This window comes from Phalacrocorax carbo, chromosome 15 (assembly GCF_963921805.1).
Source record: "Phalacrocorax carbo chromosome 15, bPhaCar2.1, whole genome shotgun sequence".
In the NCBI taxonomy this organism is placed as follows: domain Eukaryota; kingdom Metazoa; phylum Chordata; class Aves; order Suliformes; family Phalacrocoracidae; genus Phalacrocorax; species Phalacrocorax carbo.
Window position 1 is genome coordinate 7,854,714 of NC_087527.1, and position 65,409 is coordinate 7,920,122.

The 65,409-nt window shown below is 52.5% G+C and overlaps 1 protein-coding gene across 7 annotated transcripts; it reads right to left on the reverse strand.

Moving 5' to 3' along the window:
* Positions 1 to 10,708: 10,708 nt before the first annotated feature.
* Positions 10,709 to 60,662, reverse strand: SGSM1 (small G protein signaling modulator 1). Of its 7 annotated transcripts, none has more exons than XM_064465914.1 (27): positions 60,558 to 60,662; positions 60,413 to 60,456; positions 47,012 to 47,087; positions 37,693 to 37,855; positions 36,708 to 36,860; positions 36,079 to 36,146; positions 34,953 to 35,098; positions 34,318 to 34,449; positions 33,619 to 33,743; positions 32,549 to 32,611; positions 31,525 to 31,592; positions 30,926 to 31,086; positions 30,267 to 30,396; positions 28,946 to 29,125; positions 27,692 to 27,830; positions 27,266 to 27,330; positions 26,729 to 26,874; positions 26,020 to 26,148; positions 25,349 to 25,531; positions 22,854 to 22,925; positions 21,472 to 22,053; positions 21,144 to 21,268; positions 19,765 to 19,847; positions 19,288 to 19,397; positions 18,898 to 18,994; positions 18,313 to 18,480; positions 10,709 to 17,792 (listed from the first exon to the last, which is right to left on the reverse strand). In XM_064465914.1, the coding sequence occupies exons 1-27, from the start codon at positions 60,574 to 60,576 to the stop codon at positions 17,704 to 17,706; spliced, it is 3,516 nt and encodes a 1,171-aa protein (XP_064321984.1). In that variant the 5' UTR covers positions 60,577 to 60,662; the 3' UTR covers positions 10,709 to 17,703. The 7 variants fall into 7 exon arrangements, with proteins under 7 accessions (XP_064321984.1, XP_064321985.1, XP_064321983.1 ...); XM_064465915.1 differs by having other exon boundaries at positions 28,952 to 29,125; positions 30,926 to 31,089; XM_064465913.1 differs by having other exon boundaries at positions 30,926 to 31,089.
* Positions 60,663 to 65,409: the final 4,747 nt, after the last annotated feature.

Sequence of the window (65,409 nt, forward strand, 5' to 3'; positions counted from 1 at the left end):
TTAAAAAGAAGCAGCACAATGACCTTAAACTGGCACTTAAAACTAACTCTAGAGAGCAAATACATTTCCTAAAGTCCGAGGCATAAGAGAGTCGCATCCCGCGCTTCCGAAACGCCCGTGTCCCCTCTGCAGCCGGCTGTTAACCCAAGCAGCAGCGGGCACGGCTGTGAACTCTCCGGGGGAAGGGGGGGGCATCCTTATTTGTACGTTTAAGAACGCCAAGCACATTATCACCGCTAATCCTGAGGGGAACAGATAACTGCAGTGCTTACAAGAGTCATCTTGGATTACAAAATAAGGCTCTAATCTGCAGTGTTCGCCAGCAAAACGTTATACCCATGAACCATCAAAATGACCACGGAACTACCTATGACCGCACACGGACGCTGAATTAAAAGCACGAAGGGCTTTTTCTATTGAACTCGGGACACGCGCACTCGGGGACCCAACTTCTCCCCTCGCCCTTGGCTCTGACGCAGTGAAAACAAGCAGCGAGGCGACCCCAACACCACGGCGACGGACCCGCCCAGACCCTGGGCGAGGTTGCCCCCAGGGTGTCCGGGTCCCCCCTCCCGGTGCTGGGGCACCGGAGCCGCGCAGGCAGCGCCGCCCTGGCCCCCCCACCCCCGGGCCGGCTCTCAGGGGGGCTTCGCCGGCCCGGTGGGAAGCGGGGTCCCCGGCCGGTGCTCCCCTCAGGGTGAGCGAGCCACACCCGCCCGGTGCCTCGCCGGGCCGGGCCGCCTTTGTCCCGCGGGTTCCGCGCCCCTCACCGGGGACCCACCGCCGGCACTTACCCTGACGGGGCACCGTCCCTCAAAGGAGCCGGCGCGGGACGGCGCTGGCTCCGCCGCCAATGGGGGAAGTTGCTAACTAAGTTTGAGCACGGCGGAGCGCAGCGGCCTGCCCGCCTGAGGTGATCGGCGGCCGGGCACGGCCGGACACCCCCACCCGGGGGCGGGGCGGGACGGGGCGGAGCGGGGCCGCCCCTCCGCGCTCCTCGGGCGAGGGGCTGCCGGGGGCAGCGGGAGGACGGCGGAGGGGAGCGGGAGGGGTGGGGTGGGGTGGGAAGGGCGGCTCCGGGGTGCCCCGCCCCGGTCCCGCCGCGTCCCGAAACGCGGGATCCGCCGGCCCCTCCGCGGCGCGCGCGCGGCCCGGCCCGGCCCGGCGGGAAGCGCCTCTGTTGCCATGGCGACCGCGCGGCTCCGCCGGGATGGGCGGGGCCTCGCGCGCGCAGCCTGCTGGCCATTCACGGGTGGCTCCGCCCTCTCCACCTGCCCACCCCCCCCCACCTTCCCTCCTGCTGGCCCCGGGCGCGGCGCTGGCGGCGGGGAGGAGCCGGGTTCGCGTCCCGGCCGTGGCCGGAGGCCAGCGGTGCTGATCCCCGCGCCCCGGCCCCCAGGGGGAGAGGGCCGGAATGAGGGCAGCCATCCCCTCGGCACGCCGCCGCTGCCCTTCCTCCTCCTCCTCCTCCTCCTCCTCCTCCTCCCCTACGCAAAGCACAACTCCCTGCCCCTACCCCCAGCCTCCCGCAGTCCCCCCCGGGCCTCTCACCCTCCCCGGGCAGGCGCTGGGCGAGGGGCGCCCCGGGCAGGGGTGGCCTTTCTGGGAGCGTTGTGCCACCGTGCTTCGGGCTGCTGGGAGGGACCCAGTGAGAGCCTCCCGCTACCCCTGCCACAGCAGCAGCCACGGCCACTGCCTGGTGCTCGAATGCCGGTCTGGAAGGCACGGGAGCCCAGCCCAGGGAGCACGTCTCCTCAGATGGGGAACATGTCTCCTGAGACCGGGGAGCATGTCTCCTCAGCCAGGTGCCCGCCCCGAGGAATGGCACCCAAGTCACTGGATCTGCCTGTCGGCATACCTCAGTCGCTGCCTCCAAGGCCGTGCCAAGGTTGTAGGTAGTTCAAATGCTCCAAATACTTCTTTTCATCATTACAAAAGGTGTGGTTTTGTGTGACAGAGGAGTCCAAAGTCAGCTTCTGAGGTAGGGCTGGCACAGAGGCTCATGACTCATGGCAGGCGGGCAGTGCCCAGGCTGCGCCTGGAGATAAAGCCCGGCTCGCAGCCGGCATCGCAGTGGGATACCCAGGGAGCCCAAGGGAGAAGGCAGCTCCACACCCTCGTCCCGGCTCTTAGCAGGACCTTGAAAGATCAGGCAGCAGGACCCATGTCCTTGCCATCAGTGGGGAACCGACTGATCTGCCATTAACCAGCCCTTGAGTGAGACAGTTGAAATCTCACCTCTTTTGCAGCCGGTGGGGGTCCTGAGCAAATGAAGCTGACTGATCTCTCTGTGACCCGTTCCCGAACTGCAAGAGGGAGGTGACGCTTCCTCGAGCATGCCTTAGCTCGATGGGTGCACAGCGGCTGCCTCTCAGCAGGTGCATGGATGGGGGCCAGCGGAAAGGTTTCAGCAGCAAAGGCATCCAGCTCTGCAACAGCTACAGGAATAAAAGAGCCTGCCTCACCTCCTCTGTCCCCACCCGTGTTGTATATGCCCACATTCCATTTAAATTAAGATCCCTTTCCCACAGACCCCCCCCGCCTTGCTCCCAAATCAGGATAATATATATGTTTTCCCCACATCAGTGATCCTTTTATCTTCACCACACACGCAAACACAAAGGGATCCCAATTCCATGACTCATTTGCCTTTCTCTCTTCCAGAAACCAAGACAAAACCCATCCCCTCATCCACCTATCCCCCCCAGCACCGCTCCATGGCAGCCTGGCAGCAGTCACCTCCATGCCCGCACCCACCCTGCAGCTCAGGCTGTTTGCTGGTGACTGGTACCAGCCCGTACAGAAGAGGGTGAACCACAGCTCGGACCAGTGCCTCTGCAAAGAGGGTGTTACTGCTTCTCACGCCTCTTTGAAGTGATTCTTTTTCCACCCCTGGCTTGGGAACCCCTGCTCTAGCACATGGGACTTTCAGCAAGTAATGCGAAACAGTGAAATCGTCTGATCAGTTATTCAGGAGCCGCTGTAATGGCAGCACCCTCCACAAAAGCACCTACATGCAGCGACACAGCCAGAGTGAGAGAACTGGCCAAGCCGGGCTCCGGAGGCTACGTACCCTCTGGGAGGCTGCATTCAAATGGACAGCTTCAAGAAGAGCAGACACATTCCCAAGAAGCTGCTGCCTCATTTCCCACTGTCTGAGGAGGAACCTCAGCATGTACCTTTGCAAATGCCCGGGGAGATGAGACCTGGGAGCTTCAAAGTAACCACAAAAACTCCCGATGCTTCAAGCCACGGCAAGCCAGAGGCAGCAGCTGCACCTGCAGGATTGCAGAGCTGCGGGGTAGATGCAGTGGTGCAGAGCAGGCCTGGTCTCGACAAGCCTCCTGTGCAAAGCTGGAAGGGCTGTATCCTCACCCTCACTGGGCCTCTGTGGCCCTGGGGACATCCTGACCGTGTGGGAAAGGGAATGGCTGTAGTGCAGGTCCAGCACAGAGCAGGGAACTGTGGGACCTGCAGTGCTGCTATGGGGGGCCGGGTACCCCACCGGCCGTCACGCTTAGCCCTTGTACCCCAGCTCTGGCATCAGGCACGAGAACCACCACCCCACCGCTGCGGCTCCCTTGGCAAGCACAGGACCTGACATGTGGCACACAGCCCTGGCTCCAGGAAGGGTTTCTTCCCCTGGGCTCTCTCCCCACCTGAGACCCTGCGTGAACCCTTCTCCCACTGCATTTATCAGCAAGTATTGGACTAGAGTTAACCGCAATCTAGGGGCAGAGTTAAATACAGAGTCCTGTTCTATCACCGCATGTATATAAATTAGAGCTGTAATTCCACCCTGTGGTGTGGATGGTAATAGTGAACAGACACTGCCAGAGCCATCTCACTCGGACATTTGAGCTTTGAACCTTTGGTTTATGATTTCACCAGAACTGTCAGTGCGATGATGTGCAAGCAATACACAGTGAACAAGTGTTTATACTCAGAAAAAATTACAGGCCCCTTATCTATGAGAAGTTTCCATTTTTTAAAGACAAACATTCTTTGCCACCAAACCAAACAAAAGGCTCTGCCAGGCTGATGCACCAGTTTACTAGCAGCTCCACTTCTTAGATGGGTAATGCCACTGTTTCTACCACACAATTACCTCTCAGGGTGGGACCTTTTCGGAATTAAACTAAGAACTGCATAAAACAGTGAATAACAGCAAATGTTCAAATGTTGCGTGTACCAGCGAGGCTGCTCGGGTGATCTGGTTCCTCTCGCATAGTCTGTCAGTGCCCTATAGTGGAGAAATGGGTTAATTGCATAGGCCACATGGAGCAACTGCCAAACTGCTGTGTTGCAGTCCTGCAAACCTGAGGTCAGGCCACAGAAGCCATGGGGAGATCCCAGGCAAACACCATTGCTGCTTTGTAACAGCAGCTGGCCTGCTGCCTCCGCGGGGACAAAAGTCTGCTCCCGCGTCACCTTTGCCGTAACGGCAGCCAGGCTCTGCCCGACTTCACGGGCTGCAATGGCAAGATTCCCTCCTTTGTTCCAGCCATTAACAATACCCGTCTCTTCCCACTCAGCAAGTTGCTCCTGTTACAAAGAGGTGGAGATGTATGCGAAAACACTTCATTGGAACTGGGGAAGAAGCGTCTGCTCTTCTCAGGCCCACGTGGGTTTGAAATGCTCTGGCCCTAAGCAGTAAAGCACTTCAATGTCCTGTCTTGCAACCCTCTACAAAGTGCTCCCATGACAGCCAAAACTATCGGTGAAGGTTCAAGATGAGGCTACAGGAGGAACAGGCCAGGAATTCCGAGCACATCTCAGGCATGAAGTACTGCAGGAAGGTGCTCTGCCACCAAATACAGATAATCTGCAAAAAGGAAAGTAGAAAATCCTCCTACTCCCCATCACCACCACAGCAGGGGTCCTTAAAAGCTTCTTTCCCAGCTCTTCATGTTCATCCACCATGAAAATCAGTGCAGAGCTACACACAGAGAGCATTAAGTGCCCAACTCAGAGCACAGCACAGGGGATGGCCCCAGCACAGTCCCCCTGATAAAAGCTTCACCAGCCACGGGACCCCTGATTGCTTCCTCTCCCACCCCCAGGTTTCACTCCTGATTTAAACGGGAGCAGGACTGGGAGAAGGAACACAGAAGAGAGAGTCTGGATTTAATGGGAAGAGTCTGTAAAACACACGGTCCAATGCCAGCCGGCTCGCTTTGACCATCATTTGTGCCCTTGCGAAGGTTGAGCTCTGCCAGGGCACTGGCAGCCCTGGCTGCAGGCCTGGAAGGGACATCACCCCTCCAGTGGGTGCATGGTGTCTGCAGCATTATACTTTCAGTATCAACAAAATACTTCTTCCCCCAGAAAGGAGAAATTCAGCAAGGCAGAGGTTGTCAAACCTCAGCTCCTGAAGGCAGCAATAGCCAGAAATCCTTGACAAAAACCAAGAATAATTGAGCATCAAATTTGTATGCATAATGCTCTCCAGTAGGAAGGAGTTGTTAGATTGCGCTGTAGTGGAGGTTTTATTGCATCAGAGTAAAAAATCTGTGGGTGTGGAATTTTTGTCAATTATATAATCTCTGGTGGTTTTGCCTCGGCCGGTTTGGGCGAGGACACAGCATCCACCCTGGTGGGAGGCCCGCCCTGTGCTATCAGCAAATGGCACATGGTCAGATGTGGGGGGACTGTGGTGAGAACAAAGGAAAGCAGATTTCCGGGGAGTCTGTTTTTGTTTTCCCAAGCAGAAAAGTGACTCAGATTTCAGCTCGCACTCCTGTAACTCAGCCAACAACAACACATTGTTAGTCAAAGTGATAAAGGCAAGTATCTTTGTTCCACTTGCTGAACTAATAAAAGCTCAAATAAACTTGTTCATCCAACAGCCAGCTCAGTCACTAAACCAGAGACCATGCACTGAACCCCAAGTCCCTCTCACAGTGACGACAGCATCTTGCTCCTGAAAAGCCTCGCTGAACTCCTGGAAGCTCCTTGGCAAATACACTTCTGTCTTAGCCAGCACAGATGACCTCAGTTTGTGCGTTATCATAGTTGAGAGCTTTCTGATAAATACCGTGAATGCTTACATGTTATTCTAACGCAGCTCCTAAAAGTGTTGCAGAAATGTTTCACTTCCTGAGAAATGCTCCAGGAAAAAGCCCTCTGCTTCCTTGTGCTTAAGAAACGGCTTAACACGCCCCTGCTCCTTTGTCTCTTGTATATGAGCTGCTTTTTCATGCCTGTGAGGTACATCCACAGACCTCTGGAAATACCATAGCACGAATTGCTCCATGACAGCCACTGCACACAAATCTAGCAAAAGGAGCCTCCAAATTCCAGCCTGGCAAAGCCCGTCCCTACTTCACAGAGCTCCGGCTCTTGGCACTGCTGGGCTGGGTAGGGACCCAAGGCTGTCAGCCCAGTTTGTGCTAGTGCATCTGACTCTGGCATCAGGGTAAGTTAGTGGCGCCTGTGTAAACCGTGCTGTGCTGGTGAAAAATGGGGCTCTTCCAAAGGTTTTGCCCAGCTCTTGCTACAGCCAGTTGTGGGTAAGCCTTTGTATGCTTGCTTTACTTTCCCTAGAAAAAGGGCATCTCTGAAATACACGTTAGAACACCATAAACAGGTCAGCTGCAGCTACGGGTGTTAACAGGACAGAGCAGACCTTAGCAGAAGTAGGTGTTTAGACTAGAAGTACTTTGTGCTGAGATTTAACATGTTCATTCGTGCATGTTAACACCATGCTATAAATACACCTCATCCCTCACGGCCGCTGCAGCCACGGCCAACGTGCTGTGCAGGTGCCATGTGCTGTGATGTTGTGGGGAGGGCGTGTTAGGACAAGCGCTGGCAGCCGCACTGCCGGGCTTACCAACCCAGCCCCTCGGCTGCCCCCTCGCCCCCATCAGACGCAGCCACCGCCTCGGGCTCCCCTGGGCATGTGCCACGTAAAACTGGTTTGTCAGACACAGTTGCTGCGTTCACACAGGCAGCCTAAGGGCTCAGACTCATGCGGCAGAGGATCAAAACGGACCATGGAAAATACTGGGGCTGCCACCACCCCTTCCGCCCTCGGAGGAGCTGCCACCCTCTGACACCAGCTGATGTGAAGCATCTCCTTACGTGCCCTCGTTTGCAGCCCAGCGCACAACGCTGGGAACAGTTCTTCCTGCAGTGGACAGAAAGTTGCTGCCGTTCAGGAGCTGCTTTGCAGGATGTTGTCTCCTCTGCTGCATGGAGGTGCCAATTCAGACAGCAATTTCAGTGGCTGTACCAACGTAAGTGCCCTTCAAAGCACAACCTCAGGACAACTGCTTTTGTGAGAAAGTATCCCAAGTTAAAAATTAATGAAATTCACTTTTAGGATCATTTACTTTCCTCCAAACAGCGGGATTTTTGCCAGTCTTTCTGCACCAGGAATGCAGAGCATTTCTGCTTTTGCACGTTGGGGACCTGGCCTCTAGTGATTAGATTGCCAATTAATATCAGGTAATTAACACATTTGCAAGGGCTGGTTGAATCCCACCCTGACATTTTGCAAACTATGCGTGTTTGGGGAGTGTCTTCATCAGCCTTTTGAAGTTCTTAACTATGAGCTCCCTGGCAATCAATTAGCCTGCACTAAAAACTGGTGCAGTGCCATTACGGCAAACATGCCCCAAGAAGCAAACATATTAAGGATTAATTAAATATCAGGTTTTATTTAATCAAACCTCTTCTCATAAGTATGTAGAGGCAGGAATCTGGAGCTAGCATCCAATCTTGCATTCTGTTCTACCCCATTTTTAGAAATGCATTTAAACTCGGTGCTGTTTAAAACATGACATTCAGGCTGATGCAAATCTGTTCCCAGTGTGAGCGCAGGAACCGACAAGCACAACATCGTTAAAAGGTGGCTGATGGCACTGAGCACTCCCAGGGTCAGGGTTCACTTCTCACCTGTGCCCACACACGACACCCTCCCCAGGGAGCGCAGGAAGCCCCCACGAGCACCCAAAGACCTTCTGGAGTTCACAGGGATGACAAGTGCCAGCCCCGAGCACAGGCAGGGTCCTGCGAGCAGCTCGTCCTCCCGCTGTCATCTCATCCTCCTTGCATTCTTTAATGACAAACTTGTCACTCCCATTACCCGCTTACCTGCAGTGAGAAAGGCACCACAGCCTGTCATATCGCTGCAAAGGCTGGCGATAGATCCAGGAAATACTAAGGCAAGCAAATGAGATCAAGTCCAAGGTCATTTTACACACTGTTACAGAGAGCGCTCCCTTGCCCTCTGCGCACCCTGTCTGGTAGCGGAGGATCACATGCAGATTTAACAAAATCACCACCGCGTCCTGGCTTTGGGCTGCCCACGGCCGGCAGCTGCCCTCGCACCAGGTCTCGCCGCCAGCTTTTCACTGGCTGTATGTTGGTGCAATTTGCCCACTGTGTGCAGCAGCCGAGGATCCGGCCCAGCCTTCCCTAGCGATTGGCAGCCTTTTTTCTCCTCATTAGGTGCTCTATTTCAGCTAAACGGTCATCAGTTTGAACTCTCCACGCTACCAGGGGGGTACCAGCAAGAGGAAGGATGGAGGTGACACGCTGAGAGCAGCAGGGAGCAGAGGCAAGGAGATGCCCCTGCCTGGCTGCACAGAGCATCTCCCCAGGGAGGGACTGGGTCAGGCAGCAAGGCCACGGGCTGGCTGGACCGAGAAGGCCAAGAGATGCAGTCAGGGAAGGCAAGGACCATGACGCAGTTCAATACAAGCACTGCAACAGGGCAAGGGGGAGAAGTACAAAACGGAAAAGAGGTGACAGCGGGGTCCCTGGGAGAGGAGGGACTTAACAAGAGCAAAGGAGGGCTCTGAAAGCAGGGAGCAGTGTTAAATTACAAATATCCTCAAAAACAGAGTTCTAACACCATCCATCTGGCTGCTAGGGATCCTGTGGTGCGCCCTCCTCGCCTGGCTGCCCCTGTGCCTCCAGGACCCTGGGACCCAGCCCTCAGCTCTGCAGGGCAAAGCTGTTCTCCACCTCCTGCAGAGTGAAGGACTGGCTCTGGGAACCGGAGCGGGTGCGTGCAGAGCTGCTATGGGGTCTGAGTTTGAGAAAAGATGATCATGGGGAAGAGCTGGCCCTGTTGAGCTCACGACGGTGGGATGCGGAGGGCTGCAGCGTCCCAGCGCTGGGTTGTGTCTCCCCAGCCTGGTTGCAACCCCCAGCTCCCCTGCCCACTGCAACCCCTGCCCACCCCGCAGCCGAGCACGCTGCCACCCGCTCCGTGCCTCAGGTCCCCACCTGAGGAGCCGGGCTGGGCTGCGGCAGAGCGTGTGCTGGCCCGGTGCCGCAGTGCGGGCCTGTCCCAGCACTTCTCCAACCCCCCCAATTCATTAGCAAGGCACTCTCGCCTCCCCCTCGGGCCCAGCTTGTTTCAGTTCCTCTGTCCTGTGTGCTGCAGTTCTCAGGGGCTTGGTAAAACTCGGTCCTGGCCCCAGACAAGTCACTCAGCTGGCAATCGAGTGGAGCCAGCTGCAGTCCCGTGTGCTGGGATGGGAGCCCGATGGCCAGGGTGCAGCTGGCCGTGCCGGCATAACCAGAGGGCTGGAAGCAGAGCCAGGAGCCTCCCACCATTCCCCTGGGGGTGCAGGAGCAGCAGCGCTGCCCCAGAGCATCTGCCCTGGCGGTGGCTGGGACAAGCAGGACGCTGAGGAGCATCTCACCCTGCTCATATACACAGGCAGCGACCCAGCGCTCTGCCGAAGAGCAGCAGGCAGCCGGGCTTCTCAAAACATCCCTAGAGCCATTCCCCATCCCGCTCCCTACGGCCACGCCAGAACCCCCCTGCACAAGCCAGGCCGCAGCCCGGGGCCCTTCTCACCTCTCTCCCCCCAAGACTCCGGTGCTGAAGGGCCTCTGCCGAAACGCAGGCAGGCCTCACGCCGAGCTGCCTGTACCCCAGACGCAGCTGCCGCCGGTCGGGCTGCGCACGCCGCAGCTCCACAGCACCCGGGGCGACGAAACCAGCACGTCTCTGCCCGCCCCGGGACGATCTGCTCCCCACTTCGCTTGTACCCAAGAGGCACCGTTAGATCTCAGGCCTTCCCCTTGCCGGCGCTGCACGGAAACCAGAGAAGCTGCTACACAGCGTGAAATAAGCCGAACAGCAGTTGCAGTGCTGTGCAGAGCTATCCGTAACTTTCAGAAAATAAGCGTGTTCCCTGCTACAGAAGTGCTGGAAGTGGGAGGAGGGCAAGCAAAAGATTCTGCTCGAGAAGATCTCAGGCCATGCACTGATTCTTTCTTTGAAAATTTCCTTGTCCACAGCTTAAAGAGCACATAAATAGCTTGGTGCAGATTAACTTAATTGGAATTACTGTTTCATTAATGGCACAAGTGAGCATTTACTGACATGCGCTCAGCAACGAGGGGAGATTTTTCCAGGCTAAAGCTGACACAGGCCTATTTATTTTGCCGTGGCTTTGAGTGCTCATTAAAAATTAGTAGCAGTTTTTCTTGCAACAAGGAGCAGGAGTTCTGAGGAGGGAGGCAGAAGTCTGCCCTCAAAACAAGGATGAAAGCACCTGAGCATCCCACTGCTCCCCCTGAGGCGAAAGCATTTTTGGGTGCAGCAGAGTTACCCCCCAGCGCTCTCAGAAGCAGCATTTCTGAAGGCGTCAGCACTGCCTTTTCAGGGTAATCCATGTTTGCCGTCTTACCAGGGACTGTGCAGCCGTAAAGAACAACCAGGATTTTATTGATTTGAAAATACATTAACCATAGAGAATAGAGCTTTAATTTTTCTTTCTGAACAACAATAAGGAACAGTTTACATAAAAAACCAAAAGCATGGATAAAATAATATAAAACAGATATTATACCACAGTGTGGAATTCAAATAATCTAAGAACATTAGCAGCACTTCTACAAATATATTCAAAGCTATAGTGCTCATTAAGCTCAGATAGAGCAACTCCCAGAGACCAAAATGGCATCCAACATATAAAAGCAGCAATTCAGTGTAGGGCAACATAAAAGTCTAATGCCAGTACATCAGACACATTCAGAACCCTGCTGTTGAGAGGTAATCCCAATGTCCCACAGAGCTTGGGATGGTACCTGTCATCTCCGTGACGGCTGCAGCAGGGTGACAGCCCAGCGTCACCCGCTCACCCTGCCAAGCTCTCCAGTACACACCTTAGCACTAGGGAAGTGACAATCATGTGTCTAAGGTTACATCGGAGTTGGATTTTCAACAAAAGTTTTCATTAATTCTGTTTGTGAAAAACAGCTTTCTCCTTCCCTGGCTCCTGGGAATTACTCTCCAAGAAGAGACTGAATTTCTGAGAATTTAAGTAGATCTTTCTATGTAGTCATGAAAATGAAATTTTTAGTATCTCAGTATCCAGTATCAGGATTTTAAATTCTTTACCTTCCTTAGCAGTGAAGCCACACTGATTCTCAAAACTTCCATGTACTTTTTGAGATCTTGTGCATAGTTCAAATTTTAGCATTGATTTATTAAAAACAAAACAAAAGTGCTTTTTACCCCTTACAAAAGAGCTGATGAAAAATGGCCTTCCTCCTAGCCATCTCCCACTTGGGTGGCACTTAATGCCCACTCCCTGCCACATGCTGAGCTCCTCAGAGGCTCTCACCACCGCCGAGGGCAGCAGCTGCCCCGACGGGCGACGGCTGCTCTTGCTGGGCAGAGGGAAGCGGGGGCCTTCTGCAGGAGACCTGAGAGGCTCAGCAGACCCATCTGGTGGGGCAGAGGCCGGACACAACCCACCTGCTCCAGGCACGGCTGTGTGTGCAGGGCTGGCCCCCGCTGCCGGAGCCTGGGGTGCAGGCAGAGCTGATGGGGACACAGACCCTTTGCGTGCCAGTGGCTCGGGAGCAATCGTACCCAGCCACGGACCAGAGGCCGTCACCTCCAGCTCCGTCTTTGGGCTCCCTGCTTAGTCTCCGTGTGCAAAATCAATTTAAAAAAGGAAGTTATTAAACTACTGAACGGGAATTTAAGGTTGAATATGCTTATCACTAATCTAAAATTAGACACATATTAAAAGACTGCTATGGCTATTCCAACAACATACATTCTCCAGGAAATTCAGGATTCGGACAAAGTTTAGAAGAAATCCAAACACTCTAAGCTGCAGAAATGCATGGCTATGGCACCAAAACAGCCTTAACTTTGGCCCACGCTGCCACCATAGAACATAAATGTGGTGAGTGTGACTGGGGACCACAAAGACTTCAGGTGCCTTCATCAGCGATATGTGTTTACTTCAGGGCAGGCAACGAGGATAATGACCTTGAGTGAAGATCATTGGAGTGCCTGAAATAGCAGGCAACAGTGAGTGGCGTATTATCTACTTCAGGGTGTCTAAAAACTTAGTAAGAATTTCTGAAAACTGGTTCTGGTGAGATTTACAACCTTTCCATATTGCTAGAAAATTGTCACTTCATCTGTGAGTTGTGCTCTTTCACTATCAATTTGTGCTCACGCGATAGTAAAATGCAGAAAATGTGCCCCGAACTGCTTCGTACTACTGGAAATTCCCAAATGAAGTGAAAACTATTTCACAGATGCTTTGATGAAATGACAAACGTTTTGACCCCACTGATGAATGGGCTACCACTAGCTGAACAGCGATACCACAGCAGAGAACAGCAATTTAAGATAGTATAAGGTATTTTTAAAAGCAAACATACATGATGAGCATCCTGAAACTGGTCCCATACCTATTTTGAGGACTGTTTGCCACAGTGGCTCCCAGTGCAGAGAATTAGACAGCTACTCAAAGTAAATGGGGAAAGAAAGGAAGACTAGCCAGCCTGGTTAAAGTAAGTAAACAAAAAAAAATAAAGAAGAAAGAATAAGAATCTCAATCCATAAATTGCTCTTCACCACCACCCTGCCACAAAGGCATGTGTCTCTAAGGTGGGATTTAGGGATAGGCGCAGCTTGCCCATGCGTGGGTTCCCAGCAGAACCACGATTCCTAGCTACCACATCTAGAACAGTCACTCCTCTTGATCTGTTTTTTACTTATCAGTGACAATGGTTGCTGATACCTGCATTTCCACTGCTGGCTCTAGTTAGGAGAAAAGGTATATTTGGATATGTTAAGGAATGTTCAAAATATAAGAGGCTGGCTGAGAGCAGAACAGGGTGGCAGCAAGAACTTCTCATGCAAAAAACCCTCTCAGTCTTCATGAAAAATGTTAATAGCAAAGCAATTCAGAGATTCAACACAGTAAGAGAAGAACTCCTATAGAAATCTCACATTTAGGAACAAAGACAACTTCTAAAGTGTTCACATGAGTAACACTAAGAGAGACGGGTACCAAGAGTTATTTGGTAGGTTGCATCAACAGAAAGCTCAAATGCAGAAAGAGAATCCATAGTAACTCCCTCGGGGAACACAGGGCCAGGACACAAACATTCACCGTATTTAATCATACAGAGGTTATTTGCGAGCTGAGCAGCTCTAACAAAAGATAAGGAGAAAACCCCACACCTCTGCAGATGCTCAGTTTGGGTGCAATGCGAGTTGAACAGCTCAGCCCATGGAGTCTGTCCTGCACTCAGGCTCAGCTCTGGAGTGACCTGGAGCAGAGAACACGGGCTGGGGGCAGGTGGGATGCTACGCCCCACGGGAAGGATGCAGCAGTCTCAAGTGAGAAGGCGCAGCAGCTCGAGTCCCTGGTCCCACAGAGTGAACAACAGCAGGCTAAAGATAGTCCTTGGCTTGTAGTGCCATTGCACAGGGTGGATTTCAGCTGCACAGAGCTGCTGGGATGAGACATTCCTCTCCCACAAGGAACCAGACAAGATTACTGTATATGGGCAAGCATTCCCCTGCAACGGGCTTCTCCCTCCGTGGTAAACAGGCGATCCTCCGGCTGCACAGCCAGGAGAGGTCTGTGCCGTCTCGCAGGGCCATGAGGATTCACGCTGTTGGAAATCCAGAATAATGCTTTTATCTCAGGGCAGTCTAGCAGAGGGGCAGAGCCAGGCAGGAGAGGCTGAGGCAGGAGAAGGCCTATGAACAGCTGTACAACAAAAACCTTTCCTTACATTTTAGTAGCTTTTAACCACACTTGAGCCCCACACTCCTGGTGTTGCTTCACTATGGGTCTCCACAAGCACATAAACCTGCCAGTCAGACAGCGGCTGTCCCCGAGGGGTCAGCAAGGAGCACAGCTGCTACCTACTGCGACTTCTGATAAGGTGCCCAAAACTGAGCTGGGACCACATGGACAGGAGCTGCGGTAGGGCAGAGCACAGGGACTGCCACAGCCTGTTTCTGGCCTCCCGCAGCTGCTGTCCTGCCTGCTCCCATGCCAGCAGCACGGCGAGGGTCTGGCAGGGCAGGAGCGGGGAACAGCACCGTCCACCAGAGCAGGGCCTGGAAACCATTCACGTCCTCTGTCTCAGATCTGCATGGGAACACAAAGCCAGACCTCCAAGTTCAGACTCAAGTTGTCACGGGAGTACTCGGAAGCAGAGAGTTTTCACTGACTTTTGTACAAATTAGAGTAGAGCTGTGCGTGGGGGACACCGCCTTCAGCAGAGCTAGTCTGGGTGGGCGCTAGTTAGGAGAGCAGATCGGCTCGGCAAGTACTCTGTACAGGTCATGTAATTCTCCCTTCCTAACAAAACAGTATGATCAGCTGCAGAAGTGAATTACTTTAGTTCCAGTTTAAATGACCGACCATGTTCTTTAGACTATCCAATTTCTCTGCAATCCAGAAGCCTCCACTCTGCGACTGTTCTTAGGTAAGCTAATCCCAGGGCAGGCACAAAACCCTGCACAGCTCCAGCAGAGATCTGCTCCTGCGGACTCTATTCAGCACCATAGCTGGAACAAAGCTTTTTTATTATTTTTTTTCTCCCTCCTTTTTGTCTTCTTTCCCGTTTTAAAGTCAGAACTAAAATCAAGCTAAGCTGAGGTCATGATGGTTCTTCTGCTCTGAGCTTCCTGTTGCTGTACCAGAACTCTCACAGTACAGGGACAGTGACAGATTGGCACATCATGGAATAGGTGCTATAGAAACCACACAGTTCTTAGAAGCAAAAGATTTCCCCCCCAGCCCCCTCAAAAAAATAACCCACTTAATTCACATATTTTCTCTCTATACTGTATATATATTATATATAGACACAATTTTCTGGTAAACATTTACAAGATATCGTAAAGAACATTGAAAAGATATATCTCCGTTTGCATAACAATGCACACTCACATACTTAAGAACACAAGGACACACAGTAATGTACAATCAATAAATAAATACTTTTTTTTCCCCCCAGAAGTTATTCAAAAAACACTGATATTGAGCGGCCCAAAGACACTCTCAGTTAATACAGACAGCAAATATTGTGCAGAGTTTCTTGGCTGTTTTTGTTCAAAAAAAAAACCAAGAAAAGAAAAACATAAGCTTGAAAATAAAGTGTCAGCAATGTTGCTTGATAAGACTGTGTTGACTTACTGGTTCTTGTCCCTCAGAAAGGGGAGGACAGAGCACTTCCCCTTCCCAGGGGATGCAGGCAGACTACTACCTGTCCTAGGACCTAGAGGGAACAGGAGCAGCCTGGTAGGAAGAGCACAGGCTCTGCTTTGTGGAAAGATGAAAGATTCACACGTGAACTGGCAGATTTGAAGCTCAGATGCCTTTGTTTCCTGTGCTACTACAGACCAAGCATTCTTTGGAGATTTAATGCAGAAAATTGCTTCAGAGAATTTCCTAGATTGTTGGTACGCTTTCGCTTGTTGGGATTATAAGAAATGGAAGGCTCCCCATTGCTCTCGCCCCTGCTGCAGTCCCCTCCCCCAAGGGTTCAGTACCTACTACTGTTCCCTGGTTTTTCTATCTGCAGCCTCTGCGTCCCAGTACTGTAGAAAGACTAGCTGGTTTGCTCAGAAATTGCAAATAGCTTCATCACACTCTGCAGAGCTTTTCTGAAGCAGCAGTTTTCTCTTCTACAGATTTACATCTGTCTTTTTCTGCAAGCAACATCTGACACATGCCACAAATAAATACAAAACACAGTCAGCACAGACAGATGTTACACAGAAGAAGGGAAGGGCCCCTTTTCCCTTCTGGTGAGCAGCGCTCCAACAGCAAGAGAAGAGCAGGGCCTTATCTTGCAGGGGGGAGGAGGAGAGCACACACACATCACACATTGCATGGAGGGGGAACACAAATTTTTGCAGCAAAACTTGAGAGAAAGTACCCTTATAGAGAGCTACAACCCAGCATCTTCCCTGCTGCTGACAGCAAACATTCATGGCAACCTTCTGTGGCCATGACAAAGCCCTCCCTGGCTGAACTAGACCTACCAACAACCTACACCTCTCCTTTTCCCTTATTGTTTTTACCTGAGTTAAAAAATGAATCCAAACCCTCGATAGCGCAGCCTTAGCGTGACACAGCAGCTCAGCTCTCATGCTGGTAGTGCTGGAGAGGCACTTCATGCAGCGTGCTCCAGGGGCTGCAACGCTGGAGAGCCACTGCAGGAGTGACCACAGAAGTGCATCTTCCAAAAGCAAAGACCACTCAGAGACCTTGGGCTATTTTCCTCTTCACAGGCATGTGAAAGAAGCCCACCAAGACCTAACTGGAGACTTTCAGTGGACTTAGGGGACTTTGCAGCCAGCCCCAGAAGCACACAGAAAACCTGCAGGCACCAAGGGGATTGTTTGCACTGTCTAGCTTTGAGCAGCTGGTCTTTTAATTAAGAGAGGAAGAGACAGGCACCTTCAGAGGGAAAGTCAGGACAGTCACTGAAGCCAGGAGCTCTGACTTGCCTTCCAAGGAGCTCTCCCCTAACAGGGGTTGCAGAGGAACGACAGGGAGACCAGACTCCTAACACAAGCAGCTAGAGTAAGGCAGGTATGAAAACCTCAAGTCTAGAGTTCCCAGAGAAGGTTAGGACTAGATTTTCCAATGTTCAGAGAGCGTTACAGAGGCTGGATTTTGAAAGAAAATCCCAATGCTGAATTTGGAGCTCTTCTGAAAACCCATCCAGAGCTGAAACTCTTGTGTACTCTGATATTGTAGTAATAAATAACATAAAAATCCCAGGGAGAGAAGAGAGCCCTAAAATAAATACTGAAAGGGATGCTATGCATCAAGGGACAACATCAAAAGAAAAGGAATTTCTGTGATCAAAGTCCCTCTCTGTTACTGGCAGAACCTCATAATGTTAGTAAGAAACTGAGTACTGGCAGCATCCCTGTCTTGCCCAGGCTTGCAGGGCTGGCTGGCTTTCCCGTGCCACAGGGTAACGGCTGTCCAAGGAAGCAGCTTTATTTCCTTGCAACAAAGGCTGTTGAGCCCAAGCCGGCCCCGAGGAGGTCTGGCAGCTCTGCTCTCCCAGACCCCGAGCTCTGACCTGGGATGCTGGCAACTCCCTTGGCAGTTGTGGTGGTAACCGCACGTGGTGGCCTTCTGCTGTAGCAAGGCAAACGACTGCCTGGGTCCTGCTTCCAAAGCAAGTCCTTAGCAATAAAATGCAGTTGTACAGATCTTTGGTTAAGTCACTGAAGAAGGCTGTGAAGATCTGAGCTGGGGCCCCTGGACCTAACACTGAACACAGCACTTGGAGAGCTAAGGGTACTTCCAGTTTAGACAGCAGCATGTGTCCAACTACCTTATTTCCACAGGTGTGGCACTTCGAGAAAAAGGAGAAGGGGAGGAAGCATTGAAGGGGATTCCCGGCTGTCTGGATGCCTCGTCTTCCCCATATCCTTCATTTGTTCTCAATCAGAGTCTGGACTTTATAGACAAGGTCCCGAGCCAGCTTCAGGATCTGCTTGGTGTTGTGCCGCTCAGCCATTTCTGGAACACAGACAGAAGGAACCCACAAAGAGGCTAGACCCGAGCAACATGGTGTCTTGAGGAGTCCCCCCAGCCTCACACCTCTCTGCTTCTCAGCCAAGCTCCAGGCAGGAGCTGAAGCTGCAGATTCCTGCCCAGGTCCCCAAGCACCATCCCTCGCAGAGACACCTGACTCCAAAGAGCCATCATTAACCAACTCACCTCAGGATGATTACAGCCAGCAGGAAGCACAACCTATGCTCACAGCTCCCTTCAAGCATGGCAAGGTGGGCTGTTGCCAAGGACGGCAGGGTGGCTTCCCCCAGGCACCACCAGACCTCTCGGAGCCTGACTGTTCAGGGCAAGGGGTCGCTTTACCATCGCATTCCAAGCATCAGCATCACACAACCATACACTGCTCTGTTTGTTTTAAGCATTTACCATTATAGCTCAGACATGACTGACTAGCAGTCAGACAGACATGTGCTGCCTACATCTGAGCAGCTGCCACAAATTCAGCCCAACAGAACACGAGCTGTACCGTTGAAAAACTTGATGATGTCTGTAAAATCCATGTTGTTCTCCAAGATTATGTCCCGGTACATTTCCACCAAAGCCAGGGCAATGAAGAGCACATAGTGTGCAGAGGAAACATGTGCAGCTGCCCAGATGGTCTCCCAGACGGCAAACACGTCATCATACACCAGCTCTGTTAACAGAGGAAAAAGCCCAGCAATTACCACACCAGCCACTGGTTTACAATCATCCAGACTCAGAGTTCACAGCAGCACTAGGAAGACACGCTGGGTGGTTTCTTCCCACAAGAACCTGTTCCAGTTGGAAGCAATAAGTCAGTCATCTGCAGAGACAAATATTCTGGCCTGCAGCAGGTGGCACAGCCTTCAGGACACAAACCTGGTGGAGGCTCACCAGCAGCTCAGGAACAACAGGTTCTGTACCTAGACAGAAAAGTCAGCCACAAATATACTAGGGGAAAGCAAAACAGGAACACATGGTAAAAAGTTACGTTCAGACAACTGAAGCTGCAGAGTATATTGAGAAGCATGGCAGACCTTGCCTTCCCTCCCCATTTGCTGGTCTCAACTGCCTCCCATCCAGAACACACCTCTCTTGAAGTCCAGGAGAAACCATCGGTAGCAGAAGTAGAAATGAGTGTAGTCACCATTCTGGTGCATCAGCTCAAAGAGCTCAGAGTCCAGAATCTGCCAAGAAAAGCAAGAGGAAACTCATCAGTGCAGACCGAAGGCACCAGCCATTTCTCTGCCTGCCTTCCTCCAATCCCACTGCTCTCCCACCCACACCGTCTTCCACCCAGCTTTTCCCTCCTTTGCAATCCTGGCACGTGTCACTCCCAGGCTCTCTTTACAGCCCCCCGCTCTCCCTCCTGCTTTCTGCCACTGAAAGCTTCTCTCAGCTCCTCCAAGACCCCTGCCCCAAGAACACCTATCCCTCTCTGGTTTGAGAGGCTGCCAACCCTCTGCCAGGACCCCCCTACCTGGATCAGAGATCTCATGTTGGCAAAGTGGGTGTCCATGGCTCCCCCGTGGGGGAAGTTCTGATTCATCCTCTTCATAAGCTCAGTGAAACAGCTGAAAGCCAGAGCCTCTGCACAGGGGAGAGAGAGGCAGTCACTGCTCAGCTGCATGGGCACTGCTGCGTCTGCACCCGCATCACCACACCCCACATCCACTCGCAGCAGGAATACCCCTCCTCGCTCCACAAATGCAGAGCCAGAGCTGCGCAGCAGGGACTGGCCTCGGAAACACACCTCACGCTGCAAAAGGTAGATGCTGTCCCCAGGTTGGGCTTCCAGAGTCAGACAGCATCAAGGACAAATGGGATGCTGCTACCAGCTGCTCCACACCTCTGAGCATGGGACTCTCCCACTGCAAAGGGCCACCACCAGTCCAGCAGATACCCCCACGCACTCCCACAAAGGTATGGGGACAGTGGAGCAGAACCACCCACTCACCGTCATCCAGGATGACCAGGAGAGGGGCCAGCAGGTCACACATCCCCTGCACGTAGCCGATCTCAATGTGCTGCCAGATGTAGCTGTGTGAGAGAGCAGGAAAGGTGGCCTGTGAGCCCTTCCCATGCCACACGAGTGCCACAGCCTGCCACCTCGCTTGCCCATGCCCTGCCTCCATTCCTGGGATGCTGGTGTTTCCTACACGCTGCCACCAATGCACGGCAGCAGGCAGGGTAAATCAGACCTGTTTATTCTGTTACGCCTGCGCTCTGTTCCTCTACAGCCGGCCTGTAAATGATTAAGTTCCCGTAGTGACTGTCAGGTAAGCCATGCATGCACGGCCCTGGATCAACACCCTGCAGTAGCCACTGCATGGAAATCAGCACAGAGAAAAGTGAAATCAAAAAGCACAGCAAGGTGAGGTGGTTGGTCAAAGGGCAGAGACTGATAGAGTTTGTTAGTTTATCTCTCATTCTCACCCTTCCCCCTCAGTTCATCCTCTTGGTGCTCTGCACGATACCGCCTGCTTCATCTCCCTGCACCCAGTGTCCCAGGAAGCAACCAGCCCTGCAGAGATATCTTCCCATATTTGGTAGCAAGTCAAAATGTGTTCAGAAAGGACTCAGATCCACTGCTGGCACAAGGAAACAATCTTTTCCATCCTGCCCATTAGTTTTCCAAAATCTGCTGTATTGCAGGTCTCATCTCAGCAGAGATCTCCAACTCTGGCTGTCAGATAAAGCGACAGTTCTAATGAAATAGCAGCTTCTCCTCATATTTGCAAGATGAGTAATAATATTTTAGCCTTCACTGCCCCCGAAACAGCTGCAGCTGCTGAGCTGGAGCTGGTCTGAGTTGGTGAATGTCACACAGCAACCTCTTAGTCACAGGGACTAAGCAAAGAGAATCAGAAATGCACCCAGGTATGGCTGTCTCCTGGGTTCTTGGGTAGACACTTCCTCATTAGCACTACAGCTCTGCAGGCTGATCCTCATTAAAACATTTTCTAGTCGTACTCCAGAGAGCAGGTGGGCTGCACTGGGTTGACAGGGCGAGGCAGCGCGCATGAGCAGCCCCAGGGAGCCCTCTGCTCTGGCCACCAACCCAGGCCCGCGGCAGTCACTGGGCCGAGCAGCACAAGGCAGGACGGCTGGATTCCTCGGTCTGGCAACCGTGAGCTCTCTGGGGCTGTGGCGCCAGTTCTGGGATGATGAGGGGATTCGGGCGAGGAAGTCAAGGAGGCAAAACTCAGTAACCAGAACAAAGTTTGAGGCTCCAGTCTCAAGGTGAGTTTAGGGAAACCAGCCACCAGCGTCAGGAGCCTGCTCCCGTCGCAGGGAGGGCAGGCAGGCCCCCACCCTGACCCCCGCACCTCCCACCTGCACATGATGTTGCGGAGTTTCTCCAGGTTGGCAGGGGTGAAGTACCAGTAGTTGCGGTCACACCTCTGCACGTCCTTCTCAATGCGGTGCAGGTTCACTGTGTACATGTCCAGTAGCTCTGGCTGCCCAAAACAAAAGCAAAGTTGATTCGTTTTCAAATAAAAATCAAAAAGAAAGTCGCAAGGGCAACGGAGCGACAGGGCAGAGTTTGGGTGGAAGGTGGAGGGCCCCTGTACACGCAACTGCAGGATTAGCACAGGGCAAATGCAGGTAAACAGTGGGACACCCAGGATGAAACCCACCCAGTGAACAAGCCCGTACTTACAGAGTAGGTGACACCCGCCGAGGAGACAGCAGATGCTTCACTGTTGGCCATATCAGCTACAGCCAGAGAATCCAGCTGCGGGTACAAACTCTCCATCTCTGGCTCCTCAGAGAGGTTATCTTCACTCTCCACCAAGCTTTGCTTTTCAGCTTCGCTGTCTGCCCAGCTCTCTACCACAGTCAGGGCCACAGCGTCACGATCACGCAGGACCCCTGCCGAGCTCTCACCCACGGGAACAAAGTCCACGCCTCCACCAGTGGGAAATTCACCTTCCAGGCTGTCTTGGCCCTGCAGCTTCTCCTGCAGGGCACCATCCGGGTCCTGTGGGCCTGGCATGTCGGACCTACCGGCCTTTCCCTGAGAGCTGGCCGAGGATTTGTTGGTTTCCAGAGCGCTGTCCTCATTGCTGAAGCTGCGCTCTGAGAATCCTGATGCAATGGAGAAGTTCTGGGAAGAGGGGTGGCCAGAATCAGGGGAACACGTGCCGTTGGGAACTGTCCCATTGGGGATCTTGCTTCGTTTGCCATCTTCCAACTGAGCATCTGCTTCAGCCTGTTCCACTTCATCAACAGATTCAAACACCTGCAAAGCACGAGCAGAACAAGCAAACCACCCTGCTTTCAGCAAACTGTTGGGAACATGAGCATTATGTCCTCAGGAGTTGCATTCAGTTAAACTGCTGAATGCAGCTCTTGGGGACATTATGCCCATGTTCCCAACAGAGGGGAGATCTGCTTTATACGTGCAGGACTCATACAAGCAACTAGTGGCAGAAAGCTTGGAGGATTTCAGGGCATTTTAACTCACTAGTGCTGTGCCTGGCTGTGGCTCCACATCTTCACTATAGTGAGAGACAACTCCAGCCTGACCACCTATAGCTCTCTGTCCCATTTTAACCAGACTCTTGGAGGAATTTCTGGGCACAGTTCTCAGCCTTTAGGCTCCCCTGCCCGGATTTGGCAGGTCAGCGCTTGGTTGTCTGCACAACTCTGAGCCCACAGTCCCTGCTCCAAAGGACGAGGCTTTTCTCAGCATAATATATTGGGCAGAACGTCATTTAAACAGGTTAGTTAAACACATGGTTACTAATATATGGAGCAGCCAAGGGCCCTCAGGTGTGAAGGCCACGTGGGGGTTGGCCCTTTGAGCCTGGGCAGAGCAGGCTGGTGAATATTAAACACCACCAAGCAGTACACAGTCCTGACCTTAGTGGCTCCAGAGGCAGGTTTGTGAGTCATTTACCTCCTCCAACAACCGCTTCTGTTTGCCAGAAATCATTACAGTTATCGACTAGCGATCAGCCCAAGCCGGGGCAGAGAGATGTATGTTGTTGGGTGGCTGGTGTCTGAATGAGCAAGAGGGGACGAAGTGCTGCCACTCACCTGCGTGCTAGAGCTGGAGTCGCTCTGCAGCCGGGCGTGATTCTGTCGGCCAGAGCTGCAGCTCTGCGAAGACTGCAAGAGAGATGAAAAAGGCCAGTGAAAAGGCAACGAGCATGGTGTCTGGAGCAGGGGGAGGCTCCAGCCACGCTATCAGAGGTGGGCACATCCGCATGTAAAGAGCAAACAGAAAACACATCCACTACTTCTCATATTTGACCCATGAAAGATGTTCACGTTACATCAACTCTGCCATGCAGATTTGTCACATAGCGCAGCACCCTACCTCAGTCTGCCACTGACATTTACTGCTGGAGAAGATGACAAAAAACAAAGTCCCAGGCCAATCCAGTTGTTTAAGTACTGTATGTTTGGGTCTGAAAGGAACTGCTTTCTTCTGGCCTTCAGAGAGGTCACGCTGTCTCCCTGGAGTGCAAATTTCTACAAATCTCTCTCCTAATTTGGCAGCAATGCAGCTCACCCCATCTTAGTTTACATAAACGATGAAGTCACAGGCTATAAAACAACCCCTCCAAGCATATTAATGTTTTTTCCTTTTCTTAAAGGACAAATATTGATGTTTCAAGCCAGCCTCAGTCGAGGCAGCTCCTCTAAAAGTCAACAGCACCCTTTTCTGGCTTCCAGCTGAAGCACAGAAGGAAGCATCGGGCTTTGCAGCAACCAGTTCAGTGCTCTGCCTCATGGATTCCCTCTGAGCAATGAGTCTTCACTAAAGAGCAACTCTTCCCTGTTATCTGAGCTGCCCCTGCACCAGGCTTACCGTAGTGCAGGAGCCTGCGGCTGCCCACGCTGCACGCGAGGCGGGACGTACAGAGCATTGCAATGACATCACGCACAAACAATAGGGTTTTAGGAAAACACGGCACTTTGAGAATGGCAGCAGGAGTTGTCCCCACCCTAGTATTGTGGGTGTTTGCTGGGCAGGGCTCTGATGGCGAGAGGAAGGGCGACTGTTTTCCTCCATAACCATGGGAGCATTTTATAACAGGAAATTTCAGGTTAAGATGGGAAAAGGGAGAACCTTTGCATGTATTAACTCTGCCAGCTCTCCTCCCAGTGCATGTTCCTAGAAGAGGCAGATGCGGATACAAAAAAAGAACCATAGTGGAGATGCGGTGGGCATGGGAATGATTCACAGGGCTTCAGCAATGCCGACCATGCAGCCCAGCTCTGCTCATCCCCTGCGAGAGCTGTGTCATCCAGCTCTTGCACACAGACCCTGGTTTGGACTTGCCTTCCCTGCACCTCTCCCTCCCTGTACACACACATGTAGCCCGCATGGTTGGGGCTGAGCTCATCTCTTTCCAAAAGTATTCATACAAACTCCCCAGAGGAAACCAGATGAAGTCTTCAGTGCTGCACCTACCAGGCCCTTTTCAGCTTGGCCTCCATTTGCCTCTGGTGCAGCGGTGCAAGGTCAGATAACCCAGCACTGCTTGCTCTGCCATGCCAGGCTATTCTCCTCCAAGGACAAAACCCACATGGAAACACTCCCTGGACTCTGTTCCCAGGACTGCCTTTCCTTTAACACCCTTTTCCCTCCACACCCTTTGGTTTGGGCTGTGGATCTAACTCCTCACTGCACTGCTATAAGCCAGTCCCATGAAGCTGGGTGCCGGGGCCCAGCTCTGTCCCACGATGGGACAGTGTACCGAGGCTGCCCTGAGCCCTGCAGGCTCCTTCACAGCCAGTCCTAGAGCCACCCCGCTCCTCCTGCCCACAGGCAGCAGCCCAGGCTTCCTCTGTACTGAGCAGCTGGTGGAAGGAAGGAGTCAAGAAGCCCACTGACCTGTTTCACAGCCCCTCAGCACCAGAAACACGGCCTTCCTCCCTCCCCCTACTTCAACACTGACTTCCATGGAGCTAACTTTGATGCGCACCAGGAGTGCAAACCGGGTAACGAGTATCTCTTGCTCTCCAGAGATACCCACAAGGAACATTTCACAGGACTGGTGAGTGTCTGGATTTGGACATGTGGCTCCACGAATGAGTTCTGGGCTCCTGGCTGATCCGCTGCCCTCTGGCAGGACCCCCTGCCCTCACCCTGCTGCCCCTGGCTTTCAGACCCTCTGCGCACAGCACCCCTACCCAGGATCACAGAATCAGAGCTGTTCAGTGCTGCTGTGGATACCACAGCTGCAAGAACCAAAGCAAATTTTTTTAGACCTCCAATACGTCACTCAGGCTGCAGATGAAACCCTCTTGGTCAGTGCAATACCACAGGGTATGGAAACTGAGGTCATACCGCCGGACATGCCCGCTCCTACTGCTCAGCACTCCAGAAGAGCAGATGAATGAAAACAGGTAAGAAAGCTCCAACTCTAACTTGTATGGATTACAGTGAGCAACGAGTCACAGAAGCAGGCAGAGGTCAGGGAAGGAGAGTGAGCAAGAATTGTCTCTCTGCCCCTCCCTGTAGCACAGGCCAACACAGAGCCTGGGCAGGCACAGCCCTCCCCAAGCCCCTGCACCCTCACCTCATTGCTGATCGTCGAGTCCCTGTGCATCATCCTCTGAATGTGGGAATCCAGACTGGCCCCAGAGGAGCACTTGGCCAGAGCTGCTGCGTGTGACTCCTTCTCCCGCTGCCGGACAATGGCCTCGCAGCCCAGCCACTCCGCCATGGTGTGCTCGTAGCAGGTGCGGATCTGGTCGTCAGCCTGCAGCATTTAGAGACAGAGCGTCTTTGAACAGATGCCCCTGGAATGGCCCAGAAACCAGTGCCTCCTCCATCCTTCCAACAGTCCGCACAGAAAAGTTAAGTGCATGCTTCCATTAACGTGACTAGATGGGACATAAAGTCACCCATCTCCAGCACAGTAACAGCCAGAGCCTGACCCAAAAATCCTCACAAAAATTAGGACGGAAAAGTGACCATCCATCTCCTTCCTTCCCTCCAGAGGTGCACAGGGCACTGAACATCAGCAGCCAGCAGCTGCACAGGGGAGCATCAACCTTGGTCCTATCAATTCTTGCTTACCTGAGTCTTTCTCCCATCGGCTATCTACAGCCGCTGTACAAAGGGGACATAACGCCCAGTGGGTTCACAGGGTGGACTCTGGCATACGGACAATTCAAGCTGTGAAATATCCAGGGCACACTAACGCAATCCACCAGGCTGCTGAGTTGGCAGCACATCCATACAAACCTCTTTCCTTTCTGCCTCTGTCATCCCAAACTGATAATGGCCCAAAAGGAAGGGCCAGACAGCTTTCCTGATCTCGTGCTGGATCCCACCATAGTAGATCAGCCGCAGCAGCTCCTGGTCCTCGTAACTCTGTGGGAAGAGCTCTGAGTCAGGGCACAGATGCAGCCAGAACCACAGCCCATCAGCTGGCAGATGCAAGAACAACCCCAGCCCAGCCATGCCGCCTTTCAGCACCCCGAGTGCTGCCCAGACGCTGACCACCCGCAAACTCACTGCCCATTCACTGCAGATGCTCTCTCAGATCTCCACTTGGGCTTAAGCACAGCCAGAGGCCCCTGCAGATGGACATTTTGGGAAACACTGGCTCACCACAGCTAGAAAGTGACCCAAAGTCACTCAAGGTCACTGCTGTGCCTCTCAGCCCCAGCACCACGTCAGGACTGTGGCACTGGTCACAGCTCTCCAGCCGTCCTGTGTAACAGCATGCTGGGATCCCCCTCAAGACCTCAATACTCAAGGTGACAGACAGTGCTGCGGGCAGGCTCTGAACAGAAGCGTGCTAAGGAGAGCAGCCTTCGTCCCCCGGCTTCAGCGTGTCGAGGATTAGGAGCCCTGGGAACTTCTCAATTTGCTTTGCCTTACCATGCTACAACCACTTAAGTGACGCTGCCCTGAACCCCCAAGCCCACCACAAGAGTGTTGGCCCTACCGTGCTGTCCTGCAGGTATCTCTGCCATATGTCCACAGTCAGTCCCGAGCTGGCGCTGCAGGGCACATCAGGAGACACGATGTTGTGGTTAACCAGTGCAGACAGGTGGGTTCGCACCGTGGAGAGGTGTCTGCAATAGGCCAGCCCTGCATCAGGCAGAAGCAAACATTCAGCCAGGGAGCTCAGGGAGCCAGGAGGGTGAAGTGCAGGGGAAAGCTCTGATGAATCTAGTCCCTGAGGGAAACCCTCTGAAGCCACATCCAGCCTAAGGAGCAAAGCGGGGAGCCTACTGGGACAGGTCAGTATCTCATCGTCTCACACCACCAGCTGCTCATTGGGCTGAAGTCCAGGGATCAGTGTTCAGATGTCTGCTCCCAATGCTGAGCACGAGTATGTAGGGCCCTGCATGCAACAGACTGGTCCCAGTTCCCTTGGCCACTGCCCTGCTGCCTCAGCAGCACTGCTAGCCCAGAGCCCAGGACCTTATCCCTTGCCCGTCACACATCTCAAAGCACCATAGGTGTGGCAAGTACTCACAGCCATAGAAGGCCCGGGACAGGATTTGGTACTTCATATTGTCACACAGGAGCTTCAGCGGAGCTCTGCCAAAAAAAAAATACACTGGATGTGAGGAAGCCCCTGCTTTGATCTGACTAGTCCAGGTTTGCCCTCAGAGGTGCGCTACAGGACCTCTGCTCAGCTTGGGAGCAGCAATTCTTGCTGCCAGGACATGGCCACAGAGCAGCTGACATGTCCCAGATGAGGGGACAAGACTGACTTCAGCCTGGACATGTCCCACTGGCCCCTGTGAATGGTCCCTGGACAACTGAGCCAAGCGTGAGGCTGAAGACACCGCTTGTACCATAATTGCTCTAGTACAGCCATCCAGCTGGGCTTTCACCTGTAACCCCTGTTTTATTTTACCTGTATTTCTCAAAGCAAGCAGCAGCAGAGCCATCATACCTTTCATGGCTGCAGCCATTGGATGGCCCACCATCAGAGGAGCCACTCTGAGAGCAGGAGGAGCAGGAGGACTTGCGGGTGCCGGGCTGCCACATGGGAGGCAGGCCAGCACCTGGCGTGTCCATCAGGTCCTGGGGCACTGTAAGAGGGCAGAGAAAGGAGCATCAGCTACTGTCTGGTACTGCCCTGCAGTCAGGTGAGCCACAGAAGGTCGACAGAGAGGAGGGTTTTGATTAGCAAATGCAGCATCCCACACGCTTCCCAAGGAGACTCCAGCAACCAGGTAGGACCCACACCAGGTAATCACAGCACCAGCACTGGTGAGCTCAGGAGAAAGGAAAGGAAACAAAGAGCATTGATGAGAGATTGAGATAGAACCATCTGCCAATTAACTACAGTGCCTTCAGCAAGCTAATCTTAAACTGCTGAGCGCTGACCACAGCAGAAAACAAACACCCAACTCAGAGAGATTCAAGACAAGGGGCTGCAACAGACTGTCATACAGATGAGAAAAACCATGACTGAAATCAACCATTGGCTCAGGAAGAGTGGATCACTGGAAGAGAAAAGCCTCCATCTCTCAAACACTAGGATCCCATCCAAGATTCAGGGAAAGATGGGAGCATCCAAATCCCAAGACAGGAGATAGACTTTGATGACGAGGTTGAGAGGGACAGCAGGAGCAAGTAGCTCTTCATGTTGTCACTTGCTAAATCCCTGCTTAAACTCAGGAGTGCTATTGCAATGGCCTCGGATCCTGCTCAGCTATCGCCCTGCAAACTGAACAGGCACAGAGCCAGCGCAAGGGGCGAGCGCAGCCCCCGGAGCCGACCTGCCCCGCACTGAGCAGCTTGGCTGCTGTCCTGCCCTGGAACAGCCCCTGCCTTTCGGTGTTGGGCCTCTCTAGGAAAAGGCCATCATGAAGAAGGTGAACTGTAGGATGCAGAAAAGGATTAATAAAGAATAATCCTACTTGCTCCTCCTTGGAAATTAAATGGTGGTAAGAAATTCCAGCTTCCAGCTGGGAGACGGCTTCCTCACTTGCCCTTCGAGAGTCTCACTGACTCTCCCTGCTTGTGATATTGAATAACTGATACTAGCAAGAAAAATGTTGGAATATTCCTATTTCCCTCACACTGACCAGGTGCTGATGGGTCAGTGACAGTCAGCAGTGACAGGGGACATCTCTGCAGGAATTATCAAGTGACAACACAGGCAAGCAGTAGTACCAGACACAAACGACAGCCGCATTACACTGACGCCGAGAGGCCCCCAGAGCAGCAAGGGGAGGTCGGGACGTGATGGGGAGACTCAGAAACCATTTAGGGATCACCACCATCTTGCTTGCAGCTGGAGTCCTTGCGATCTTCCCTCTCACAGCAGTGGTGGCGATCACAGATGCAAGGAACGGATGAAAATTGCTATTAATTTTAACTAGAGACACAGAGAGAGGACAAGGGCACAAATGAAAAGGGAGAAAGGAAGAATCTGAGAGAAGAAAGAACTGATGCTGCTCCACCCCCCTCTGGGAAGGTCTACAGGAACTGCACAGACTTTGATGATGCCAGCTGAGGAGATCGCAGCAATTCATTTCACAGAACATTTGGCCCCCAGCATGGAATTTTAAGGGGTAGATCAAAAGGAAGCTACAGAAAGGAGCATCTCTGTCTTCTATTTTAGCCTCAATCTGATTTTTATCTGACTCACTGAATTGTGTTAGTCAGCTAAAGGCAGGGAGAACTAAGTATAATCTTAACTGATGTTATGGAGGAGTCACAGGAGATGTGACTGCTCCTTTCTAGCCTCAAAAATATAGGGACAAGTTTTTGATCAAATTTCATAGCTTTTTAAAAGCACTCCACAGGTCTTCTATCGCACTCTTGGTTTTCCCCCTTATAAAGTCATCTACAATGTTCCCAGAGGTCAAAAAATTGTTCTTAGTATCCCACAGAAGAGTGAGGACAAACGTGCAGTCACTTCAGCCAAGGACATTGTTCGGATCATTCACAACCAGACACTACGAGCTATTTCTGGTTTGGTGAAACCAGCAGCATCCTCCTCCTTGCCCTGTGAGCCAGGGAGTGAAGACACACAGGTCAAGCCTGGCAGTACATAGAGAAGGGTGCTGTAACCTCTCCTTTGAGCTGCAGAAGCAATGCTGAAGGAACATAGCTGGATTTAATGCAGCACTTGCTGAGTTGGCCTGGTCATAGCAAGAGAACAATCAGCCCTGGAGGCCTGTGATGATGAAAAGTGACCCCCAAGAAACGTGACCAAAGCGAACCTTACTACTGCAATTATGTGCAAGAGTTTTTTTTCCAACCACTAAGGCAGTCATGGCCTGTTGTGCAGCTGCAGAAACGAAGGACTCAGTAGCAAGTGAAAGGTTAAAACAAAAAAATAAAACCCAACCCATACACGATGTTGAATAAAAGGCAGTACTGTTACAGGCAAAGCCCATTTCTCTGGAACCATTTCCTGGCGCCAATTGCCATGTGCCTGTCAGTGCTGCATCCCTGGCTGCTCATACGCCCTGTGATAACCCACCTGAAACACTCTCTGACAACAGACTCACCAAATTCAGACTGTGTCCCTGGGTAGATTATCCTGAAAACATAATCTGTGGCTTCGTCATCTTCCTTGTCGGACGCAGACTCGGAGGAGCCCTGGGGACTTCGCTTCCTCAATTTGGGAAACACCTTCCCCTAAGCAAACAAAACTTGTTATTCACAAGCTGCCCCACGCTCGACCACACAGGCCAGCATGGTTGCTGCCTCATTTGCCACACTCCTGCCCAACAAGGGCACATGCAAACATCATCTGGGCTGACAAAGCATGTTCCGTGTGCTGGAGCAGCCTTTGGATTAAGCCTTCAATTACACGGTGAATATGTAACTCTGTGCACAGGGTGTGTATAATCCACGCAGCATGGCCAGGTCTGTGACACCAAACCTACACCAAACCTGTCATGGCCAGCACCCCCATACCCTCCCTTCCGATTTGCCCGGAAGGGTCTGTTTAGCTGGTCAAAGGCATGGGCTAAATCAAACCGCCATATTTCAAGCCCACCTACCTTCTCAGTTTCAGGAGGGGGATTGTTTGAAATGCAGCAGCCCCCAACGTCAGGCAGAGAGTCCTCCCCATTAGCTCTGCTCTGAGACACTCCACACACAACACCAGCAAGAACCCGCAGTGCTGTGGGCTCAGGAACAAGCCCAGTTTCGGGGTGCCTACCTTTCCCCGCTGTGACCAGAGTGGCGGATCCAGCTGCCCGTGGGGCAGGAGGCCATTCTCCAGGCAGGACAGGAACTGCAGTAAGTGCCCTCCTCTGGGGAACCGCAGCGGGGGCCTCTGAATCCCATCCTGGCTCACCAAGACAACCGTTCCACCGCTATCTACTATTAGCAACAGTGACAGCAGAGAGGAGACACACACGTGAATGAAGGAAACATTACCAGTCAAAAATGCAGAGGACAGACAAGAAAGCTCAGGGAATTTTATTTTTAGTGTGCAAAACAGAGTTTCTTCCTTGTTTGGATTCTCCCCTAAGTCCTTGACAAGTCTGGGGCCCTGGAGGAGGGAGTGCCTGGGAGATCACACGCTTGAAAACCACGAAGCATTGCTCTGCAGGGAGCACTCCCCAGCCAAGCACCACAGCCAGGAGCCGGTTTAAAGGTTTTTCTAGAAGCACTCACATAGTAGTGACCACCCAGAGCTCTGGACACCTGCCCTGGAGCTGAATCAAAACATCCCCTATGGGCACTCCCCAAAGGTCTAACGAAGCAAGTATCAGGGCGATAACACCCTCCAGCAGCCCCCCACTCTGGCCTTACCTTGCTGGTGACAGTGCAAATAGACGATCTCCTCCAGGCGAATAGTCATGGCATAGTCCCAGTACACGCTGGAACAGAGAAAGAGAGGAAGTCGTGAGCTTCAGGGTTGCAAAAGGCTCTGCTTCTGTTCACATGAGCTCCAGATCCTGCCTCCAGCTATCCTGGCGCCAGGGGAAGCTACGGAAAGGATGAGGTCCCAGGAGCAGTGCGATTGCCGCAAAGCCAGCCTGAGTCAGTGACAACGTCCCTCCAGAACCAGTAACTGTCCCTGCTACTACAGCTCAATCAGGGCAAATCCAGTCCCACCTGCCGCGGGCTGTTTCTCTACCTCACATCGTTCCCAGACACGGACAACGTGCCCATGGATCCTGGCAATTGGAGGGAGGGATGTGGAGGCCTGCAGAGCTGAGCACCCTCGTCTGGGCACCCTGGAAAGGACTTCTCACCCTGCTGTGGTGCTGGGAGAGCCCCAGGAACCTGGTAGGAGCAACCCCAGAGCCCCAAGGAAACACACAGTGCAGTCCAAGCCTGGGCTGCTGCTCTGCTGAGCTCCTGTCCCCAAAAGCAGAAGGAAATAATCCCTCGCAGTTTGTGGGTGTTTTCAAAGCTGAAAATAAATTTGGTCCCAGGTGCTTCTGTTTGAGAACTGTGGTCCCTTTACCCAGGCACCTCCAGGTGACTGAGCAAATCTAGAAAATGCTGGGAGACCTGCTGGTCACCAAGCAGGGCAGAGGGCCAGAGAGACACCACGAGGAAGCTGGGGAAGGGGATCTTGCCAAGAGACATGTGGCCTCACGCAGGGTTTCATTTCTGTGGAAAGCCTAGCAAAAGCACTGCTCTGTGAAGATGCCAGCCTTCAGTAACACCCTACTTTGCAACAAAGCAAACTTCCAGGTTCTGAGCAGCATTATCTGCCACTTCACAAAAACAGCGCTTAAAATAAAGGCATTATGAAATGGCTCATGAAGACAGTTAAGGTTGGGAAGGGGTGCATAAGAGTTGCTCCTTGAAGATTCATACTTACTCTGTCATCTGAGTCCTCTCTTCCTTGGTCGCGTCTTGACACTGGGAATTTTTAGACCTTAGGCTGATGCCCAAGTCAAGAACTCAGGAAAGTAGTGTAGAGATGAAAATAGCATTTTAGGGGGAGGGTACCAGGCATTATGGAATGGCCCAGGGGCCAAGAAGAAAGGGGAGATGAAAAGAACACAGGTAAACAAAACCCAAAATACTAAAATTGAGAACAAACAAAACTGAGAACAAGTTTTACTGAAGAAATTCTTTACCCTAGGTCAAAGAATCGGTGTCCTAAATGCTACAGCTTTCCTGAAGTGTTTGCTGGTAGAAAGGGATTTTGTTTGCTTTGTTTCTTAGGTAAATTGGGACCTGGCAAGATTCTGTAGTTTGTTAAAAGGATTGCAGCTATGAAGATAAATGCCAGCAGTCCATAAGGCAATCCCAGGCAAAAGGGCATGGCAATACACCCTGCCAAGCAAACTAAGCAGACTTCAGGCTCCCTGGATGAACAAGCTCCAGGGACTCCGTTAAATACAAGGGACTTTGAATACCTGCATGTAGGATCAGCTGCAGACTGCACCAAAACAGCACTACGAAATGGCACGCACCCTGTTACCGAGGTACAAGTATCTGGGAACTGTTCATGTTCCCTCTCTCTGCAGGTACTCTTCCCCTGTTTATTGGCTCCTCAGTTCCCCAGATTAAAATAACCACAATAAACCTGAAAGCACTGTGTAGTGTGCGGAGAGGGCATTCTCCTGAGAAAATCCCTGAGGGCAATAAATGAAACCACTTTGCATCTTTCAGAACAAGCACCCCCAGTTCCCTTCCTGAACATTTCCCAGCAGGGATGGGCAACAGCACAGCATCTCACACTATCTCCCGCAGCCCACCTCTCCCACCACCTCAAGCCTCCTTCCCCGTCCCTTCCCTTGTTACAGACTCCAGCGTGATTGTTTTGCTCTGCAGTCAGTGGGAGAACTCACTGACAGCCTTGGACACCAGATCCAAACTGGGAACCTGGGGAACATTTGCCTCCCCTCTGCCCCACGCTAGGGCGCTCTCTGAGCCAGTCACCTCTTCTCGTAGTCCAGATCCCCCACAGAGCCATTCATCAGCTGGTTGGGAGTCCACTTCAGCGCCATGATGTCGGCAGTCTGGTGAAGGGACAGATATCCCGGGATTGCCTCCATGTCATCTCGCTTGAGAAGAGAAATGCAGGGAGAGATTGAGCTGGTGAGAGCAGACTGGACGATGCCAGAAGCACGAAGCACCACCTCAGGCTACCCGAGGCTGAGCCATGCCCTGGAGCCCAGTCCTGGAGTATAACACAGCCCTGCCTGTCCACTCACTAACAGTGAGAAACCCACAGCGGCCCTGCAAAACCTCCCAGCAGAGACACCAGGACACTCACAAGCTCAGAAAAGGGCCAAGAGCAGCTGCCCAGCTAAGGCAAACTGAACAGCTCCACCTAAGCAGTTTGCACTGCATTTACTTGACTACAGTAAGCAGAAAGGGACAGGAGGAGGGTTCTGTGGCCTCTGGTCAAGAGCAGGCAGAGAGAGGAGCCTGTTTCTACTTAGACACAAGCAGAGCTCTTCCATTCCACTGGGAGGATCCATATCACCAGGACCTCAACAAACGCAGCTCAGTCACTGCCTTCCCAGATTAGAAACGAGCCCGTGCTTTTCTCCATCAAAGAGCACCTTGGGACAGAATTACCTGGCAGGGAGCAGAGCAGTGATGTAAAGCCCAAGTGCCCCAGCAGGTACTTACCGGCTGCACGAGGACGTTGTTCTTGCCATAGAGGAGTGTGGCTCGGGAATTCTGGTGCAGAGACTCCACGTAGTCCCTGGCAGACAGCGACGGCCGGTCATCCATACTGCCACTCGAATGCCTCTTCTGAATCTGGAAGAGATCCACCGACAAACATGAGGTCAGCACAGACACCTCTTGCTTTCAAAAAGCTTCTCCTGAAAGCTCATTCCTTCCTCACTTACACGCTTAAGAAAATCACTACTAGGAATCTTTCCCTTTGTGTCCTCTAAGAGGATTCCTGGCTCTGCTCAAGCTCGATTCTATACTTAGAGAAGCCCCAGGTGTGTACTTTATTTGCAATAAAGACAGCAGACTTCAACTGCGTTTGCTTATCATCCATATACACTGTTCCCAAAGGGCAGAGACCCCATGATGCAGTGCCGCGTTGGTCCAGCACGCCTACAGTCTCCATGGCCCATGCTCCCAGCACTTCTGGCTTGAAGACTTCAAGTAACTGCACTTTTTCTCATCAGAGGGCTTCACAGACCTTTTCAAACAGAAGGAGCCTCAAACCCTGGCGAGTGCTGCCCGTGCACCCCGGGAGGAGCGCTGCGAGGGGCTGTCCCTCCCAGCCTGGCTGTCCCCCCACTCACACAGAGCGCCGGGCGCTTGGTGGGTGAGTCCTGGCGACAGTGCGAGCTGTGGATCCGGTGCCTCTGAACCAGCTCGTCAGCTGAGGGGTCTGTCCAGAAGTGGTCAGCAGTCTTCATCTTCGTGTACTCCAGCGCACAGGGCCCCACTGCACAGAGAAGCAAATCGCAAACATAAGGAAGACATTGGTGGTGTTCCGATGACTGCGGTCACTTCTCAGGTCCCCGGAGCACAGCATCTCAGAGCAGGGGGGGTGGGACAGCAGGCAACAAGCACCAGTTTTAGCACACGTTGCTGCTGCATTGTGTAACAGCAGCGAAGAATTCAGAGGGGTCAGACGGCCCTGGCAGCGAGCAACAACCCACTGCCTGACTGGCCATGTGCATGCCAAGCCCCGTGCTACAGCATCACACTGCTTCCCAGGCCTTGGCCTCAGCCACGGTTTATGCCTGTCAGTATTACTGAAGCCTGTGCAAGAAAAGGAAACCCCAAGCTCAGCCTTGCCATTTTCCATCTCTATTAATTGCTCTGCAGCTGGGCATCATGCTGGAGCACCTCTCCTACGAAGAAAGGCTGACAGAGTTGGGGTTCTTCAGGCTGGAGAAGAGAAGGCTGCGGGGACACCTTATTGTGGCCTTCCACTACTTAAAGGGGGCTATAGGAAGGATGGGGGCAACCTCTTTAGCAAGGCCTGTTCTGACAGGACTAGGTGTAATGGTTTTAAACTAAAGGAGGGTAGATTTCAACTGGATAGAAGGGAAATTTTTTTACAATGAGGGTGGTGAAACACTGGCACAGGATGCCCAGAGAGCCTGTAGATGCCCCATCCCTGGAAACATCCAAGGCCAGGTTAGACGGGGCTCTGAGCAACCTGATCTTGTTGAAGATGTCCCTGCTCACTGCAGGGGGGCAGGACTAGATGACCTCTAAAGGTCCCTTCCAACCTAAACCATTCTATGATTCTATGATCATATGGTCTTTATAAGCACTCCACAGGGCTACCTGTGCAGGGCTGTTAAGTTTTCTGAAGTTCTTACTAGACAATTGCATTTCACATCTCAGATCACAGAACTGGGAACACAGGTTTGGAAAGCAAGCTATCAAAGTACGGTAAGAGGAAAGTGTTACCCAATAAAGATGCAAGAATTGGCCCATCCACGGGATCCATCAAGAGAGCTTCTTTCTCATAGTACTTACTAGAAGAAATAGAGAGCAGAATGCTGTAGCATTTCAACCCCCTGCGACTGCAAAAATGATAGACAGCGGTTTTAAGGCATTGTAATGCCCTTCCTTCACTTTCTGTATCACTCTTTGATGGTGAGAGGGCAAGAAGCCCTTAACAGGCTGTTTCTGCTAGCCGTGAAATCCCTGGGGAATAGATGTCCTCCTGCAGCACACCACAAACATCACCATCTCCTGACAAAAGATCTCCAGATCTGGAGATGACACCTCCCCAGGACAGGCCACCTCAGCATGCAGTTTCCAGGAGATCAGGACGACGCAGTCCCCGACAATCCAGCCATCAGCAGAGCAAGCATGGCCTGTCTTTATTTCAGGGAGCATACAGTGGCCAACAGCCGCAAGGTATCAGAGTCCCTGTGCTAGGCACAGAGCGGCACAACTGGCCTGTCCCACCCAGGGACATCTCTGGCCTGCTTGGACACAGGTCAGCCAGCAACACCTCCAGGACCATTGGAAGGGGCAGAACCTGGTAGCGAGTCGGGAGGGGCAAACGGTTGGCCTGTGCCAGCACTCACCTGCTATTTTCTACCAAGTAATGCACAATTTTATCCAGGACCTTTTCGAAGAGGGCTGTGCGGATCCAGAGGTGCTTGATGGCTTGAGGAGACAGGTTGGGCAGCTTCGGCATCTTGCGCACATTCTCCGGGATGCCCTGGACTTGATTTCGTCTTTAGAGATACAAGGTAAAAGACAACATCACCACTGGCTCATCACTGAGCACTGCAGGAGCCCAGGGCACTCACAGAACCTTGTGGGGCCGGAGACCAGGGTTTCAGTGGTGCTGACTGTGGTGGCCAGGGGCTGCCCAGGGAACTGCATGGGGACAGGACCCTGGAGACTGCTCCCTTCATCTATTCCACCGCTACTCCAGAAGGCCAACCTCTGCATTTGAAAACTGACTTCAGTAAATCATAGTTTCCCCACTGTAGAGGCACCCTAGAACAAGCCTTTCCCTCGGCAGAGTCCTCCAACCCACACACATTTCCACTGGTGCCTGAGGACAGCAGTTCACAAGCAAAGCAGCTTATCTCAGGACAGCATAAAGATTCCTGCCCCCAGGTAGCTACACCATCCATCTCCCTGGCTCCTGAGCAAGGACGAGTAAGCCACTCTCAAACAGAAGTTGACTTACTGCAGGTTCAAGAGCTGCACAATGAGGCAGGCCAAACTGGGGTCCAGTTGGCTTAGTGCACTGGCCCATGAACTGTGACAGTTTGGGAGCAAACATGCTTAGCTGTCCCTGAAGCATGAGACAAGGGGCAGAGGACGTAAGAACTTGTCCACCCTAGCTTAAACCACACCCACAACTCAGAGTCTCCTAGAAAAGCAACCAGTTCAGTCAAGATATCAAAAGCCCAAGGCAGGACTTTGCTCCACTGAAAGAGCAATTCCTCCTGCAGAGGCTCAAGATGGACATTGCGACCCGCATCCATACTCAAACTACACACCCACACTGGAACGCAAGCGACCTGCGGGGTAACAGCAATGTCAGTGCCTTACGCGTTCTCAATGAGCTGCTCCAGGTCTTGCACCTTCTTGCAAAGCTCTTCTGCCAGAGGAAAGCTCTTGCCCACCTTCATAAACAGAGCTGCTATCTTGTTGCTGCGCAGGAATCCTGCCGCCCTCCGCTTCAAGCCGTACAAGACACAGGCTTCCACAGCAGCTGCAACAAAGCAAAGCTGTCAGTGAAGCGGCAGAACTCGGAGCTCACGTCACAACAGGCGACTGCCTGCTGCATCCATGACCTTACTCCACAGCAGAAGGTTTCCCAAGAGGAATCCAGTGCCTTGTTCTGCTCCTGCCTAAGCAGACAGGAGATTAGGGAACCCAGATGTCTTTTGACCCAGCAGGTTTTTCTGCCTGCAGAGTCATCGGTTCTGCTGACTATACAGAGGTACAATTTCAGTTTTGCAAAACAGAGAAAATGAGGTTGGTGCCATCTATTAGAAGTTTGGCTAATCCAAGCAAAAGCACTAGCTTGATGGAAGTAAGCATGAACTTGTGCCTGTTAAAGCAGATCCAGGGTCTTCCTGGAATCACCTGAGGGGGACTAGTCAGGCAGACTAACTTGTCTTGGACACACTTATCTGATGACCAACAGCCTAAAGAGACCTTACTAGACTGGCGATGAAATGGCAACATGCAGCTTTTGGACCACAGAGGTGGTGGTACCTCTGTGCCACCAACGGCGAGCAGCCTGCGCTGATGTGTCAAGCTAGCAGCCTGGACGAGGATTTTTCAGAGTGCTTTGTTTATTCATAAAACAGAGTGGGAGAAAGGACTTGGACCACTGTGCTTGCAGCCCTTTTTTCTGAAAACACCAGGATCTGGCTCCGCCACATGATACCCTGAATGCAAACAAATTGATGCTATTGCTGGGAAATCTCAGCATGCACAGAGGTTGCATCTTGCTTCCAGGTTTGTGCCGGCATGATCGCTGTTACCAGAGCGGTGATTTTCCCAGCAGAGAAGCAACTGGCTGCTGGTGTGGCAGGAATCGCACGTATCAAGAGCTGCCAAGACCCTGGTCATACAGAGTCACTGAGGTTAAGCCTGTGGGAGTAAACAGTTTATCTGTGGTTTAACAACTTGAAGCTAAGCGGGGCTGTACACCCCACAGTGATGCATCTAGCTGTGCTCCCCTGGCTAAAGGGGTCTGAAACCATTTCAGGTGACCAGTTTGTCTATGGGGCCAGCAGCCCCAGCCAAGCCTGGGACAGAGAGCAGGCTTTTGCAGTGCCATTGGGCAGGGCACTGCCAACAGCATGCCAGACTTGGGGTCCCTCTGTTAGCTCAGCGCACGAGTCCCTCTCCTTTCTCTCCAGGGTGCTCATCAGTCCGGACACCATCATTAATCAACAGGTAGATGGAAAGATGGGATGTAAAACTTCCCAGATGATACATTTTAAGGCAGAGAACATCCCCACCTGGCCTTCAGGAAACGTCCTCATCACACATGCAACAACCAACAAGCAAGTGCGCTGTGTCTTCTCCAGGTAGGACAATTGCTTTGCTATGCAGACAAGCAGGCTGATGTTCTCCTTGCAGGTTTCTTGCAGATTACAGAGAAACAACTTACTGAAGTTTTCCCTTCGGCCCAGTGTGAGGGATGGGAACAGGAGATTTTGACCCTGGTCCCTGAGCTGGGATGGTCCAAGTGAGAAGGAGAAAGCTCGGGAGCCAGGGACAGGCGCGCTGGGGATTTCTAAAGCAGCAGAGGAAACTGAGCTTTTTTTTTAATCCCACAAAAAAAAAATCTCAGTGTTCACACATTTTCCCACAAAAAAAACTACAGGCCATAGAGAACCTAGGGACAAACCACAGGCAACACCTGCAGCTTGTCTGGCTTTGGAGACCCTCCCAGTTCAGTGGACTTGGTTGGCTCTTTGCAGCTGGTCATCAGCAGTAAAGTCCCCGTGCAAGGCTTCACCTAACTCCCTGCACTGGCCTCTGCCAAAAGGCAGCGTCGGGCACTCACCGAACCACAGCGAGTGCCCAGAGAGCACCGGCCGCCTGCCCTCTCCTGCCAGGCCCCCCAGTCGGGCACACAGTGAGCGGGGAGCCCGGGCAGCTGGCTCTGCTGGCAATGGGCGACAGCAATGACTCCACAGAAAGACGCACACACGTACAGGCTCCACCGGCAATCTGTTTGCCGGAGTCCCCTGGGAGGGCTTAGGATGGATGTCTAATGTCAAACACAGACTTATTAAACAGGCTGATCAAAGCACTGGAAAATTACGTGGACCCACAGTTCTGCAGGCTATTGATCTGAGTCTGACAACAAGCTTTCTGGTGCACCAGCACCCCTCCTTCCCCAGGAACCCGACGCTGCAGAGCCAGCCGCGCCGAGCCTTCCCTGCAGCGGCCCAGCAGATGCTGATTCGCCTCTCCTTTGGAAAGGCATTTTTCCTACAGCTGAACAACTCTATGGAGACATTTAAAAAGATGTTTCATGTAGACCCATCAACATCAGCTCCCAGGGCTGAGGGATGCTCTCATTACCACTGCCCTGCTTAGTGCCATGCCCGAGTTCACCCCTGAGCAGGCAGGGCGAGCACGCAGCATCTGCGGTGCTGCGAGACACATCCTATGCTAACAGCAGAAAAGCAACACATCTGGGCCAGCCAAGTCCTTCTCACCCAAAACCAGCCATTCAGAGCCACTGGGTGGATACCTAGCTTTTAAACAAAGCCCTGCACAAACCCTCCTGAAGCCCAGATGTGCTACAAATAGCATGGCCTGTGCATGGATGGGTGTTCCTACCTGTCCCAGAGGACTATTTGCAGCTGCAAAATAAGACCAGTCTGCTTCGTGGCTTTGGGATCAAACGCAAGAAGACCTACCCCTCCCTCACACATGCTCAGATCACCCCATCCCACATCCCTTCATTCATTTGTTCTATGCTCCAAGGCTGAAGTACAAGTGACAGACACAAACAGCCCTCCCTGCCTGAGGCTGCACCCAGTCATACCCATTTTAGAGCGCCCAGCCATGGAGCAGGCATCTCCCAAAAGGTCAGGCAGGTCTCTGCTGCTAACCTCAGCAGGGCAGAATAGCAGTCATCAACCCCACTGAAGTGGGGTCAGGAGCCGGCTGGAAGTGGAACTGCAAGCAAAAAAGCCACATGAACACTAACACACAGTTTTGGTTTTGGAGTGTAAGGTTATGCCGACACACAGCCGAACAGGCAAACACAGCAGCACCTCCAAAACCTGGGGAGAAGTCCCCGCTCTCCACTGAGACTGAACCGAGGTTTGGGTCTCTGTGGGACCACCCTACCAACGTCAGCGCTCTACCAGTGGAGCTGGACTTCAGCCCCGCTGCCTGCTGCCAGCACTGGGCATGGCACCATCGCCCCCTCCTCCAATTTGTGCAGTTTGGGATTTCCCTGCTCTTGAGCAGCCACCTGCAGCTCTTCGGAGGTGGCCTCAGCCTCCCCAGTGGGCACCAGCCTGGTGGGCTCCAATGCTCAGCTGGTGCAGCTGGGCGCCGGAGCTGCCGGACGCAATGCAAGAACAGCGCTGGATTTGTGGCATTCCTAGACCTGTCAAGGCATCAGTTCTCAAATCAACTATGCTGCCAATCAGCAACTTATCAGGGTCCAGTTTTCAGCCAGGTGCACATGGTAACAAGAGGCGAGCAAGGCAATGAGCCCAAAAAGCCCCTCTGTGCCTCACACCCACCCTCATATGCCAGAGACAAAAGTCATGCAAGCAAGCCTGGGGCAGGCAGATGAGGTCTTCCTGCCTCTGCTGCCCACCGAAATGCCTTCGCAAACCAGACACCCTCTGCCTCCACCGGCCCCGGGAGTGCCTTACGGTAGCAAGACACCCCACCCTGGCAAGCACAGGGCCTTGTCAAGGGGCCGCCATGGCTCCCAGTCCCGCGAGGCACCAGCAGCCAGGGCTGCCCTCCCTGCAGAGCCATCCTGCAGCCCTCCCAAGGACAACCTCTGTCAGGCATCAGATGCTCACTGTGCCATCAGTTCCACTCTGAATTTCCAGCAGATGAGTAAGAGCACTCGTGCTCATGCAGGAGGGCAGCAGATTGCTTTGCTCACGTCATGGCATCGCACCTCCCTGCCAGCTAGGGAGCAGCACAAGGGGGAAAACCCAGACTGCTGAAAAGCCTCCCAGCACGCTCCAGCAAGATGGAGCAATCATCAGCATCTGTCCTCAACGCTGTAGCCTGAACTTCTCCAGAACACTACCCCTGCTGGCAAAACTACACATGAATGTGCAGAACTCTCCCTGTGCCCTCCCAAGGGCTCAGAAACTTGGCCACATAAACTAAGTGCGCTGGGTCCACACTAAATCCAGGGGTAATGGTAGTTTTTTTAAACTTATGATTTTTTTAGCCCAGTTCATAACTTACTGTCACCACTGCCAACAGACACTGTGAAGAGAAAGACTCTCCCCACCCCTAAGGCAGAGGTGCACTGTGCAGGAGCTCTGTGCAGCTACACCCAGGCAAGGTGAGAGGTTTATTTCTCAGCAAAAGACTAAAGATATTTGAGATCCCAAGGGCACTCTGGCACGATTCAAACCACTCAGGGTTGAGCATGAAGGCAGTCTCGGCAGTGATGTGGACAAGCAGCCCCTTGGCTCACACAGGCCCCCAGCCCTGCTGCTGGGTCTCCATCAGCCTCCCAGGGCAGCGTGAACGTGACAGATGCCAACTCGTGTTTGTCTGCTTCAAACCCTTCCCTCGTGGGCAAAACAGGGCAGCTGCCCTTTCCTGCCAGACCACTGGTTTCATCAGAAGGAGTTTGCGGTACACTGGCTACGCAGAGGATGAGGAGGGCTTGATGGAGGATGGCTCTGGGAGGAAGGTGGCTCTCCCCAGAGAAAAGGGCAGCTCTGCCTAGCCAGAGCCAGCCTTGCAGCACGCTCTGCTTGTCAGGGAAAGAGGTTATTCATAAGCTTGCATGGCTCACATGGAGAGCCACAGCACCGAGGAAGGGTGCACACACCATTCAAATGAGAGAGCAACAGCAGACCGGCCAGAAGGTGTAGACACCAGAAGCCAGTGAAAGTGCCGTGGCACCATTAAGAAGCCAGGAGAAACCTCGTGCCTGGATGCCTCAGCTCCATGTTGCAGGAGGCTATAAATAATTCCAGGCTGCGAAGCCTCGTGCTGCACAGAAAACCAGAGAATGAGTCACACCTTGAAGTCTGTTCTGCTCTTTCGATGCCATTTGGTTGATAGCACAAAGGCACACGGGCCTCAAACAAGCACCTGTGTGTCTTTTATGCAAGGGCCCAGGAGAAAAGGAAGAAGGCAGCCTCTCTGCTCTCCAAAGCAGAAAAGGAGACCTCACGGCTCCCTCCTCTTCCTTTTTTGTGCCTACGTCTGTGGATGCTACAGTCTTATTCAGTGGTGACAGTGCTGCACGAGCCTTCTCCGAGCAACTTCTTCAAAAGCTAGTTGTCATCACTTCTGTCATTTTCTTCCCAGCCTCCAAATTAGCAAGCTGCCCTTCAGCTATTTGTAAATTGAGGAGCGCTGCTTCCCCTCCACATGCTGCCTGAGGCATTTGCCCAGCAGCAGCCACATGGCCCCAGCCTCGGCGTGCTGGAAGCGCAGCTGACTGTAACTCAGCAAACATCTCTGCCGAGAGCGACAGGCACAGCAAGCAGATCAGGCTCCAAACCGGCACAGGCTGCCACCCCCTTACCTGGAAACTAGGGCCTGTGGTGTCAGAGTAGAGCAGCAGAGAGGTTCCCTGGCAGCTTTAGTCCCAGGGCTGAGCCACAGGACAACAGGGGAGTTTCTTGCTTTGCCCTTTAAAGAAGCCAGCTCGGCCAAGGACCCCGCGAGGTCCACACCCCCGCCTCAAATCCCTGGCTGTAGCAATGCTGAGCGGACACGCCACAGCAGCAGAGCCTGGCTGCACTTGTCCAGGCTCCTCAGTCTGCAGGAGCAATGCTTCCCCTTGCAGCTATGCTGGGCTTTGAGCAGCGACCGCAGGGATGGCTAGCTGTCACCTGGAGAGGAGAGGTGGCAGCAAAACTGATAAAACTGGCAGGTACGTTTCCCAGCAGCTGGTAGCAGTCTCTCCCAAGGCCCTTTCAGCTGTACTATTTGCAGGGGACAGCCTCCCTCCCTCCCTCAACACTCCTTTGCAGAAAGCAGGGAAGGTTTGTCAGCAGCTCTGTGCCCTGCAGGAGGGAGTAAGGTGGCTTCTGCCAGAGGCGTCACTGCCCATTTGCCATCTAAGCGCTCTGCAGAGCCTGGGAAGGCTCCTGGTCTCAGGGGTTCACTGTTGCATTGCAGCAAGGGACAAGGAAGTACCTGAGATCTGCTCCAGGAGCACCCGGGCATGTTCCCAGGGATTCCCCACAGACCTCCAGGACCCCAACAAGCAGGAAGGCCCTGGCTGTTAGGAAGGCTCAGGCCAAGAGAACCCACAGTATCACCTCCACTACGTGGCAGAGCTGGGCCCAGACTCTGGCTCTGCAGCCACCGGCGCCGCAGCCTGCCTGCTCAGCCATCACCCTGCGTGTTGCCATAGACACTACCGCAGCAGGCAGGAGCAGGGAGACACAGCACATGGTGGATAGCACAGGCACCAGGGCTGCAAAATTGGTGAGTGGGCAGAGAGGGACCGCAGCTTCTTCCAGCAGAGCTACGATGATGCCTCCTCTGTCTTACCCGTAGAAATACACGAAACAGAGAGAGCAGCAGGCAAGCACCTCACCCTGCTAAAGGGCAGGGGGGGCACGGCTTCCTCAGCAGCAGCGCATGGCCAGTGAGTGTGCGAGGTCAGACTGAGCCAGGAGAAAGGGCAGCTCCCACCTAGCAGATGGGACCTCTACACATGCCGGGGCACAGGCACACACACTGCACTCCCAAAAACCCCTTCTAAGGAGGGATAGATGCTGCAGTCCAGGACAAGACATCCTGCCCAGGGAATAAGTGGGCAGAGGGAACTTTAACCACTTCCGTCACGAGTCCAGTGTAGGAACTTTGTCTTGCAAAATTCAGGGAGCATCCCAAAGAGGGCAATTCCACAGACTTTGCTGGATGGAGCCTCATCTCACACGTGCAAGCAGGGGAGCACAACAGGGTAAGCCAGCACAATCTCTAGCCTTCAGCAAGCCACCTTCAGCAAACCACCTCCACCATTTGCCCAGTGCTGTCAGTGACCAACAGCAACAGCTTTTGCATCCACACTGCCCTGAGGGCAGCACCTGGAGGGAGAACTACTGTGTCTGGCAGGACTCTGGCAGAACAGCCTGTTGCAATGCTGACTGCTGCTCTGTTATACGTGACACTGCCAAGGGAAGGGGCTATAAACAGATTAAAAACCAAAGGCACCTGGCAGAACAACCACGGTGCAACCCTACTGCCAACTCGGAGGACAGCAGGGGACTTACTCTTGGTCCATAGCAGTCACTGGTGTCTCCCAAAACCAGTATCCATCTCTCAGAAACCTGCTAGTGAGGAGACGGAGGCAGATGGAGGGCACCAGGCACCTTGCCAAAGCACGCTCTCAAGCTCTGGGTGAGTGGGTAAACACTTGACACAGACAGGGCTGACAGGGCACAGAAACCACAGCTCACGTGTCTGATTAATGCTGTCCCTTTTTTTCCCTGAAGCCCCCATCTGGCTCCGGCCCCATCCCACCTGCACACCCAAGAGGCTGAGAAATCTTCTTACCCGTGCAGCATCTAGCACAAGGGGCCTGTTTCACACCCAGGGCCCCGGGGCTACAACCACCTCACTCACCCCACAGCCTGAAGAGCTCACCTTGCTACTGATAGACCAATTGCCAAGCTGGTGAACAGGGCTTTAAACTCAAGTTGCCAGGGGAAGGGAACCTCAATCCGTCCCACTCCTACCAGTTTGATGCCAGTGCCAGCAATACATGCCCAGAGCCTGGAGAAGGATCACAAGTCAGCAGGAGAACACCTGAAGAGCAGCACAAAGGAATTCCAGGCACTCCAGCCCATAAGTCGGCTTCATCAGGGACGTGACTTAAATGCCTCACATAGCATGGGGATAAAGAAGAGGAGTTAGGAGATGTGCGCACGCCTACAGGGCTATGACCTCACTGGCATCATGGAGGCATGGTGGGATGGCTCCTATGACTGGAGCATTGGAACGGAAGGATGGAGGCTCTTTAGGAAGGACAGGCAGGAGAGACAAGGAGGGGGTGTCAAAACCTATGTCAATGACCAGCTGGAGTGCATGGAGCTCCACCTGGGGATGGATGAGGAACTGGTCAAGAGCTTACAGGTCAGGATTAAAGGGAGGGCAGAGACAGGTGACATTGTACTGGGGGTCTGCTACAGGCCACCTGATCAGGAAGACTGAATAGATGAGGCTTTCTATAGACATGTAGGAGCAGCCTCATGTTCCCAAGCCCTGGTCCTCATGGGGGACTTCAACCACCCTGATATCTACTGGAGGGAAAACACAGCAGGACATTACCTGGACAAGCTGGAGAGGCGGGCCTGTGAGAACCTCATAAGGTTCAACAAGGCCAAGTGCAAGGTCCTGCACCTGGGTCGGGGCAATCCCCGATATCAATACAGGCTGGGGGATGAAGGGATTGAGGAGCAGCCCTGCAGAGAGGGACCTGGGGGTACTGGTAGATGAAAAGCTGGACATAAGCTGACAACATGTGCTTGCAGCCCAGAAGGCCAACTGTATCCTGGGCTGCATCAGAAGAAGCGTGGGCAGCAGGTCAAGGGAGGTGATTCTGCCCCTCTCCTCTGCTCTGGTGAGACCCCCCTGCAGTGCTGCATCCAGCTCTGGAGCCCTCAGCACAAGAAGGACATGGTACTGTTGGAGTGGATCCAGAGGATGCCACAAAAATGATCCAAGGGCTGGGGCACCTCTCCTATGAAGAAAGGCTGACAGAGTTGGGGTTCTTCAGCCTGGAGGAGACTGCGGGGAGACCTTATTGTGGCCTTCCACTACTTAAAGGGGGCTATAGGAAGGATGGGGGCAACCTCTTTAGCAAGGCCCAGAGAGCCCCATCCCTGGAAACATCCAAGGCCAGGTTAGACGGGGCTCTGAGCAACCTGATCTAGTTGAAGATGTCCCTGCTCACTGCAGGGGGGCAGGACTAGATGACCTCTAAAGGTCCCTTCCAACCTAAACCATTCTGTGATTCTATGATCATGTGGTCTTTATAAGCACTCCACAGGGCTACCTGTGCAGGGCTGTTAAGTTTTCTGAAGTTCTTACTAGACAATTGCATTTCACATCCCAGATCACAGAACTGGGAACACAGGTTTGGAAAGCAAGCTATCAAAGTACCAGTATCAAGCTCCCAGTTCATGTCAGCATCCCACCACGAGAGACTCACCACAGAAGGAGATGATGTGGCTGCTGTCCTCATGCACAAACTTCCTTGTCACCGCCTCTTCCATGATCTGCTTCACCTGTTGAACAGAGGCCCAGTTAGAGAAGACCCTGAATTTCAGCCATAGAGCAGAATAAGACCTGCGGTGGAGTGGGCACGAGATGCTCTGCTTGCTTCGTGTCTGTAAGGAAACCTCCTCTTCTCCCTGACTCTCTAATAGCCTCTAATGGCACAAGAGATCTCACGGAGTATGACTGCATCTTTGCTTGCCAAGCATCACCGGCTATTTTAAAAAATCAGTAATAAAAAAAGGGATGTTTTGTTTTTGAGAAACTTCAAAGTAGGAAAACTATGAGCAGAGAATTAACTGCAGGAATCAAGCATAATTTAGACAAAAGACATCTTAATAAATGTAACAAAATCTCACATTCAATGCTCTTACAGCAGTGCTATGTTCTTTCATTTTACGGGGATGTGACAAATTTCAAGTGACATAGCTGTCCCAAATGACTGTAACTATCTGTCAATGCCGAAGTCAATGATCACCTGGCACCAAATGTCACCAGGAATGCTCTTTGCATAGCAATGTAATCAGTGCTGCCCTCCGACTGAATGAGTCTGTAGTGCCCATAACACCTTTCTGGCACTCGTTTCAGTGCAATTAATCAAAAGGAAACTGTCATGTAGGCTGCACACCAGCAGCACGATTAGGGAAAGAAAATAAAGAGGAACCCACATAAATTAGGAGCATAATTTTTGCAGACACAACATGGGAGGTCAGACCTGCCAGGTAAGCAGGTTGCAGAGGACAGACTCCAGCCTTGGAGAAGCTGCCTGGACTGCCTGGCTACTCCACAGCAGTAGCTCGGAGGAGCCCCAGGAGTCAAGGACTACCAGAGCAAGAAATCCAAGTACACCTAGCACTGCTGGTCTTCCACTAGTACCTGTCCCTGCCAGCACTGACACTGCCCAGCTCCCCCTCCCACTGAGGGCATCCCTTCTGTAGAACACAGATGCCTCAGACCTGTTTCAGAGATATAGCAAGGTCACCCTGCAGGTGCTAATGAACTTGTCGTGCATTAAAGCTGTCTGTTACACACCACCTCAGAGCCAGCAGGTAACACCTGCTGCTATGAGCCCCATGGCTCAGCTTTAGCAGCTCAGACAGAACAGGATTATCCTGCAGGGCTCACCCTCACCCCTCCAATGCAGAGCCCACGGTGCCTGCAGCCTCAGTGGACCTACCTGAGCCAGCTCTCAGCTCTCCAGCTCACCCTCCCATGCAGCCTGTGCTGCTTCCTTGGTATTTTAGAGCTAGAAAACTGGGCTGAACAGAGCTTGGTTCCAACCCTACACAGCAACTGCAGGTTACAAATTTGAGTCACTATGAAGAGGATTTAAGTGCCTTGACTTCCCGTTTCCAACGATCAGCTTCCAACACAGGTCACCAGCAGAATGTCCCCCCCTTGCTGTATGTCTCCGGTTGGAAGCACGTTGTCCTCCCTCCATGTCTCCCACTGCCCCTGGCAGCTACCTTGCTGATGTGCTGAGCTCAGTTATTCTTTACACAGAGGACACTGAAGGGAACTAAAGATCACATGCTGCTGCTAAACAGTAATGGTTCTGGGCACCTACAGCAACCACACACTCTTAACAGAAATTACTTCTCCCAGTACCCACATGCTGGGGGAACACTGCTTGGGGTGCTCTGACTTTCAGGGTGGGATCCTGCACGAAATGCCCTTAAAGCTGGATGATGTGGGGAAATACAGTCCTGCGATCAGGGCCCAAGAACTGCCAGGGCAACACAGAGCAGCTCTGAGAGCTGCCCCGGCTGTCAGGCAACACCACCTCCATTTGCCCCCACACAGGAGCTGCACACAAGAAATGTGGAGTTTAGTGCTCAGGGGGGTTTGAGCCTTGCTCAGAAAGCGCTGGAGAAGTACATGTTATCAAAGAAGGTGGCAGCCCCAGACTGATGGCCCATGAACCGCCCTAGCACTGCCAGCTGCTGTCCTCCATCCAGACTGCTTCCTCCACACCGTGCCCACCACAGCCTTGCTGGCTAAGCCCCACCAGCTCATACCAGCAGACCACAGGATCTGCTGTCCCTTTGCCTGTCTCCCCGTCACCCCACAGCTGTGGTGCGAACACCTTTCCAGGCAGACCCCAGCTGTCCTGCTCCCGAGGTGCTGTGCCTCTTATAGCCAGCCTGTCCTACGGTGACTTCCATCCTCAGCTGCAACCTCCCTAATCCTGCTGAAATCAACAAAAGTCCAGCTGAACGTTTGGTCCTTAAACATTCAGTTCCTAACAATTTTTCCTTTTAAATACAGAGCTGCCAGCATGCCCAGATCTCATCTTCTAGTGCCTCTATAACATCTTGGTTTTCACTCTTTGCTTTCAGAAAGTGCAGGGAAAGGGTTCACAGGGCAGAGATGTGGGTGTAAGAGAGGCTCTGCTTATCAAGATGTTCTCTCTGAAGGCACAGGGAGGAGGGAAAAAGAGCACATCAAGACTTGGCCAAGCAAACCTTGCATATATGTGACCTTTAATGGCATCATTTGGGGAATTAAACTCCTTTGCAAGATATAATCAAGGTCAGTTATGCACAGCTGACAGCTCAATAGACAAAATAGTTTTACGAATATGGATTAAGAAAAAAAGTCACATCTAAAGCCAAAAGCATCTCTCTGCATGTCAAAGCAGTCAGGTCAGCTCCCTGTGCCGCTCTGCTCGCCATGCTGGGTGACTAACAGAGCCTGCTCGTGAACCTGGGGGAGCAGGACTTGCACGGTGATTTCACCTGTATCCCAGCAGCTCAGACGAGCTGACAGTGAGTCAGGAACTTGCAGCCCGCAGTGTCACTGAGATGTGGACCTCGGGACTGGAGGTGGCTCAGAGCTCTAGGAAATGCCCCTGGGCATGGCATGATACAACCCCTGCAGCACCTGCATCCCGACTCTGCACTCGGAGTAGCGACTCCAGCCGCGGGAACACCCTGGGCACAGAGCACTCCACTTCCAGAGACCCTCAGAAAAGCTCCCTCTACCTCAGTGCTTTATTGTGGCAAGTGGCCAAAAACTGCAGCTGTCCCTTATCAGGGCACCTTCCCGCAAGGCAGGGCCAGGTGAGGTTATCAAGCCCTTCATTTCATTACGCCCCACATACAGTTTTGCCCCTTGTACCGTTGCCACATGCTGAGCACCACGGAAGGGGCAGCTGCAATTCTTACTCAGGCTTCACGGCTCCAGCGGTGTTTTATTTTAAACTTCAACAACAGAAGGAACACTGTGAAATGGAAATGGGGACAGTGCAAGTCTCACAACAGGAAAGCAGTCCTTCTCTTTGGTTTGCTGCGTTATAGCGAGACATATCCCTCGACCTTGGCTGCAGTGGTGAATTAGGGATGGGAAGCAACACACACCTCTCGTCCACCAGCAGCCAGTGCCCAGGTGTGCACCAAAACAGATTCCTTCCCTTTCCTCCATCTGACATTACAGGTGTCTAACAAAGACCTACCAATCCCTCCTTTAGAAACCCTCATCAGCCTAAGAACCATCACCAATCACCTCCTTGTTGCAGCCCTGGCAGAGGCCCAGCGATGCACACCTTGGGGCCTTCAGGGATTCCCCAAAATTAGGCTCTCCCTGCAGGCTGAGCTGCCTTTGTCCAGGCGGCTCACAGCCCTCACCTGGCTGGGCTGAGCTGCTTCTGTCAGCAGGTCATGGGCACTTCTCCCTCACGTATCCAACTAATCTACTAGAAAACAATGGTACATTTTACATCTGTGTGTTCCTTACGGCCACAGTGGTCTGCTCGCGGTCCCTGGGGCTTGTTCCTGCCTCCCTGCCCCTCCCAGCAGTTGAAGATACACAACTGCTCATGGGGCCATGCTGCTAATCACTGCAGATATTGCTTAAAAAAAAAAAAAGAAGAAAGTGGGAATTTTTAAACTCCCATCAGGACATCGGTCCTTAGGATCTGAAATTTTTCCTGCAATGTTGTGATCAGGAACCTCCAGGGAACTCAGCCTCTCTATGAATCACCCAAAAGTATAAACTGAGAATCCACATTTCAACTCCCCTAAACACCTGGGGATCAATGCACAGTTTGTTACCAGCTTCCAATTACATTAGGAGCATATTAAAATTAAAGCCATATATTCAAAAACTTGTCAGCCACCTTTTGTGTGAGCCATCACCTCACTGCTCTGACGCAATGCCCGCGGTCACACCTGCCACAGGGCTGCCTTCCGTGGGGCAGGGACCATCTGCTTATTCAGCGCCTGTGGAGCAACGAGCACAGCGGGACTCCAGCTCTGACCGGGCCTCTCGGTGCCAACACAGCACAAACAACCTGCGCTCTCTCAAGGCACACAAAATAAAGCCTTCCAAGACATGCAGTTTAGTGGAAAATTACTCATTAAAAGAAAAATAACACCCACACTGTATTGACGGAGGTTATCACACTAAACAAAATAAATCAAAGATATCTAAAGAAATAGAAGTGGAAAGGGCATTGCCACAAGGGCACTCACCTGATACGAAGGGCTAGAGCAGAATGGGAGCAGCTATACAACAAATACAAAGCCCCAACAAAGCCAGACAGACACAGTCTCCTAGCAGAAAACAAGTGTTATAGCAAGAAAGTTTTCAAAGAAAACAATCCTACATTTGCCCATAAATGGATGCAGCTGGCATCTGTAGGACAGCTCCAACCCAGAGAACTCCAAAACCCTTGATAGGTCTCCTATGCTGCCATCTGCAGATCCCAAAGGACTCTCCCACCGGGACCCTAGCCCCTCCACAGCCAGCTGGGATCACAAATGCAGCGGCAGCCATCTGCCACAGTGCTCCCGGATCCTCTCCAGAAGGCAAAGTGGGTTTGTGACACTGTGGGGATGGAGAACGCCAGCTAACCCACGTTTGGCTCACTCCACAGAGAAGACTTGGACAGCCTCTAACTATGCTGCATTCCAGCATTTTAATGGTACTTCTCATACCACAGCCAGAACAACCTCAGCAGATAAAGCTGCCCACTCTTTATCTAAAGCCAGTCAAAGGAAAATGAGATGCTTGTTCTTTTATTAGAAAGGAAATTAAACCAGCAACTAATAATTTAGCTGTAGGTAAACTTGAGAGGAGTATCATAAACCATAATATCACATTCATAATATCACAACAATAAAAACACATGTGCTGGCTCCAGCTGTGAGCACCGGACAAGTCCCCCCCTGCTCTGGGAGGCCCACAGGGACACCCCACAGCAAGGTGTCCACACAAACCCAACAGGATTAACTGCAGATCCAAACATACAACAGAATACAGGACGGTCTCGACACGACCATCCAAATCGCTGACCTGTGAACAAGTGAGCTAGGCCTTCTCTGCTTCACACACGTCTGAATTACAAGGAAAACAATGTTTTTTCCTCCTTGCCCCATTCCAAAAGCCAGATCCAAGAGCCACAGGCCTGAGAAGAGCTCTTAGGTTACGGTATTCATCAGGGGCATCACGAGTCCTGGCACACCCACTTCAGACAAGGGATTTGAGCTCACACCCCCATACCTCCGGTGAGACTCCTGAACCCACGGGTCTCTGTCTCTCCTTTGGTTCCCCTGGGCCTGGCCAGCTCCATCACAGCCAAAACATTGCTCTTAAAATTTTGTTTGACAAGCTGCTTTTCCCCCCCCCACCTTCAAAAGTAAATGAAAACAAAACCTTACCCATCCAACAGCCCCCAGACCCCAATGAGAGATGCAGGCTTACATTTCTCTACTACAAAATTCCCAGGGTTACACTTCATCTCAAAGTCCAATTTTCCCTTCACAGAGCTTCATAACTATAGCCAGCCCCAGCTGTCATTTACACTGGTGGAGCAAGCCAAACATTACAGCAGTTACGATAACCACCAAGGTGCAGAGATCAGCAGCAAACCAGTAGCTCTGGGTTTAATTACTCTAAGGCAGTATTGACTCACCCCTCTGTTTTACCTGGCTGGATTTTTCCAGGCAAGCCACCATACAACCTGTACTCTACATTATTCAGTGACGTTTACAGTCACAATTTTCCCCATGCTTCTTGCAAAGTCTTTTGCTGGTTATCAAGGCCTCTGTATTGAAGCATAGCATCTCCCATATATTTGGCCATGCTCACAGCTCTGGAATTGTTTATAGGAAGCCAGACACAGAGACCCCAGCAACTGAGCAGTGAGGCCGACAGCCAGGTGTTCAGACTCCCTTGTCCCCCCCCAAAGGGACAAAGCTGCCAGACACTGAAGCATGTACGGTCAGGGCAATGGGAGAGCAGAACCAGGTCTGATTTCAGCCCCTGTAGTCAGACTTTCCACAGGAAGAGTCACTTCATATAAATAAAAGCTACAATAAAATAAATCCATCCAGTGATTGAGTTGGTCTTTGCAGAAATGTTTTTAGAAACTGCTATTGATCTGGTTTGGTCAGAAACAGTAAGACCTTCTGCTGAATGTTCATGTAACCCACATCCTGAAAACAAAAGATTTACAGTAAAAAAATATAGTGGAAATTAAGATGTCTTCTGCTACCTCTGAACATCCACCTCTGCATGGGATGTCAAGGATTTGGGTGGGATGACATGATGCAACACCAGAGCCAGGCAGCTGCACTGCCTGTACCTTGCCTAGGAGGGCAACCAAGCACTGACTTACGGTGCCAGACAAAGCTAGCCTGCTCACCAGCAGCCCTGCCATAGCTCTGAAAAACCCTGGCAGATACAGGAGAAGCCGTGGAAGTCCCTCCTCCTTCCCATCTCTTTTTAACAGACTGCAGGAAGATGACTCCTATCCCAAGTAAATATGCAGGGAATCAGGAAGAGCATCCCAATAAGATCCAGCACAAACAAGCACCGTCTTCAGGATCTACAACTGCTGCTTCTCCTTCAAGTCTCCTCACTAAATCTCAATGCATTTTCTTTCCGTGAACTTGTTTAATCTGCTCCTCTGCATGTTAAAAAAAACCAAACCCTAAACTAACCAAAAAAAAAAAAAATCAAGAAAAAACCCCCCACATTTATGATATTGGCTTTAAACTTGGTTTGCTTGTGAATGTTTGCTTTTAAATTATTTTATGAGCTGGTGTTTTCTCATTCTCATTGCAGTCTAAGTGCTGCTTTGATTATGTGTTTGGAAGTTAATTCTAGCACTTAAAAATCCCATTTTACATGTTAGTTTCGGCGCAACAAGTCCACGTGGGCACTCCTTGATGTAATCTGAGCATTTCTTTAATTGCTTCTCCAAATCAAAGTCTCTTTCCAGGAATAAGCTCTGGTTAAGCTCCACAGGAAACAGTTTCCCATCCACGTAGCTCTACAGTATTATCACCTCTCAGGTACTATAAAATGCTAAATGATCACTTAGTGAAGCAGGTGCAATACTAAGACAATCCCAGGCATGTTTGTATTCGCAAGGACAAACACGACACCCTTGCGCGGCAGCTCCAGCAGCCACACTGCACGGCTTTGCCACCAGGTCACCCAGCTAACATTTCCCAGCAGAAACACGAGGCTGGTTTTTGCCTCTGGCTCTTAGGTTGGCTCGTACCAAAGGTGGTTCAATGTCCAAGGCAAAGCAAGTGCAGAATCTTTGCCCAGCTCTAGGACACAAAGACGTTAGCCCAAACCCCAGAAGTCAATGTGGGGCACAGCACGCTGGGCAGGGTGGGTAGAAAGAAAACCGGTACATCCAATCACACCGCCTGTGCTGCAGCTAAAAGCCATTTTTTCAGCTAAACCAAACTTCTCAGTCCAGTACCTCGCACCAACCAGATTTATCTTCTCATTTGAAAACGAAATGTCTGCCTGTTGCCTGTCTTGTTGCTTTAGCCAACAAAGCTACAACATCCTTTTTTAGCCAACTTGTTTATATAACTCACATTATCAAACTCAGTGTTGCAAGATACCATTTATCTTTCCAGCAACAAATACCCTGATTATTCCAAAAGCAAGCGCCAGACAGACTCTTCCAGCACCATCGCAAGTTGCAGCCAAGCTCTGCCACTTATCTAAGAGTTTACTAGCTGACCACTAAATAATTCCAATTAATTGTGCTCCAGTCAGTTAAAATACTGCCAGCTTCAGAGTACAGGTACTAATTATACCCAGAGACTTCAAGGACTCTCGCCAGCCATTTCGATGGACCGACAGAGAACACGGCCCCCTGGCACAACGGGAGGACAGCACGGGGACAGCTCTAATGGCACCATGCACTTGCCTTTGAAGCCATTTGGCAGCTCCATATTCTTGCTGCCACAGAAGCACTGATCTCAATCCCTACCAACTGAGACCTTTGGCTTCTCTAAAAGTCTTATTTAATTATTTAGCACTGCTTACTAAATAAAACATAGCGCTTTCTGCAGCTGGGGTATCATCCATGTGACACACGTGGGATTTTCAGGCCAGCCAGCAGACCTTCCCCAGGAACCACGTGTATTCGCAGCTGGGAACTGGGCTGAGCCTCTCTGAGGGGTAAGGAGGAAGAAGGTGTTAATACATATAACCTCTGAATATTTGGACAGTTTGCTGGAAAAGAAATCAAAAATACATTAAATGGAGGGGTCCATAATGCAACATTGTACCGTGGGGGAAACAGGACCGATCCCAGCGATGTGTATTTGATGACAGGATTTCACACCTGACTTTCTTCAAAGGGCAGCAACTTTTGGCCAAAAATCCATACATGCAACACTAATTTAAGACCACTTAAGATCATGTTATAGCTGGTTCTATTCCTGTCGTGCTTGTCAAAGGCAAGTTTCCGTGCCATCTGTTGGCACTGCTAGCGGTAAGATGCTCAATAAAGACACTGCAACGTTTCAGGAAAAACATTATTCGCTTTGGTTTTTAACGCCTGGTCTCAAAGCTTTATTACCCGGTTTTGTTCTGCACCCATCACACCACAAAGCTTCTGTTTTCTGGGGCGCTAAATGTTACGCTGACAAGCGTTTTGGATTCAGTTAGCAAACACGGCAAAGACCGACATTATTTGCACTGAAACCAGGTGCAACTTCCAGCTCTGACTTGCTTTGAAGTCCTGAATCTGTGCAAAACCAGGTATCTCCATGGCAACAGCCAGGACGCCACAAGAGGAGGATGATATTTTGGCAGCGGAGAGGAGAGGCTGGGTGGGGAGGAAGGAGGCTCCTCTGGCATGCAGATCTTGTTTCCCTGAACGCTGAGAAGGAAGATGAAAGAAGGAGGAAAGCAGCATGAAGCCTGTTCTGGGTATGAAAGACCTAGCCAGGGGTTTCTGGGGTATGAGAGCACTTCTGCGCACCACTGCTTTTATCTTCAAAAGGAGAGAAAATGGTCCCCAGCGATTAGTAATACTCTTTTCAGAAGAGATCGATGCAGGCAATCGAGAAATGCTGCATTAAAGCCGTCTGTTTACTTTTGATATAGGAACATTTGAAAAAGGCTGACCTGGGTGCTTGAGACACATCAGAAGGTCCCTCTGCAAACAGCAGCTTTCATTATAAACCTGCAGCTTATCATCCTCATCTTCACTTTGCCTGAACAGTTTTGACAGCTACACAAAGGTCTTTTTTTTTTTTTTTTAAATTGGCCTTGAGAACATTTAAAGCTATCAACATTAATTTTTCAAATCCTAATAACATTAAATTAATTTACAATTTTCTACCAATCCAGAATGAAATAGCTGGCATTGACACCCACAATCTGATATTTTGGAACCACAGGCATACATACATGTTCTAGAAAAACAAACCCAAGCTGCAAAAATACTGCTCTTCCCAGTCACTCCGTGTTACTTAGCCACCAAACAGACAACACGGCTGCGTAGCAGGGGCACTTCATTTAAAGGGTGGGAGGAAATCAGACTGACTGCTGTCCCTATGATATATGATGATGGAATTAGTCCACAGCTACATAGTGACAACCATTCAAGCTATTAAAATATAAACAATATATCCCATAGAAGACCACAGGACTCAAGCGAGGGAGCAGCCTGTGGTCAATAAGTTTTTTTAAAAAATTCTAAGGACAGGCAGCAAAACATTCGCTACAGGCACAGCAGTTATTGATGAGTAAAAAGATTTAAAACTACTTGCTGAACGGCAAGTTAAATATAAACTAAGTTGTCACAGAAAAATAAGCAAGAAAACTGTTTACTTTCATATTCCATTCAGCTTTTCACACAACTCATTTTCCAGGCACAGTGCAGTACAGCCTGTATTTCACGGGTAACACCTGCTTCCCCACCTATTCTTATATGCAATGCAATTACCTGGAGGCAGTCAAAAACATACCACAGGATTCTCCTCTATTAAAAATGAAACTTACAAAAGAAGGGGAGGAACATCGGTTGCAAGAAGAGTAGTTTTAGTTGAGAAGCAAACACCCTTTCAAACCTGGATATTTCAGGGTCTGGGTTTTTACAGAAGCCTCAATCCACCTAATAAAAGCTCTAAAAAAAAATCAGAGAGGATTTGGTTGTGCTTCTTATCCTGTACAACAGGAAATAGGATTCCTTAGAAAGTCATACTTCCACTACCTTCCCTTACAGTCTGATGACAAAGAGTCAATTTTGCAGCTTTCAGGATTAGTTTAACTTATTATAACGCTATGGGGCAGGGGGAAGATCATGATAGCACAACTCATTTCAACCTGCAAGTCTTCTTAAGAATAAAAATCCATTAATAATGGCAACAACCAAATATCGAAGTCCATTTGCTCACTGTGGTGCTTTGGGTAATTTCAATTTACTGTTTATCTACCTTCTCTAATCAGACCTGTCTTCACAATATTTTATTCCTTTGGTTATTGCACTATGATGACAGACGTTGCACGGCTTCCCAAGTATGATCGACGGCCAGTCCCCAGTCTCAGCAGAGCTCACCTGCACTTGAGGACCTCAGCAGATCACACAGAACCATGGCTGAAGCAAAACAGCAAAACCAGACATGGTCTAATAAAATGAGAATACAGAGTTTTGTGAAAGGTAAAAATTGGGAAAAAGTGGGGGGGAGGAGATTTCTGCAGTTGGCCCTTTCTACTACTCTTTGGAGTCTGCACAAGCTCCTGACTTACCCTGAAGTCAGTCTAGGAAAGGTAGAAAAAACATAAGTATGAGCAAAATGGGCCTCACGAGCAGAGAGAAACAGGCAAAAGAATAACCCACCAGCTCCCAATTTCAGGGATGTTGCTAAATAATTAACTATAATGCCTATGGGATCATGTTTCCCCAGTTTTTAGATCCGAACTGCACAAAGTCCAGGCGGAGAGAGCGCAGAGCACAGTCTGACATGGCATTCGCCCACCTGCGTGGCTGTGCACAGCCAGCCCCTCCTCGCCGGCCCAAGGCCCCTGCCAGGACTCACTGCTTCCAGCAGGCGCTGAGTTGGGAGAAACCTGGAGGAAAGTGTGATCACCTGGTGCCTGCACCGGCAAAGAACCCACCTCCCCACCCATGTCCCAAGGCAGAGCCCAGTGCAATGAGGCCACCAGGAAAAAAAAAAACCAATCTCTGCTCTGCACCAGCACTGCCCTTGCTAGAGGGCTGCTGGAGAGATACTAGGCTGTCAAACACCCACCTCTGGCACAAGGACGTGTGGGCTGGTGGCATTTCACCAGGCCAGAAGGGCTTCCCCATACATCACCTCTCTCCTTCGCTCACTACTTGCATTCACTAAACCCTCGTACGATATGTTTATTTTATCAAAGGCCAGGAGAAGGGCATGTCACAACCCTCAGCTCTCCTCCCCTAGGCGCAAGCTGCACTTTCTCAAGCACACAGCTCCTGGAGGAAGAGCAAAGGGAGAGAAGCCCGCTACCGAACACCAGCACAGAAGATGCTCATGTGCAGTGGCAGTCTGCAGAGGCCACAGCAGTCTCCAGAAGGAAGCTCCCGTCCGCTGGCTGAGTGGTTTAACCGGCACGTTGATGGGCAATCCTCACCTCCCTTTCTGCAGCGGTAGTTGACGCGCAGTCTGCTGTTTTGTCTCTCTCCATTCAGGAGGAGTTGCAGACAGACAGTAATAATGAGATGTCAGCTTTATCCATGATGCTAAATAAATGTCATACCCTTTTTCTGGTTTAATAGCTGTTGCCAAGGCAACTAGTGTTCCTTACCACCACGCCCGGCACAGGATTAAAGGTGGGAAGTGGTCTGGATGAACAGTCAAACACACTGCGCTGTCACCCTCCCCAGACCTACCACCCACGGGTCTTGTCCACCCCACTCCGAGCAGTGTCTCCAGCGGGGACGTTCCACTTTTCTGAGCCCATAAGCTGGATATCATGGTGCTCGTAAGACCAGAAACAAAAATAACACTCATCACACCCTCCAAAATCCCACGAGAGGTGACCTGTGGGGACAGGCCACAGGCAGGAGATGACAACAGCTCCCGGCGATCCAGCGCTCCACCGCCCAGCAGAGCGAGTCCAGGTTCTCCTGCAGCGGGTCCCATGACACTGAGCCGCTTCAGACTCAGCAGCCCCGCTGGCCCACGCAGCCCACCCCCGTGCACACGCACACACGAGCTACGTGGCAGAGCAGTGGGACTCCCAGCTCCCTGCCTAGATCCACCGTCAGCTCGCCGTGTTAACACTGCACACATTATAAACACTAAGCTCTGTAGGGAGAGAAGGAGCTTGAGGCGGCTCAGCATAAAATACAGTATAAACTAACAGAGTTAAAGGTGCCCGAGAAGAGAGACCAGAGCAAGCAGATGCAAAACGGCACCGCTTTGCGCTGGACACACAGACACACATGTGCGCGCTCCCCATTTTCGTGGCTGGCTGCTGCGCGCAGCCCCGTCCGTGCCGGGCTCTCAACGCCCGGCCGCCCCCCGGCCGCCCCCCGGCCGCCCCCCGGCCGCCCCCCGGCCGCCCCCCGGCCGCCCCCCGGCCGCCCCCCGGCCGCCCCCCGGCCTGCAGGGAGGGCTTCCTCCGTCCCGCCCCAGCTCCCAGGGCGAGCAGCACCGGGAGTCGCCCCCTTCTCCGCTGCGGAAAATCACAACTTGTGAGAGCGGCTCTGCCACCAGAGAAAGGCAATTTTCAGAAGATACAGGACAGCGGGGTGCCAAAATTCACTGGTGCTGCAGGGATGCTCCTCCACCTGCCCAAGAACGGGGCAGCCACGCTTCGCTCGGCACCTGGCACCCCCCCCCCGCCCCGCCCGGGGTGGGCTCTCGCTACGGGCCCCTGCCCTGTTTGCTGGGGGGGGGGGACACTGTTGAATTCGCTGCAGCAGCAGCGGCAGGAGCCAGCGGGACGCTGCGGGCAGGCGAGCCCGGGACCGGGGCTCCCCTCCGGGGAGGGTCCCGCCGCAGACGCCCATCGCCGGGGCTCACCGAGCCGTGACAGGGGGCCGGGGCTGCTCCCGCGGGGGCCGCCACGGTCCCGCACCCACCTCCTTCTTGACGGTGCGCAGCAGCCGCTGCCGGGTCTCCGCCTCTGTGGGGAGAAGGGGGAGAGGCCCGTTAGTGCGGCCCGGCCCGGCCCGCCCGCGCCCCCAGCCCCGCCGCCCGGCCCGGCCCGGCCCGGCCCGGCCCTACCCGCCGGTGCCGCCGCCATGGCCGCGCTCCTCCGCTCCGCAGCGCCGGCAGACTGGCGGCGGGGCCGCTCCGCGGGGCCGGGCCGGGCCGGGCCGACCGGGCCGCGCCGCCCACCCGCGCCCGCCGGGGTGGAGCCGCCGCCGCCACCGCCCCCAGCCCGCGGGCGCAGCCGGGCGGGGGGCCCCGGCAACGGGCGGCCCTCGGGGGGCGGCCGCGGCCGTCAGGGCGGGCTCGGCCTCTCGGGGGAAACCTCAGCCGTGACCCCAGCTCCCCGGGGCTCGCCAGGCACCCCCCAACAGAGGAGACCCCCCAGCCCCAGGGGCCGAGGTGCCCCCAGGTGCCCGGGGACGGCGACGGCGACCCGCGGGGCTGGGTGACACGGGGACGGGGCCCAGGCTGCAGCCAGGGCGAGACCTCGGGGTGCCCTGCTTTGGGGTGGGTGCAGCCGGCGGTGCCCGGTGTTGTGTGGGGGTTTGGGAGCTCTGGGAGTTACACGGAGGTGCAAAGCGACAAGGTCCTCGCAGCCACGCGCCATCCAGCACTCTCCAGTGGGCTCTTCCACGCTGGGAAGGCGATAATAATCTGGGAAGACAGACCCGAGATGCCTCCTACCAAAATCACAGCCCCTTCACAGAACGCCCTGCCTAGCAGCTCCTGTTAACATATCTTCTGTTTTTCTCTTCCCTGGTTTGCTGTTCCAGGACATTTCCATAGAAACAGGATCCCGGCTCCTTCGCAGTCCAGTTTCCAATAACTACAAACCGCATTAGTGCGAGGGCAGCGGCACCCGGCCACGCTGCACGCCAGCACACGGCCGCCAGCCACCGACGCAGCCCCGGCTGGCTCTCACTGCTGTCACTTGGGAAGGGACTTGGTCCCAGCCTGTTACCAATTCCCACCTCTGCCAGCCCCCCGGTGACCCGCCAGCCCCTGCAGCCCTGGGCGCTGCTCCTCCGCCACAGCCGGAGCTGGCCTGTGTCCTCTGCGTCAGGGCAGCTGCCTTTCGCTCTGTGCTGGTGCTCGGTCACCCTGAAGACAACGGGAACCATCCCTTGGGATGGCTCCCCTCTGCCGCCCAGGCTGGGCATTGGTCTGCCAGGAGAACAGGAGGGAGGTCTGGACTCAGGATTAATCAGAATGTGGTCCCTTCTGTACTTTACCGCTGGCACAGGGATCAGGGGAGTACCTGTGCCACATCCGTTGTAGAGAAAACCTATTTCCTTGTACGTTATTTGGTTTTCACTGTTTATTTGCTTGCTAAATACCCTGTTAACAGAGGTGGTGGCAGCGCAAATGTTACTAAACTGCAGCAACAGGGCTGGCTTCCTTGGGGGTGTGTGATTGCTGATCCAGATAGATCCCAGAAGGATTCTGGGATCAGTGGGAATCCAGCCCAGGCAGGCAGCTCCAGGTGCCGCTGCTGAGGGTCACAACTCCCATCTGCAGTCGCTGAGCGCTGATTGGCCTCATGATGCCAATCTCGGCCTGGGGGGGGTCACCCCTGGCCTCAGGTTGGGCCCCCTGTGAGTGGCACAGGACCTGGCATGCCACGTCAGGGGTGTCACGCCTGGTTTGCCTGTACAGCTGTGGCTCTGCGCCCCACGACCACCAGCTGCGGACCCCCGAGGCAGCGAGTCCAGCTGCCCGGTCTCACCAGGTGGCACCACTGCATCTTGTCTGCCCTGCAGCCAGCGCCCAGGGTCTGTCCATGGAGAGCCCTGTGGATGGTGGTCCCGTCCTCCAAAAGGGGTGCAGGAGGAGAAGGACCAAAGGTGCTAAGAGGCTGGAGCCCAGGGCTTTTCAGGTCTGACCTGAGACCCTCACTGCCGGCCAGGAGCTGGGCTGCAGCATGCCCCTGCCCGAGGGGCTCAGGCTGTGCTCAGAGAGCCCACGGCGGCTCAGCTCGCACCGAGCTCTGCTGCTCTGCAACCCTGTCTGTCATTTACTGATGACCGCAGGTCCTACAGTCTTGAACAGGCAATTAAGACAGCCTAATAAACAATCATAATGAAGGCATCATGGCCTCATAAAACACCATGCAGGAGCGCCACCAGATATCAACAGTGAATCTAATTACCAAGGGCAGACACAGCCTGCTCGCTCCCCTGACCCTGAGCTGTCGTGCGGACAGCGTGGAGCCATGGCTCTGCATACAAGCAGATGCTGAAATGGAAAAGGTGCCAGGTTCCCAAGGAGTCAGGGCACAGCTCGGACATATCACACCAGCACCTTGCACGGCTCGGGCCTCTGTAAAGCTTCTCCAGCCCTGTCTGACTTAAACCAGCAGCATCTGCCCACCAGGAGAGCCTGGGCTGCCTGACAAAGCTTTGAACTTGGCCTTGGACAGGCAGGTGAGTTTCTCCTGCCTGTTTCTCACTTTTGTTATCGTGAAAATAATGCTGGAGGCACTGACCTGCCTCTTGACCTGCAGAAGAATGGGGACAGCAGGAGTTGTTCAATTTAGTACCTGAATCAGGAAAACCAGTGTGTCCAAGCTGAGTGAAAACAACTCTTTTAGGACCTTTCCCAAAAAACAAACAAACCCCACAGATTCTAAGGGCCAGGATGAGACGAAGCAACTTTCACAGCACCCAAAACGCCTTGGCAGCCCTGCCGTAGCGTTTGCGCTCTGACAAGCGCTGCCGGGTTCCCCCTGCGCCTGTGCTGGCAGGATGCGGCCAAGGGGGCCCACGCTCCTCCTGGGCTCTGCTGAGCTCGGGGGAGCGATTAGCACCTGGTGAGCTTGACTCAAACGCACAGCGCTGGCACAGGGAAGCCCAGAGGAGCAAGGAGATCATTTTGATTCCTGTTAATGAACCATGCCGGGTTTGTACAATCTTCAGTCCTGTCAATCTCTCTGCGATTCTCCAGGCTAAGTAACACAGGGTGGGCAGCATACCCACGCCAAACGAACCCAGAGAGGTTCAGGGGGTTGGCGGTGCTGGCACTTCTGTGGGACCGTGTACCAAGTAAGGCAATGCTTAGGCCATTTGAGAGGGACAAAAAGTGATTTTCCTGGCTTCTTTCTCCCCGGGAGCAACAGGGCTGTACAGGGGGTGGGAGCTTTTACTAATTTATTACCTTCCTTTGGGGAGAAATTAGCTTAAACAAGCACAGGGACAAGCTCTCCATAAGCCTTGCTGGTTCCTTTTCCTTGGAAAATTCTGCATCTCCCTGGATTAAAGGTAGGTGGGAGACAATTGGCCCCTGTTTTCTGAAGTCTGGAGAGCTTAAATGAGAGCACGTTGATCTATACTTAATGTGATTAAGTTACATCTCTGAGTATCGTGTTAATTAAATTAAACTTCCCACTGCTGCCTCCGCAGCTTAAACAGGATAGTTGTTTTAAGACCTCAATTCACTTTTCTGCATTTCATTGCATGGATGAGCAGGTAGGATAAAAGCTATCTGCTAATCAAATAATTGCACTGTTTAGAAACAACTTCTAACTTGATGGAAGTTCAAATTTAAATCTGATTTGAGCTAGATTTAAACTCTAGATTTTAAATCTAAAGTGACTTGTGCTTTGAGTAAGGAAAATAACAGGAAAAAGCAAGAGTAAATTGATGAAGGGAGTGCACAGAGTACGTCTGGCCGTGATGTTGCGGGAATTTAGACAGCATGATGGCTGATGCGCAGAGGACCAGATGGCTTTCAGAGTGTGAGCTGCAGTAAGTAGAAGGCAGAGACCCCTGTCGTAGCTGCCTGCTGGCTGCCCCTTCCTCATCCCGGGCCAAAGGGAACGCCCGGATCCTGCACCCCTGGCTTCAGCTGTGTGTTATTTCAAATGCTACATAGTCTCCATAGCCTCCTCTCCAAAATGCTTCTAATTGAGTGTCAGATGATGGACAAAAATATTTGGCTACAACTGGCAAAATAGCAACATTTTACCCAGAACACACCCCCATCAGGCATGTCACTGATCAGCACGCAGAGCCCCAGGCAGCACAGCTGATGGGCCAGGCTGGAGCAACGCGCACAGCCCCTTACACAGGGGCTGGAAAACTGTGACCGGAATAAAGAAAACTCTGGGGAAAACTCGTATCTCCAGCAGGTCACAGAGCCAGGATCCTGCTGGAAGCTCGGTGCTCGCAGAGCCCCAGAGCCCCGGGGCTGTGTTTGGGGACCTCAGCTCCTCACAATGAAACCCATTTCCCAGATACACCTCTCCCTCTGCCCTCCTACCATCTCCAGCAGCCCTGAGAACCTGCAATGGTTTTTCCAGCTTGCAGCTTCTAAGAAGAAATTGAGATTTCAAAGCTGTCTCCTCATTGACTTGACAGCAGCAGCCTTGACCCGGCGCTGGAGAAGCAGCAGCCGCGTTAGCGGGTCAGTGCAGAGAGGCAGCGGGCAGCAGCACGGGTGGGTGATCAGGCGCCCAAGGAGAAGGTGGGAGCTGGGGGAGCGGGACAGGAGCGCTGGATGCATTCACGGCTCATTCGCCAGCGAGGACCCGGGGGGATCTCTCAGGGATAGAGGCTACTGGAACAGCAGCATCAGCATCAAACCTACGGCGCGGCACGTCGGCTTGGCTGGAGCGGAGCAGCATCGGTGTGCTGGGAAACTGATGCTGGTCTGTGCCTCGGCGCAGGGAGCTTTTAGATGGCAACATGCAGGCTGCACATCCCTGCGCTGCAAACCCACAGTGCGGCTCTGGCTCGGAGCTGTTGAGGGAACAGCTGTAGCTGTGCCTGGCTAGTGCCGTTCCTGCATGCTCAGCTCTGCCCAAGGTGTAAGCACAAAGCCCAACTCAGGCCTCTCATCGCGATTAATTTAAAAGACCAATGTGGAGAGAACAAGAAGCTCTTCAGAAGAGCAAGTAACTTAGTTTTAAAAAGATGCCAGTGTTTGA

Coding starts and splice junctions, on each gene's coding strand:
- SGSM1 (XM_064465913.1), bottom strand. Junction 47,088..60,412: donor TGCGCACCGTCAAGAAGGAG/GTGGGTGCGGGA, acceptor TCTGTTCAACAG/GTGAAGCAGATCATGGAAGA. Junction 26,149..26,728: donor GATACCTGCAGGACAGCACG/GTAGGGCCAACA, acceptor CTCTTCCCACAG/AGTTACGAGGACCAGGAGCT.